At 52.3% G+C, this 54,398-nt stretch overlaps 2 protein-coding genes, 1 non-coding gene and 1 pseudogene across 13 annotated transcripts; 2 read left to right on the forward strand and 2 right to left on the reverse strand.

Moving 5' to 3' along the window:
• Positions 1-3,744: 3,744 nt before the first annotated feature.
• On the forward strand, positions 3,745-12,275 carry LOC135277244 (dynein axonemal assembly factor 5-like; annotated as a pseudogene).
• LOC105731543 (zinc finger protein 707) lies at positions 7,047-52,589 on the reverse strand. 11 transcript variants are annotated; one of them, XM_064383166.1, is made up of 11 exons: positions 52,429-52,589; positions 49,712-49,843; positions 46,610-46,676; positions 45,835-45,961; positions 45,357-45,470; positions 29,839-30,836; positions 27,940-28,077; positions 25,969-26,093; positions 25,762-25,890; positions 12,001-13,306; positions 7,047-7,954 (listed from the first exon to the last, which is right to left on the reverse strand). In XM_064383166.1, the coding sequence occupies exons 3-6, from the start codon at positions 46,643-46,645 to the stop codon at positions 29,977-29,979; spliced, it is 1,137 nt and encodes a 378-aa protein (XP_064239236.1). In that variant the 5' UTR covers positions 46,646-46,676; positions 49,712-49,843; positions 52,429-52,589; the 3' UTR covers positions 7,047-7,954; positions 12,001-13,306; positions 25,762-25,890; positions 25,969-26,093; positions 27,940-28,077; positions 29,839-29,976. The 11 variants fall into 11 exon arrangements, with proteins under 11 accessions (XP_064239236.1, XP_064239246.1, XP_064239233.1 ...); XM_064383176.1 differs by lacking the exon at positions 7,047-7,954 and adding an exon at positions 20,255-20,360 and having other exon boundaries at positions 12,999-13,259; XM_064383163.1 differs by lacking the exon at positions 7,047-7,954 and adding an exon at positions 20,255-20,360 and having other exon boundaries at positions 12,999-13,306.
• On the reverse strand, positions 8,250-12,091 carry LOC105734475 (guanine nucleotide-binding protein G(I)/G(S)/G(O) subunit gamma-5). The gene is made up of 2 exons (XM_064383186.1): positions 12,001-12,091; positions 8,250-10,275 (listed from the first exon to the last, which is right to left on the reverse strand). The coding sequence occupies exon 2, from the start codon at positions 10,235-10,237 to the stop codon at positions 10,031-10,033; it is 207 nt and encodes a 68-aa protein (XP_064239256.1). The 5' UTR covers positions 10,238-10,275; positions 12,001-12,091; the 3' UTR covers positions 8,250-10,030.
• On the forward strand, positions 50,298-50,438 carry LOC135277486 (U4 spliceosomal RNA). Its single transcript, XR_010345084.1, has one exon. It is a non-coding gene; the product is annotated as a U4 spliceosomal RNA (small nuclear RNA).
• Positions 52,590-54,398: the final 1,809 nt, after the last annotated feature.

The raw sequence follows: 54,398 nt of genomic DNA on the forward strand, positions 1-54,398 counted from the left end.
AAGATCAGCCTCAGCAACACAGCACGACCCTGTCTCTACAAAAAAAATAGTTAATTAGATGTGTATGTCGGTACCCGCCTGTGGTCCCAGCTCATCGGGAGGCTGAGGTGGGAGATCACTTGAGCCCAAGAGGTGGATGCTACAGTGAGTTATGATTGCACCACTGCACTCCAGCCTGGGTGACAGAGCAAAATCTTGTCTCTAAAAAAAAAATGCAGTCCTTATACATGTGATTAAACACAAAATTTACTTAGCTTTGAGATATAGTATTTTCAATAAAGCATCAGGTATAAGATCACTGCATTTTAAACTCTGGTTCTTAGTCTTTCTCACCAAAAACAAAACTTTTAAGCCCTAATCTACCACTGAAAATAGATCTACAAGTTGCTGGAAAGAATATGAGCTATCTGAAACATGTAGATATACGTGTACAATGCAAATACAAGTTTGCTGAAGTCATCATGAAGATAGAATGCTGTTTTAACTAACCTTCTTTTCCCCTCTTTCCAGAATAGTTGTAATGTCTTCATCTGTCAACTCACTCTCTGTAGAAGCAAAAATGTGGGTGGCTCCATGCCGTATCATTTGCAACATTTCCTCTTTGGCCAGCTTGTTAGACTGTTGGCCAATGAGTCTTCCTAATGATAAAAATTAAAATTGTATATACTCAATCAATTATATTCCAAAGAAGGCATAATCATTCTAATCAGACATTACCACATTTAGCCATACATAAAGCTTTAAAAGAATAAAAGCTTAGTGAACATTAAGGTTATTTGTTTAATGAACAATCCTACAAGTTTTTCTTCTACCATACTTTCTATTTCAATGTGAATTTCCTTCTGTAAAACTCAGTTAAATCCAGAAGGAAATTGTTTTTCATGTTCAAACTTTGTTTTCAGATCAAACTTCTCTATATGAAAACGCACCCTCTAACATATGTTTTCAAAAAATTTAAAGTAGCCATTTTATCTGCTAAATAACCTTAGGTACTTCAAAAAGTATGCTACTGACATTCAAGAATAAGCTAGTGATGTTCAACTGCTCCATATACTGAATGCCAGGGTTTCAATTCAGAATATTTGTTAGCATTTTTTTTATGAGGCAGAGTCTCGCTCTGTCACTCAGGCTGGAGTGCAGTGGCTCAATCTCAGCTCACTATAACCTCAGCCTCCCAGGTTCAAGCAATTCTCCTGCCTCAGCCTCCCAAGTAGCTGGCACTACCGGCACATGCCAACACGCCCAGCTAATTTTTTGTATTTTTAGTACAGAAGGAGTTTTACCATGTTTGCCAGGCATCTCAAACTCCTGACCTCAGGTGATCCACCCATCTAGGCATCCCAAAGTGCTGGGATTACAGGCATGAGCCACCACTCCTGGCCTCAATTAGCATTTTTAATTTTTTTCCTTTTATTTTTAGGTGATACATAACAATTGTACAGACTCATGGGATACACAGTGATGTTTCCATTTTTCCTCTAAGTTTTCAAATTTTGGTCAACTTTTATTAAAAGTAATCTCCTTTGAATGTGTTGAATGCATGTGTTTTACAAAAACCACCTAATAGATTTCTATGTATAAATACCTTGTTGTATAACAATTGAATCAAGTCTCAGTCTTATCTCAGCTCTTTCTACAATCCTCTCTTCAACAGTGTTGTCAGTGATGAGACGGAATACACGTACTGGCTTCTTCTGACCAATACGATGCACTCGATCCTAGTAGAAAGAGTCCTAATATAAGATATTCGATATTCTGTATAAAATTTATAGAGTATAGCCATCATATTCCATACAATTCTAAAACTAAAATTAGTTCTTTATCTCTAGATCTAACGCTTTGGAAAAGAGCATGATGAATATTGAGAATGTCTAAAGACCACTGGGAACAAAGAAATCTGTAACTATTATATTGTACCATTAATGGGAAAGTTCCAGGACAAAGGGCAAAGCACCTGTATGATGAAGAAAAGAGGGAGCTGAAAGTTTCCGGATTGAGTTACTAAGTAACTAAGTCACTAAATATAAACACCTTCCAAACTAGCAAGGAATTTTATTAAGTAGTTAGTAAGGGTTGCTATGGTGGCAAAAGTCTGCTTTATCTCATCATCAGGCACTTCCTTCTGCTTACGGAGGGATATGTAGTAAAGAGTTATAAAAAATTACTGGGATATTAATATCCTTACTATACAGTAGTCTAGAACTGGTCCTGTGGTTTATAGTTGGTACAGGTGACAGGTAGCAAACTTCTAGTGGTATAAAACCATCTAGGGAGAGTATTTTTAAAACACAGAAGCTGCTAGAGCAAATAGGCAAAGAGAGGAAGGTAGTAGAGAAACAAATGTTTTAAGTTCTAAACAGGCCTGTACTAAATATAAAATCACTAGAGCCTAGTAACAAAGTTTCAACAGAGCACATTAAAACACAATGTAATACTCTACACATATTTACATTAAACCTGAACCCACAAATCCTGAATGGATGTGGGTTAAGATGTGCACTAAGACTTCTAAGGAAGTGAACTGCTATCACTATTAGGTTTTCCAGTTCAGTAACACTGTAACTTACTGGGGCTTACTCCTAGTCAGTCATATCAAACAGGTAGTTCAATACCACGGTGATGTAATGATAATTACACAAAAGCATATTGATTCTGGAATGTCCCAGTGGTCAATCCTTTTCAATTCTCTATTATAAAAGGAAAGCCTTCTAAGTTACATCTCATTGGCATATGACTTTTCATTGCTCCCAAAAAGACAATTATCCCATACCTATGTATTCAAAATCCTAAGAAGTAATTTTGTACCTTTTTACTTCTAAATTAATTTCTTTATCTGAAAATGTAAGTCACATTGAGAGAAGTTGTAACTTTAGTTCAATCAATGACACCAAAATATCAAAGGAGTTACCTGTAGTGTTTTGATGAAAGGTCAGAAAAGAGCTCCCTAAAAAAATGTGTTTAAGTGTAGAATAGCTTTTGGATAGCGTCCTTATTAAGTATCAAGTGTTTTCCTGGAATACGTTCCTTTCTTACCTTTTTGCCTTCTCTCCCAAATTGTTTTATTACGAAAGTTAAAATCTTACCTCTCCCAATTTCAGTACTAAGGATTTTAATATATTTAGTTGTTACGCAGAATAATAACAACAGACTGTTTTTTAATCCCTTTCATTAAAACAAATTTATATGTCCTCTTCAATCTTTGGAATGGGAAAAAAATTTCTATTTCATAATAAAAACCAAAATGAACACATAAATTCTATAGTTGGATCTGGGGTGTTTGTTGTAGGCTTCCATTTCTTTTGTTTTTGCAATTAGCACAGCAACTGTGTGCTCTAGGATAATCGACTGTAACTTCTACAAAATCTCTCAAAAATTGTTAACTGTTTTATCACGAACGACCTCGATGCTGTATAGCAATAGTATTCAGAGCTATGATAAATTTCTGACACCATTAAAGATTACTAACCATAGCTTGTAGATCAACCTGTGGGTTCCAGTCTGAATCGTAGAGTAGAACCACATCAGCACTTGCCAGGTTAATTCCGAGACCTCCAGCCCTGGAACTTAGCATAAAGATGAATTTGCTATTAGGAGCATTAAAAGCCTCTATTGCCTCCTTAATTTTTAATTGATAAAAGGATAGAAGAAAAAGAGAAAAAGTTAGACTATCAGAGTTCTTAAGAAACAAATAAAAACATTTAAAATACATATAGAAAATCTTGAGTGACGGGCGATGCGGGACAAATGGCGGCGCCGGGGGTGGCGGAGGCCATAGCGGCCCCACACCCGGCCGAGGGGGCTGAGACCGCGGAGGCGGCGGAGCTGAGCCAAGCCCTAAGCCGCCTGCTGCCGGGCTGCAGGCAGACAGCAAGCTAGACCGGCGGGGCGCGCTGGAGGAGCCCGGCCCCGCCGCCGACGCCGCCGCCTTCCAGGGCCCCTGGGCGCGCCTGCTGCTGCCGCGCCTGCCGCGCTGCCTGAGCGACCCCGCCTAAGGCTGCCGCGCGCTGGCAGTGCACCTGCTGGGTCTGGGCCTGCGCCGCGCCGCGCGGCCCCACGACTCCCTGCCGCGCCTGCTGCCTGCGCTCGCCGCGCGCCTGGCCGGCCCGGAGCCCACGCGCCGCCCGCCCGAGGCCTGCGAGGAGCTGCGCCTGGCGCTAGTGCAGCTGCTGAGCCTGGCTGTGGACCTGGGCGGCGCCGCGCTCGCGCCCCACCTGGACGACGCCTTCGCGTGCTGCGCTGCTCCCTGCTCGACCCTTCGCCGCTGTGCGCCGCGAGAGCTGCAGCCGCGCTGCCGCCCTGGCGCAGGCCACGCCCGACCACTTCCACACGCAGTCGGAGTCTCTGATCGGGCCCCTGATGCAGACCATCTCCCACCAGCACTGGAAGGTCTGTGTGGCCGCCATCGAAGCCACGGGCACGGTGATCCAGTTTGGCAACGGGAAGTCCGTGGACGACGTGCTTTCCCGTTTTGCTCAACGGCTGTTTGACGACGTCCCGCAGGTCTGGCGGGCGGTGGCTTCTGTGGTGGGCGGCTGGCTCCTGCATCTGCGTGACCGCTACTCCTTCTTCCACAAGCTCATCCCTCTGCTGCTCAGCACCCTTGATGACGAGATGCCCGAGGTTAGGCAGCTGGCTGCTAGCCTCTGGGAGGACGTCAGCCTGCACTGGCAGAGGGAAAATGAGGAGGACCTGAAGGACAAGCTGGACTTTGCCCCTCTCCCCCGACCCCATTACCCTCGGCATGAGCATAGCCCTGTGCTGGGCTGTCGGGAGCTCGTCTTCAGGAACCTCTCCAAGCTCCTCCCCGCGTTGTGTCACGACATCACCGTCTGGATGGTGGGGACGCGAGTGAAGTCGGCGCAGCTGCTGCCCATGCTGCTGCTGCATGCCGAGGACCACACCACACAACATCTGGAGATCGTCCTCTGGACACTGTTTCTGGCCTGCGCTGACGAGGAGACAGCCATGGTCCATAGCTGTTGAAGATCTGCAGAGCTCATCGGGACTTTTGTCAACCCTGAGGTATTTCTGAAGCTGATCTTACTGATGCTGAAGAAGGGGCCCTCTGCCTCCGGCCTCCTGGTGCTGGCCTCCACCATTCGGGGCTGCCCCCGAGAAGCCCTCCAGCCTCACCTGACAGCCATTGCCACGGAGCTGGCACAGGCCCACATCTGCCAGGCATCTGAAAATGACCTCTACCTGGAGCGTCTGCTGCTCTGCATGCAGGCCCTGGTATCCGTGTGTTGCAAGGACTGCAGCACGGCCAGCTTGCAGCTCATGGACGTGCTGCTGACCGTAATGTCCCTCGCAGGTTCCACCAACCTCAGGGACAAGGCGCAGGAGACGATGGACTCGCTGGCCGCTGCGGAGGGCGTCAGCAGCTGCCAGGACCTCTACCGCAAGTACATGGGCCCTCTCCTGGAGCGGGTGACCGCGTCACACCTCGACTGGACCGCGCACTTGCCGGAGCTCCTGCAGTTCAGTGTCATCATCGCGCAGTCAGGCCCTGCCCTAGGAGAAGCCCTGCCGCACGTCATGCCCACGCTCAGAGCCTGTCTGCAGCCCTCCCGAGACCTGCAGATGCGCCTGAAGCTGTTCTCCATCCTGTCCACTATGCTGCTCAGAGCTGCTGACACCATCGACTGCCAGGGGCAGTTACCCAGCTACCTTGAGATGGTGACAAAGGACATCCTGGCCCCCAATCTGCAGTGGCATGCAGGGAGGACAGCCGCGGTCATCTGCACGGCCGCCGTGTCCTGCCTCTGGGTGCTCACCAGCAGCAAGGTCCTGTTGGCCAAGCAGATCCGGGAGGTGCAGGAAACACTGATGCCTCAAGTCCTGACCACACTGGAGGAAGATTCGCAGATGACGCGGCTGATCTCGTGCCGTATCATCAACACGTTCTTAAAAACCTTGGGCGGCGTGATTGATCCAGATAAACTCATCAAGATTTATCCTGAACTCTTAAAGCGTCTAGACGACGTTTCCAACGACGTGAGAATGGCAGCTGCCTCCACCCTGGTGACCTGGCTGCAGTGTGTGAAGAATGCCGACGGAAAGGCCTACTATCAGAGCAGCGTCCGGTACCTGTACAGAGAGCTGCTCGTTCACCTTGACGATCCAGAGAGTGCCATCCAGGATGCCGTTTTAGAGGTCCTCAAGGAGGGCAGTGCCCTGTTCCCAGATCTCCTGGTGAGGGAGACAGAGGCCATCATCCACAAACACCGCTCGGTCACCTACTGCGAGCAGCTACTGCAGCATGTGCAGGCCGTCCCAGTCACGCAGTGACCACACCCTTGTCCCCACCTGAGCCAGCGTTTGTGGCCTTTAAACCTCATAAACAAGGTACCTCTGTGCCAGCGGCGAGACTGTGACAGCAAGCATGTACTCCCCAGGAAACCTGCCCGCTCTTCCCCTGGAATAACAGCCTCTGAGTGGATTCTGCATTTTATGTTATTTGTTCAGTTCATTGAGAGGTCGCCCCAAAGTCTGCAGCTGATTTGAAATTAAAAGTAAATTGCAACTGCTCCCCCTGCAGCCGAATCAGCATCGTCTTGGTTTTTAAGCCTCATTTGCGCAGCTGGGTTCATGGATTATCGGTTCCAGCCTGCTTAGATGCCCACCAAGAAAGTTTTTACCTATCTAATAAAAAAGAAGAAAGCCAAAGTGATTAGAAGACATTAATGAAATCTCTTTTTGGGTTCTGTCTCCTGAAATTTAATGGTGAACAGACTAAAAAGAATTGGAATCTGAACAACTTATCAGTTAGATTTCTCCTGTTTTAAATATACTGGAACTTTAAAGGTTATATATCTAGTCACCATATATTTTAGGTCAGTAATGCTAACAATGTTGAAAACAGAGTATTTAATTTGATCTAATTTTGGTTGCTCCTATAGGTAGCAAGAAAGGAAAATTGTATTTCCCTCTCTCACATTCTACACCCAAGTGCCTAAAAGATCTCACTGTGAGTGAGTTCTGTTACTGTAAGCCATTGTATTCATACAAGGGGGAAATGCTGTGCATATTTTCCAACAATCAAATGCTTGAAAATTTAATTGAAAATATTTATTATAAAAAAAACTTCACACACTTTCTAATATTCTTTATAAATATTTTATAATATTCTTCTATCTTCAAAAATATTTAAGTATCTAGACATACACTGTACTATGTGAATTTATGTAGAAAGTATGTTATGTAAATGAAGTTTCTAATCTTTAAAAGCTTACATCAATAGAGACAAACAGAATAATTACATAGTCAAATTTAACTAAGCAAGTAGTAATTCATTTACATTATTTAAAAACAATAACAGTGAAAACATTTTAATTGAGAGAGAGCTGAAATATATCTGAGGGGTGAATTATCAGAAATCTCAACTTCATTCCCATTAGCTTATGAATGATTAGTTTAGAAGATCAACCAACAGAGAAAATGATTTAGAAATGGGAATGAGAGCAACAGATAAAGGGGAAGGTAAGAAGATTTTTATCAGTATGGTAACAAGGAACAAGTCGGTAAGTCATAAAGAAAATCAGGAAGATAATCCAGGGATATTTCATAAAGAATCTTAAACTTAATATTAATATTCTTACTATATAAAGATTTCAAACAAATTAATTAGAAAACAAAGTCCAGTAGAAACATGAACATGAAAATAAAAACCCAGACAATTCAAAGAACAAATACAAATGGTTAGAAAACAATAATAATGTTCATTCTCACTAGTAATCAAATAAACACAAACTAAAACAACAACAACATTTTTGAAGATTAAAAAATGATAATACTCAATGTTGACGAGGGGGCGGTGAGACGGGCACTCTCGTACATTGCTGCTGGGAGTATAAATTGGTACAACCTTTCTGGAAAGCAATTTGGCAATATGCATCAAGAGCCTTAAAAATGTTCATACTCTTTGACCCCGAAATTCCACTTCTAGGAATTTATCCTATGGAAATAATCAAAGATGTGCACAAAGATTTATGTATAAAAGCTTTCACTATAGCATTATCTATAATAGTGAAAAATTGGAAACAACCTAATCGATCAACAATGGGGGATGAATTATTTCTAGTACATCCATAAAATAAAACATTAGCCTAAAATTATTTTTACAATGATTTTTTATGGACATTAAAAGCACAATGTAATACTGAGCAAAATGTATCAGGATACTAGACTTTATATATAGTATATGAAGTATGATACCAATTACTTGTACATATTACATATACCTAAAAAGATTGGCCAGAAATACTTGTATTTATTTTCAAAACTTCCCTCAGCAGTCACATATTACTTGCATATTCACAAAGTAGGGGCAATCTTTTTTAAACTAAATGGGTGTCATGGTCAAAGTTTTAGGCAGAGAAGGTGACTCACACCATCACAGTCAGCAGAGCAGGTAAAGGGGGCAGTACAGAAAGCAGCATGGTATAGTGAGAGGCACCTTGGTGTAGAGGAAAGAGCAAAACTTGGGCATGAATCACAACTTCACCATTGATTACCTCTGTGATTCTGGGCAAGTATTTAATCTCTCTGAGACACAGTTTCGAACGGAGAAAATTATACCAATACTTTACCGGGCTGCTGGGGGAATTCAATTGGAACTTTAAGTTGCCTAGCTTGTAGTAGTTGCTTGACAAATGTTAGTTTCTTTCCCTACAAAAGTGAGGAGGCCAATTAAGCAGAGGTTACAGGAACTGAGTCAGATGATGACCAGTGGCTTTGTTAGCTGAATTTAGCTGTAGTAAGGGAGAAAGGGAAAATCTGAGAGCTGTTGAGAAAGAATTATTCACAGCTGGCACACAATCAAAGTAAGGAATCAAATGTGGTCTTCTTCTCATTGGGAAAATAGATGAAATGATGGTGTGGACAACATAATGGGAAAGCAGGGCATTTCCAAGAAAAAATGAACAGCTCTGACTTTGCTGTATTTAAAGTCAAGACATGAAATTCAGAGTCCCTGAGGGGATAACGTTGTTTAGAATTTTTAAAAACCAGAACAATTTTGGACATAAATAGATGAACAGTAGAGAACTTGGTCAGAAATGCAAATTGGCTATCTGAGGTCAGAAAGCACGTACTGTTCTGCCGTGACATTCTCTTCATTCTAGGAAGAAGGATAATCCTGAGTGGTACCATAGGGCCTATGTTTAGTGTGGATTCCAGAAAACCAAGCCTCAAAAATAAGTCAGCAAAAGCTCAGTTAGTGCTAAAAGTTGCCATATCAGAGAGTAAAAAAACTATAGGGCAGGGAATAGTGTAAGCTTTGAAATGTCCTCCTATGTATAAATGTTATTGCAACTGTTTCCCTATAGAGGTAGCAGTAAAACCTTTAATATGAAAAGGGTCTGTATGCTTGCTGTGAACACTATGCTATGCTAGAACCAGGCTTCGATAAGGAAGCACACAAGGAATGGAGTGCCCATTGCAGCTGTGGAAGGAATAGGACGTGGGATAAGAGAGTCCCTGTAGCCTGAGATGGGGCCCTAAAGGTGTAAGGGAGAAAGCCCTGTGTGTAATTTCATGACAGGTGGTACATACTGCAATATGCCATTTACAACTGTGCTCATACCTATTATATCCATTTATCCTCACAACAACACTGTCAGAGAAAGAAGTCTAGGTATTATCCTTATAATAGAATTAAAGATACTGAGGCTCAGAGAATTAAATGGCTTGCACACACTGCAAAGTGGTGGAGTTGGTGCCAAAACTCAGGTCTTATGAAACCAAGTTCAGTGCATTTTCCACTATACCATAAAATCATGATCTTTTTTTTTTTCCATACTAAGTTCTATTGTATGCTGCTGCCAGTGTATATAAAACAATTACCCTTGTGAAATAGAAATTCATGAAAATCCAGAGAGGTAGATGTTAAGGACTGAAAGAAATAGAAATTTGTATATTATGGCACAAGTGTTACAGGGATAAGCTTTTGTACAGGCTTCAAATGGAGCTCTCTTGAATATTCACTGGATCATAAGAAGTGGTTTGGGAAACCTTTGAAAGATTCATTTTACTACAAAAAGGAACAGACTTTCTGGGGTCTGAACGGATTTGTACTTGAAGATACTCCAGTCAGCAGAGGATCATATTGAGCATTCTGCAGACAGAATTGTTTCAAGTCTGCAGCTGCCTGGGAAACTTTTACGCGGTTGAGCCCGGCCTCCAGCTGGAGCTGTTGAACCACTTTCTTCATAGCGGCGACGCTAGAGGAGCCAGACATGGTGTACTGGAGGGCCGGGCGGATTCGTGGGTCATGGGCTGTGGGTCGACAGGGCCAGACAACTCAAAATCATGATCTTTACCCAAAGCATGAGTACAGCAGGTCCTCGAGTAACATCATTTCATTATAAAACTGATGAGAAAAAAAAATCAATTCCTGGCCAGGGCCACAGTCCATATGGGTTTTGCATGCGCTCCCCATGTCAGTATGAGTTTTCCCCCATGTCTTCCCACAGCCCAAAGCTGTGCACAAAATGTGAACTGGAATGTCCACACAGTTCCAATATGTGTGTGGTGTGTGTGAGCATGCCCTGTGATGGAATGGCATTCTGTCCAGGGCTAGTTCCTGCCTGGGGTCCTGAGCTGCCAGGAAGGCTCCAACCACTGTAATCCTGAACTGGAATAAGAAGGTAAATAATTTTCTTACTTGCATTTATTAATCTTTCTTAAATGTATGTATGGCTCACCTTTATTTCCATGTTTAATATTATAAGTGTTTTGGTCTTTATTTATAAGTTTGGTGATGTCTTTGTGACCAGAAACATGTCATAGGAACTGGGGTCTTGTCTTGTCACATAGTTTGAAGTGTAGTGACACAATCACAGCTCACTGCAGCCTCAAACTCCTGGGCTCAAGCAATCCTCCTGTCTCGGCCTCCTGAGTAGCAGGGACTATAGATGCATGCCACCATGCCTGGCTAATACTTTTTTAAAAATTTTTTCTTTGTTCTTTCTTTTTTTTTTTTTTTTTGGAGAGACCAGGTCTTGCTGTGTTGCCCAGACTAGTCTTGAATTACTGGGCTCAAGCAATTCTCCTGCCTCAGCCTCCCAATCCCAAATGTTGGGATTATAGGCATAAACCAACACACCTGGCCAGAACTTAAATCTTGTTTATGTCAATTAGCCTAAGAGCATGCATTGTTTTGCTTGAAGTTGCAGTTTCTAAGAACCTATCGATGACATTAAGTGAGGACTTACTGTACAGACTTAAAACAGAAGCCAAAGACAGAGCTCTGAAGGATCACAGAAAACACAAGATAAATTAGCAAAGCCTTCCAAGAAAAAGTGCTTTAAAAAGGGTACTAAATGCATTCAACCCGTGACGTTTGTGAAGGATAATCTAAAGACCTATAAGAATTTTCATGCTTGAGAAAGATACTGCGTACTAAATAAGCTTACTCCCTAGGTGACCCATTCCTACACGCCAAGCTTTTAGTGTCCCAAGGTCTAAATTCATGATGAATACCTATACCTATGTTGTCACATTTAGTTTTTACAAGAGCTCTATAAGAACCAAGATTATTCCCTTTACAAATTACTATGCTTCATGAGTCTTTAGGGTTGCTTATAAATGGGCAAAATTTCAACCATTAAACTCCACAAATGGCAAAGGTCTGCTATAGCTGGCAAATCAGGAAAAGAAAATGACATAAAATTGGAGATCAGAGAGTAAGGTGAGAAACTGTCAGTCATTTAAAAAGTCAGAGATAGGTATGGTTAGAGAAGAGAAGATAAGAATGGAGGATGGAATGGTGTAGTGTCCTTTAGTAGGAGATGATGTCTTTGAAGACCTTGAAAAATATGATTTGTAGAGAGTCAGTGGAATGGAAGCCAAATTGAAGACTGAAGTGAGAAAGAGATGTTAATGAGAAAGTCAATGTGCCCACCTAAAGAAAAGGCAAAAGTTCAAAACTACCTAATGTTGATAAACATTGCTTAATTGAACTCTGATTTCTGAAGTCTTATTTTCTTTTCTTTTCCTCACCTCTCTTTCTTCATGGGGGGGTTTGTCCATCCAGTCAACAATACTCATAACCACACCACATGCAATAATCTTCCAAAATGTCCAGCAAGCGAGTCATCTGGCTGAAAATGAGAACCCTTGAACCCAAAACATTTAGCCAAGAAAAAGTGAGTTATACAACTTGTGTGAAACTAACTTAAAAGCTGCAAAAATGAACATTATATGCAACACAAACGTAGAGCACATGAATACTTCACTAAACTCTCTCTCTCTTTCACACACACACACACACACATCCCTTCAAGAGATGCTATGTATAGAATTATGCATTTGTTGAGTTAGCCATTTTTTAAGGTCTTCAAACTCCCCCACACATATTGCAATGACATGAAAGAAATTGCCTTTACATTTTCTTAAGGATGAATGATGGGTCCACAGACTCTCTCACTGGACTACAGCAATAGGCTCCCAACTAGTCTCCTGTTTCTAGTCTCTTATCCTTAATAGACCCCATACTGCTTCCAAGGTTCTCTTCTGAACATGTAGGAGTGACATACTCTGATTGTCACTCCTCACAGCCAATTATTCTCTGACTCTCCCTCTGCCTTCAAAATAAAAGTCTTAACTCCTTAAAGCATGGTTTAAAATACCTTTCATAATTGGCTCCATCCATCTTTCCAGATTCATCAACTGCCATTCTACCCCAAGTACCATATGCTCTATTCTTTGTTTCACACGTGTTTCATTACCCTGGAAAACCCTTCCCCTTCTTCCCCATGGTTCACTCCTATGCATTCTCTAGTGCTCACCTCAAAGGTCATCTCCATGAAGACTTTCTCAACACCCAGATTCTCAACATATCATAGCACTTACCACAATGAATTACAACTATTCCTCCTCACTACACTGTGAGCTTATCCAAGGCAAAGACTGTTGTCTTGTTCATCTTCGTACACCCAGCCCATAGGACAATTCCTGGCAAATAGTAAGTACTCAACAATGTCTGCTGAATAAATGAATGAATGAATATGGAAAATTTTATTTATATACAAGGCATTAATATAAATTTATTCCATGCTAATTTAAAAATGTATTACTCACCCTGTTCTTTGAGTATGGCCAATAGTTTATCCAAAACTATCATTTTACCACTGTTGCTGACAATGTGCTCATCAGTGGTGTAAGGTGGACCAGGTTTGGCACCATCAAACAGATATGGATGATTACAACACTTTCGAAGCTGCATCAGAATGTTTAAGAGTCGCATCTTGTCCATCTTGCTAGAAGAGTTTAAAACATCAATATCTTTCATCAGATTTTTGTATACCTAAAAGTTTAAACTATAATTAATCATCAATTACTAGAAAGTTAATGTCATAAAAAAAAAGTTCCTTTCACCAACAGATTAGATTCCTGTTTAAAGATCAACAAGATTTGATTTGAGACTAAATCTGATGGGCAAAACCAAGAAAGAAATTAAAATTTGAACATTTCAACTTGCATGTTGCTAATTAACCTGTTTCCTCCTGCTTTATCCATGAGTAGAAATTACCATCAGTTGATAATTATTTAGAGAATTATACCTGCTAATTACTCAATAACTGTAACACCTCACTGAAAGTTGACATCCAACGTTTACTTGTTTGAATGAATAACAATTTTAATTTTTTATACCTGTCTTCACAGGTCATTTTTTTCTGATCCTATGAACATTTTTCATTCTCTTTTCTAGAACTCCACCCCCACAGAGACTTATGTATATACAGATGCGAGATCAATAATATGTAATTATAACAGTGATCAACTTTTACTGAGTGCAAGTGCCAAGTATCATGTCAAGGGCTTTATATGAATTATGCCACTAAATCTTCATAACAAGTCTGAGTATTTACTATAGTGTCATCCTCATTTTACAGGTGAAAATTAAGGCAGCTAAGAGAGGTTAAACAACTTACTCAGGGTCACAAAAGGGAAAAAATCAAGCTGTGATCTTATGTCTGAGTCCAAAGAATATACTCTTAATCTCTACCCTATACTGGCTTGTGTAGTAAAGAAATCATATATTTTATGCATGATATAATTTTATTTATATACGTAACATTTTGCTCCTATTAGCCACACTATCACATTATTAATACTTCTGCTTTATGATTCCTTGTAACTTCCCTTGTCAATTTCCTGCTTTAATTGCATTTATCTAACCATTCCAGATGCTATTTTTGTGATATCTACATTGACATACATTTTCATCATCACTATTATTTTGGTTATAACTATTTTCACTAAAGGAAAAAGCAATAATGCTTTTTTTCTTTGAAACAAGGTCTCAGTCTGTCACCTACCCTGGAGTGCAGTGGCACAAACACGGCTCACTGTAGCCTTGACCTCCTGGGCTACAGTAAACCTCCTGCCTCAGCCTCCCATGTAGCTAGAAACACAGGTGTGTGCCACAATGCTCAGCTAATTTTTTTGTAGAGATGGGGTCTCACTTTGTCACCCAGGCTACTCTTGAACTCCTGGGCTCAAGTGATCCTCCTGTCTCAGCCTCCCAAAGTACTGGGATTACAGATGTGAGCTACTGCGCCTGGCCAAAGAATGCTTTTAAAGAATTCTTTTCAACGAAGAAGTATCCCACTGACATTATCCCCTTTAATACTAACAGCATCCTCATAAGTTAAATATTATTATCCCCATTTTACAGAATGGAAATTTAGTTTTGTAACTTGCCCAAGATAACTAGCTCTTAAGTGACAATGCGTGAAATTCAGACACAGATCTGTAGACTCCAAAACCTATACTCTTTTTGAAAGGCTAAATAAAATGCCTATACATTTTCTCCTACCTTCAGAATTTTGGGGGGGACTAAATAAGATGATGTAGATGAATCAATTTTAGAAACCATATTAGTTGTCATTATGAACGGGTCATCGATAGAAATAATTATACAAAAAAAATTCTGCCTTGGCAGTATTAATCCCAAGCAGATTACCTTTATTTCAACAAAATAAAAGCTCCATGAACAAGGACTTCCCTTCCTGTGATGTTAATGTTAACATTCAGGAATAAACATGGGTTAGGTTAAAAGCCAAACTGTTAAAACAAAGAGACCCAAATACATGGTGGCTTCATTTTTTCTCATTTGCTCAACAATCTGAAGACATGCATAAGTTGTGGGGTAGCTTCCAGACTGATGCTGTAGTCTTGCTCCATTAAATCGTTAAGGAATTTAGGTTCGTCTTCAATCCATGATTCTTGATCTCCTATGCTATGATTCTCTTTACCATAAAAGTTGCCATAACCTTAACATTTTAGCTTGTAAAAAGGAACAATATAGAAAGCTCAAAAAAGCCATTTATTTTAAGAAAGCAAGGCAGATATTATGCACATAACTTCTGCTCATATTTTATGCTCAATAATTTGGTTACATTGCTTCACCTCGCTGCCAGGGAAGTGGGAAATGTGGTCAAGCTGGAAAGATATATGTATAGGAAAAAGGGAGAATGGATTTTTGGAAAAGAAAACTAATAATTGCCACAAATATGCAAGAGAACTAGAGAAAAGGGACTTAGGTAAAAAGACTGGAAGTAAGAATGAATTGTATATGTTACTCCCAAGAACTGAGGTTCAAGGAAGAAAAAAGGGTTGATTGTATACTTAAACAAGAAAGAGAGTGGAAGTGAAAAGAAGAGAGAGAGAGGTAAACAGGCAAATGACCAGTATTGAAAGTTAAAAGAGAAAATCAAGGACATGAATTTAAGAGTTCTAATATCCTTATGAGATCAGAAAGAATCACAAAGTGTCAGAACCCTGAAAAGTCATACAGAACCCCAAAAGTTGATGGAGAAGAATGCTTTGCAGAGTTTTGGAATGATGACTGAAAGAGAGTAGGATCTGTGCTGTGAGATGGCTTGCTGGGTAAGGAAATGCTTGGAAGCTCGGAAAAACTTAGGGATCTAGAGAATGTTAGGAGGAGTCCTGCCTGAGCAATACCACTGTCCAATTTTCCTAGGTCTATGCCCTAACCTTAGCTAGGACCACCTATTAAAGAAATCCTTTTAATACTTTTTAGTTATTTCTTTCACCCAGCCATAGCCTTGGGTACATTTCATATTTCTCAAGACATTCTCCTTCAACCTTCCCATCATATTATCTTTGGCTTGCCTCCTATGTGCTTAAGAAGAGAAACATCCTATCAGAGCTCCTCAACTTCATTCCTTCCCACCTCAATCTTTCTACGTCTTTAACTTCAGTCTTGGTTGAGCCCCACCCTCTGTTCAGGTTCTTAAGAAACAAGCTAAAGAGCTAAGAAAGGCTTAGAGCAAACTGGCAAACACTGTTATTTTCTTTTAGGTATTCATATTGCCACAGGGTCTTGATATAGTTCCCATACTAGGCATAATTTGCCTACCAAATATTCAAAGAAGTAGGAGAATATAGCCATACTGAGAAAATGAAATCAAAATCAACTCAGAAATGACAAAAGTAAGAGAATAGTAGAGACATTAAAATAGTTGTCATACAAAGAGAGGAACAAGAAACACTGGGGCCTACCTGAAGGTGGAGGGTAGAAGGAGGGAAAGGAACAGAAAAACAACTATTGGGTACTAGTCTTAGTACCTGCGTGACAAAATAATATGTAACAAACTCCTGTGACGTGAGTTTACTACATAACAAACCTGCACACGTACCTCTGAACCTAACGTAAAAGTTGAAATAAAACAAAATTTTGTCATAACTATGTTTCATATGCTCAAGAAGCTAAAGAAAAGACTTAGCATATTAAATAGAGACAAAGAAGATACGAAAAAACCGACTGAATTTCTAGAGAAGCAAACTACAATGTCTGAAATTAATAATACACTGGATGAGATTAACAGTGGATTACACATTGCAAAAAAAAATTAGTGAATTAGAAGAAATTATAATAAACCTGTCAAATGAAAAACGAAAAAAAAAAAAACGTAAGAACAGGGCATTAGTGGGCTGTAAGACAATTTCAAATAGCCTAATATACATGTAATTAGAACCCATAAGGGCATGAGACATGGGAAGAGAACAGAAAAAAAATTTGAATGAATAATGGCTAAAATTTTTCCAAACGTAATGAAAAATACAAACCTACAGACTTAGGCCGGGCGCGGTGGCTCATGCCTATAATCCCAGCACTTTGGGAGGCCGAGGCAGGTGGATCACGAGGTCAAGAGATCGAGACCATTCTGGTCAACATGGTGAAACTCCGTCTCTACTAAAAATACAAAAATTAGCTGGGCATGGTGGTGCACACCTGTAATCCCAGCTACTCGAGAGGCTGAAGCAGGAGAATTGCTTGAACCCAGGAGGCGGAGGTTGCGGTGAGCCGAGATCGCGCCACTGCACTCTAGTCTGGGTAACAACAGTGAAACTGCGCCTCAAAAAAAAAAAAAAAAAAAAAAACCTACAGACAATAAGCTCAATTAACCCCAAGCACAATAAATACAAAGAATCTCATACCAAGCCACATGATTAAAATCAGTAACAAAAATAAAATCTTAAGAACAGTCAGAGTAAAAAAGGCATATTAAATACAAAGAGACAAAGATAAGAATTACAGAAGACTTTCTACAGAATCAGTGTAAGCAAGAAAAAAAAAACTGCCAATGTAGAATTTTACACTCAATAAAAATACCTTTTAAAAATAAGAAAAAGATTCTACAACAATAAAAGTTAAAGGAATTCATCACCAGAAGATATGAACAAAAAAAATGTTAAAGAAAACCCAGGGACCCACAATGAGACACACTATAATCAAGCTGTCAAGTCAAAGACAAAGAGACAATCTTGAAAGCAGCAAGAGAAAGTAACTTGTCATATACAAGGAAGCCTTTCTAAAATTATCAGTGGATTTCTCAGCAGAAATCTTGCAGGCCAGAAGGCAGGGGGATAATATATTCAAAGAGCTGAAAGAAAAAAAAATTCAACCAAAATATTATATCCAGCAAAACCATCCTTCAAACATAAAGGAAAAATCAGACTTTCCAGGATGAACAAAATCTGGAAAAGTTCACTACCACTGGACCTGCTGTAGTGCCTTTCAAGTTGAAACAAAAGGATGCTAAACAGTAACATAAAGTCTTATGAAAATATAAAGCTCTCCAGTAAAGATAAATATATGGACATATATAGAGAATGTACTATGCAATATTGGTACATAAATGCACTTTTAATTCTTGTACAGAATTTACAAGACAAAAGCTTAAAAGTAACCATAAATCTATGTTAATAAATACATTATATATGAAGATATAACTTGTGACATAAGTAACCTAAGGTGAAGGTAGGAGCTTTGAAGAAATAGTCTTTGTATGCAATTGAAGCTATGCTGTTAACAGTTTAAAATACTTTATTAAACTTCAAGATTTTTTTATAATCCCTATGGTAACCATAAAAAAATCTATAGAATATATGCAAAAGGAAACAAGAAGGGAATCAAAACATGTCACCACAAAAAAAATCAACAAAACCCAAAAGAGGTCAGTAAGAGAAGGAATAAATAACAAAATTTACACAAAGGACATACAGGAAACAACAAAATGGCAAGAGTAGGTCCTTCCCTATCAGTAATTACTTTAAATGGATTAAACTCCTGCATCAAAAGATACAGACTGGAAAGTGGATTTGTAGAAAGGATCCAGCTTTGTAAAAAGGATCCTATCTACAAGCAACAGGATAAAGGCTCGAACTTTATTCTGTCATTTAGATCTAAGAAACACATATGCTGAAAATGAAAAAAAAAAGAAAAAAATTAAAGTAACTGTCATGCAAATAGTAAATAAAAGCAAGCAGAGGTGACTATACTGATATCAGACAAAATAGACTTAAAGTCAAAAATAGTCACAAGACAAAAAAAGGATATTATATAATAAAAAGTCAATTCAGAAAGATAACAATTACAACTACATACACAGCTAATACCAGAGCTCCTAAATATCTGAAGCAAACATTGACAGATCAGAAAGGAAACACAGGCGACATATTAATGGTAGGGGCTTCCAATCCTCACTTAACAATAATGGCTAGAACAACAAGACACAAGATCAATAAGGAAACAGAGTACTTGAATATTATAAATAGTGCTAACAAACATGTACACAACATTCCACCCAACAAAATGAGAATATATATTTTTCTCAAGTGCACATGGAACATTCCCAAAGATAAATAACATGTTATACCACAAAAAATAGTTTCAACAAATTTTAAAAGATTGAAATTATACAAAGTATCTATTTTGATGAAAATGACATAAAACTAGACATCAATAGCAGAAGGAAAATCGAAAATTCACAAATATGTGAAAATTAAACAACATAGTTTTCAACAAACAATGGGTCAAAAAAGAAATCACAAGCTATGTTAGAAAATATCTTGAGATAAAGGAAAATAAAACTACAATGTACCAAAAAGTGTAAGATGCAGCAAAAGCAGCACTAACAAAGGACTTTATAGCTATAAATATGTAATTATAAAAGAAAGAAAGCGGCTAGGCACGGTGGCTCATGCCTGCAATCCCAGCACTTTGGCAGGCTGAGACAGGAGAACTACTTGAGGCTAGGATTTGAGACCAGCCTGGGCAACAAAACAAGACCCCATCTCTACAACTTAAAAAAAAAAAAGACGAAAATCTGCAAAACAACAACATAACTTTATACTTCAGGAAACTAGGAAAGAAAAAAATCTATACCCAAAGCTACCAAAAGGAAGAAAATTTTAAAGATTAGATTAAATAAGAGATAAATGAAATATAGAATATAAAAAAAAATAGAAAAAATCAACAAAACTAAGAGGTGGTTTTTGAAAACACAAACAAAATTAACAAATGCTTAGCTAGATTAACTAAGGAGAACAGATTCAACCAATAAATCAGAAATTAAAAACAGAACATTAGAACCCATGCCATAGAAATCGAAAGGATTATAAGAAAGGCGTGTGCCTGTGATCCCAGCTACTCAGGAGGCTGAGGCAGAATTGCCTGAACCCAGGAGGCGGAGGTTGCGGTGAGCCGAGATCGCGCCATTGCACTCCAGCCTGGGTAACAAGAGTGAAACTCCGTCTCAAAAAAAAAAGAAAAGAAAATACTATTAGGCCGGGCGCGGTGGCTCAAGCCTGTAATCCCAGCACTTTGGGAGGCCGCGGTGGGAGGATCACGAGGTCAAGAGATCGAGACCATCCTGTTCAACATGGTGAAACCCCGTCTCTACTAAAAACATAAAAATTAGCTAGGCACGGTGGCGCCTACCTGTAATCCCAGCTAATGAGGAGGCGGAGGCTGAGGCAGGAGAATTGCGTGAACCCAGGAGGCGGAGGTTGCGGTGAGCCGAGATCGTGCCATTGCACTCCAGAGCCTGGGTAACAAGAGAGAAACTCCGTCTCAAAAAAAAAAAAAGAAAAAAAGTGAATTGGTCTGTTTTTTTTTTTTTTTTGAGACGGCGTTTCTCTCTTGTTACCCAGGCTCTGGAGTGCAATGGCGCGATCTCCGCTCACCGCAACCTCCGCCTCCTGGGTTCAGGCAGTTCTCCTGCCTCAGCCTCCTGAGTAGCTGGGATTATAGGCACGCGCCACCGTGCCTAGCTAATGTTTTGTATTTTTAGTAGAGACGGGGTTTCACCATGTTGACCAGGATGGTCTCGACAGGAGATCGAGATCATCCTGGCTAATAATACAGTGAAACCCCACCTCTACTAAATATACCAAAAAAAAAAAAAATTCTTAGTTTTATTTGTTCTTCTCCGAAAAATGTGTAATAAGTACCTGAGGTCGATATTTTTTGTGGATGATTTCAAGCAGAATCTCAGGGCTTAGTTTCAGGAATATTACTGGGTGAGATTTTTCTTTGTAGCTACAGAGAAATAAATTCATTTCCACAAGAAATTGTGGTAGACAAATTAGTGATTTATGAAAAGAAAATTAGTTCCTCTTTTCTTTATGGTGGAGTATTTGTGATAGTGGAAAAATCTATTCTGTATCCTGTTATCTGCATGTCTTAATGTTAAATTCTATGAGATAAAACTCAACATTCCTGGAAGTGTTAATAATATGATTCCTTAATAAATTATTTGTCATTATGGAAATAATTGCTAAGTGACATGTTTATTGTCTGATGGATATTTTGGCTTCTCTGGAAGTATAAAATTTAAGTACCTTACATTTTCCTTTACTCCTGTAAACGTAAGCATTGAGTTTGATCAAATTTGCTGGAACTCCACCACAGCAGCCCCGAGCTCGGCCGTCCACCGCCTGCTAGCGGCCTGGCCTGGCCTCAGATATGTCCGACAAGGACAAGTGTTCGGCCATCTTCCGCTCGGACAGCCTGGGGACCCAAGGCCGGCTGAGCCGCACACTGCCGGCCAGCGCGGAGGAGCGCGATCGGCTGGTGCGCCGCATGGAGAGCATGCGCAAGGAGAAGCGCGTGTACAGCCGCTTCGAGGTCTTCTGCAAGAAAGAGGAGGCCAGCAGCTCCGGGGCTGGGGAGGGCCCGGTGGAGGACGGCACCAGGGACAGCAAGGTGGGCACGTTCAAAGGCAAGAAATGAGTCTCCTGGCCCAGCAGCCTGGACCAGGGTGACCGAATTGCTGCCACGGCCACCCGGAGCCCCCACGGAGCAAGGAGAGCACTCCTCCTGTGCTTGAGTGGTGCTGCCAGGCCACGGCTGCTTGGGGCGTGGCTGAGTGCGCCACAGCTCGGCTCCTATTGGGGCTCACCCGGCAGCCGCCGTCTGTGCCCCTGGCCTCCCCAGTACTGGGGCTCCAGCCCCTCGCCACCACCTATTGGGGCTCACCCGGCAGGCGCCGTCTGTGCCCCTGGCCTCCCCAGTACTGGGGCTCCAGCCCCTCGCCACCAGTGCCTTTCTTCCCTCAGCCCCTTCTCTGCTCAGCGTCTTCATCTCTGCACCGTCAGCCTTGCATGGCGGAGCGTCTGGCTCCGCCATCTCTGTGCTTCAGTACCCCACGCCATTTTTTTTTTGAAACCCAAGCTGGAGTGCAGTGGCGCCATCTTGGCTCACTGCAACTTCTGCCTCCCAGGTTCAAGTGACTCTCGTGCCTCAGCTTCCCAAGTAGTTGGGATTACAGGTGCCTGCTACCATGCCCTGCTAATTTTTCTATTTTTAGTAGAGACAGAGTTTCACCATGTTTGCCAGGCTGGTCTCCAACTCCTGACCTCAAGTGATCCGCCCGCCTCAGCCTCCCAACATGGGGGGATTACAGGTGTGAGCCTCCGTGCCCCGCTGAGTCCCCTGTCCTCTTTCAAGGGCCCCACCTCTGTGCCTCAACTCCCCACTCTCTGGGGCCCCTTTCCTCCTCAGGGCCTCCTGCTCTCAGGGCTCCCCTCCGTCCCTCCCTCCCTCCCTCTCAGGGTCTCCTCCATCCTCAGGGCTGCATTTCCTGTCCTACCTGGATTCTCCCGCTCACTGCCTCCTAGCATCTTTCTCAGAGGTCTGTGCTCTTGCTGTGGGGAAGACTGGGCTGGCTGCAGGCAGTTTGCAAGGGAGGGGTGGAGCTGGACGGGAAGGATGCCCCTTGGAGTGGCAAGGAAGCTGGACACGGCAGACCGCTGGGAAGGGGCACAGGGAAGCCCCAGGGGCTGCCTTGGCAGGTCTGCCATCTCCTCCAGCAAGGCTCTGGCCAGCACCGGGTGAGAGTGGGGAGGGGGCACTGGGCTTTGCAGCGCAATAAAACAGTCCGGACGGACAACCTGTGTCCCCAGCCTCATGAGCGTCCCCTGCACAGGCCCAGCCCGGACGCCAGAAGGGCTGGATGGTGGGGTGCTGGTCCTTGACAGATGTGGGGCCAGGTGAGGGCAGGGGACAAGGTGCAGCCGAGGCTGATCCCAGCTGTAGAGACAGGTCCTGGGCACCCCTGCAGGTGGGAGTGGTCTCTGCCCTCCCGGTGTCCAGCAGACACCCCCACCCCGCCTGTTCTCAGGGCCTTTCCTCTTTGTCACCAGCACCAAGAATCTGTCCAGGCTTCCCGGCTTATCTTGTATCTTTTTTCACCCCCGGTGAGAAATTGTAACTGACTCAGAATGATGCATTTTGGCACCACATGCGTGGAAAGTCCCACGCTGTTAGATGCTAGCTTTGTGAAATTAGTGTTTCTGCATTCTATTTTTTTTTTTTTTTTTTTGAGACGGAGTTTCGCTCTTGTTGCCCAGGCTGGAGTGCAATGGCGCAATCTCGGCTCATCGCAACCTCCGCCTCCTGGGTTCAGGCAATTCTCCTGCCTCAGCCTCCTGAGTAGCTGGGATTACAGGCATGCGCCACCATGCCCAGCTAATTTTTTGTATTTTTAGTAGAGACGGGGTTTCACCATGTTGACCAGGATGGTCTCGATCTCTTGACCTCGTGATCCACCCGCCTCGGCCTCCCTAAGTGCTGGGATTACAGGCGTGAGCCACCGCGCCCGGCCTGTATTCTATTTTTTTAATTGCATCTATACCACCTGGATCTGCTATTTCTTTTCAAAAAAAATTTTTTTAGTGTAATAACTCCTAACAGGGGACTGACTTAAGAAACAAGGCCGCCAGAGGCAGCAGTTCTGACTCCAGCAGCTGGGAGAGGAAGGGAAGTGGCCCCGCTGTCACTGCTGGACAGCTCCAGCCAGCTGGTGACCAAAGCCACTGCCCAAGTAGGGACGACAGCAGGGGCTTCTGGCCAGGTGGGAAAGGTGCCTGGAGCGGGTGCACCTGAGCGTCTCTTGTGGGCACGTTTGGCTTGGTGCTGCCTGGGGTGCGGCTGAACAGACAGGCTCTCAAAGTGGAGCCCATGGAGAGGCCAGAGGCTGGCCGCCCTGCTGGGGCCTTCGGAGCCTCCTGCCTGCACCCTCCACATCTTCTAAACCAGGATGGGGCACATTTTGCTGTTAATAAAACACAACCCACCAAATATTCTACCATGTTCCACGTGTGTATAATCGCCCAGTTCTATCCTGCAGCCTCTAACCATGTGGCCTCTTGGGTTTCCCCTGTGGACTCACCACCCATCCCTGTCGGGGACACTAAAGGCCCCCCAGCTTCACTCCAAGGTCCACCGCGACCCCTCCGACTTCACGCTGTACGTGCTCTCCTGTCCGTGTCCCGATGCCGCCTGTGCAGGCACACTCCTGGGTACCCACCTGTGCTTCCCCACTCAGCAACCCCACCGCACTCTGCCTAGCCTGAGGCCAAGCCTCCAGCCCCCAGCCCCCTGGCCTCTGTGTCCTGCTTGTTCAGCACCTTGGGGCTGTGCCTTGGGCTGCTGGAGTTCAACAAGCAGACCAGTGGGCAGACCCCTCAGGAAACAAGCCCATGGCAGGGTCTCTGACGGGCTCACCACCTCCTCGGGCCCTCCCGCTCCCTCATCTACCCCTCCAACCTTCTCCCAAGCCCAGCCTCCCTTTTTGAGTCCCCTGTAGGTGCCTGGCCCAGCACCAGGGCAGCGCCAGCTCCCACCCTCTGCTCAGCTCCCCTGCTCACACCTTGTCCTTCCTCGCCCTTCCCCATGGTGACAGTTGCTTCCACGAGCCAGCAGAGCCCCTGCTCCCGGCAGCCCAGCCACAGCCACAGCACAGGCTGTGCCCTTCAGAATGAGCTCCTCCCTGTGAGCCTCCCAGCTGCCTGTGTTCCAGCCCAGCTCAGGGGCAGGTGCAGCTGGGGACACCTGGCACCCTAGGACACAGCTCTCTGCCCACAGGGCCCTTTGATCTCTGCAGCCCTGCACAGCCCTGGCCTGAACTCACACCAGGGTTTTTGCCTGTGGGTGAGCAGAGGAGGTAACCCTGACCCCCCACCCACCCTCACCTACAGAGACCTGGAGACAGATCAGGTGCCGTGGCTGTACAGGGGTGGGGTGGGGGCGCAGGCTGCAGTCCCTGACAGTGGAGGAGGTGTAGGGCTGACCCCTTCTCTCCTCTGGCTCAGAGTCACAAAGATGGCCATGGGGTGACCCTAGGTCCCCACCCCACAGGTCGACCCTGGGGGGCAGCCTGGACCCCAAAGCCACAGCAGGTAGGGAGGTAATGGACAAAGGACAGGAAGCTGCCCCAGGCAAACCCAGAGGAAAAGACCAGCGCAGGATGCGGAGTGGGCAGGACCTCTGGGGTGGAGGTCTGAGGACAGGGGTGGTGGGGCCTCAGAGGAGGGGAGGCTCCAGGAAAGGGGTTGGGGCCCCCAACTAGTAGGTGCTATGGCCTCAGCGGGGAGCGGAGGAACGATGGCTGCTTAGGTTGGGGGCGGACATGAGTTTATCGGAGGAAGTCACTGGGGCTGGGGCAGGGCCCTCATCTCCCTCAAGGAGACCCAGGCAAGCTCCCTGGAACTTCAACGTGTCCAGGCAAAGCAGGGAGGGCTAAGGGGTGCAGGCGACCGGGGAGGGTCCGGGAAAGGTGCTGGGGCAGGAACAGGGCCAGATGAAGGGAGTAGGGTGGCTCACACGCAGTACCCCTCTAGCAGGGGCAGGTGGCCCAGTGCCGAGTGGCAGACAGTCCCGTAGGCTTGAGAGTAGCCTCCAAGCAAAGCCCTGGCAGCCCTGGCAGCCCCCTCAGCCCCCTGCGAGGCAGAGGTGCGGAACATCCTCCGGCCGGGCCGGGGACGGACCTGCATACAGTTGAGTCACATAAGGGGAGGTGTCAGAGGGGGCGCAGTGGGGGGAGGCCTTGAGGACCTCGAGGGATGCCAACTGGACAACGGAGGGGCAGTGGGAAGGATGGGGAAGGGAGTGAAAAGGAGGGGAAGAGGAGGATGGGGGAGGAGGCAGACTGGGGCTGGGCTCACCTGTTGTGCACCGGCCACGCTCACCCCACCACCCCGGTTCCGATCACCCCGGATCAGGGCCTGGTTGGCCACCTGAGCCGCAGACTGTGAGGTCAGGGAGGACGCTGCTCCCCTCTCGCTTGGCTTCACCTGGGAAGGGGCACATTACAGGGTCACTGAGAGGCAAAGAGAGAGGGTCCCTCCTGTGCCCACCCCACCATAACTTACCAGGGAGAGTGTCAAGGGGGGCTCTGCCTTTGCCCCAGGGGGCCTCTCCTCCCTCCCTAGGGGTGCAGCTTGGAGCAGGGGAGCGGAGTTCTGCCTGGGAATGTTCTCAGCTACACGGGGGGACTCTGTAGGATCAGAAGGTCAACCCCAGGGTCAGAAGCCGGGTGCTGCGCAGAGTCGGCAGCCACAGGAGGAAGCCTGGGCCATGCTCCTCGCGGGCGGCAGCAAAGGTCACACACAGTGCTCTGGGGGGTCGTGGCCCCGCACAGGTGTCCCTGAAGACAGCTGAGGGTTGGCTCTGGGCTTGCACAGGTGTGCCTGGGATGGGGAGGCCCTGGGCTCTGCCCCTGGGGTGACGCCCTCCAGGCCCTTCTCTTGAGGTGCAGCTCCCCCTCTGTAACCCCGCCCACCTCCCACACAGGCCGCACCCCTCAGTAACCCCGCCCACCTCCCCCTCTGACCCCGCCCCCCGCCCCTCAGCAACCCCGCCCACCTCCACCTCAGGCCCCGCCCCCCGCCCCTAAGTAACCCCGCCCACCTCCCACACAGGCCCCGGCTCCGCCCCACAGTGCACCCGGCCCACCTCCTCGCAGAACCACGCCCAGCCCAGTTGACTAAAGGAGAAATAATGACAATCTACTGTGGACTCTCTAACTTGTAGAAGTAAAATACATGACACCAATAGCAAAAAGAGAAAAGGGATAATGGAAATAGACATTTATACTATTACAAAGTAACGTGAGAATATATTTTGTAAGGTTCTTACGTTATATATACAATATTAATAGTATAATATTATTTGGGCCGGGCACAGTGGCTCACGCCTGTGATCCCAGCACTTTGGGAAGCTGAGGCGGACTGATCACCTTGGGTCAGGAGTTCAAGACCAGCCTAGTCAACATGGTGAAACCCTGTCTCTATTAAAAATATAAAAAATTAGCTGGGCATGGTGGCAGGCACCTGTAATCCCAGCTACTGGGAAGGCTGAGGCAGAAGAATCACTTGAAACCAGGAGGTGGCGGTTGCAGTGAGCCGAGATTGCACCACTGCACTCCAGCCTGGGTGACAGAGCAAGACTCTGTCTCAAAAAAAAAAAAAAAAGAAAAAGAAAAAAGAAAGATGGCCAACTTAAAAATTTACCATTTAAATTATTACATTATATATAAATGATCTAAATACTTCAATTAAAAGGCAGAGAGTATTATGACCTTATTTAAAAAAATTAAAATACACAAATTTGCCTTAATTATACAAAATCATGTTAAAAAAAAATCATGTTTATAAAGTTATAGGCCAAGCACAGTGGTTCATACCTGTAATCCCAGCAGTTTGGGAGGCTCAGGCAGGTGAATCACTTGAGGTCAAGAGTTTGAGACCAGCCAGCCCAACATGGCAAAACCCTGCCTCTACTAAAAATATAAAAATTAGCCGGGCATGGTGGCATATGCCTGTAATCTCAGCTACTTGGGAGGCTGAGGCAGGACAATCGCTTGAATCCAGGAGGTGGAGGTTGTAGTGAGCTGAGATGGCACCATTGCACTCCAGCCTGGGCAACAGGAGAAAAACTCCATCTCAAACAAAAAAATTATAAACATAATACATATATTAGTCACATGTTATACAACGATACAGGAAATGCACCGTATTATTGTCACTATTAATTCTTTGAGACAGGGTCTCGCTCTGTCACCCAGGCTGGAATGCAGCAGTGTGATCTCGGCTCACTGCAACCTCTGCCTCCTGGGCTCAAATGATCTTCCCACTTCAGCCTCTTGAGTAGCTGGCACTACAGGTGCAGGCCGCCATCTTCAGCTAATTTTTAATTTTTTGTAGAGTCCAGGCATGGTGGCTCATGCCTGTAATCCCAGCACTTTGAGAGGCTGAGGTGGGTGAATCACTTCAGATCATGAGTTTGAGACCAGCCTGGACAACATGGCGAAAACCTGTCTCTACGAAAAATACAAAAATTACCTGGGCGCGGTGATGAGCACCTGTAATTCCAGCTACTTAAGGTGCTGAGGCATGAAAACCGCTTGAACCCGGGAGGTGGAGGTTACAGTGAATTCAGACTGTGCCACTGCACTCTAGCCGGGGAGATGCAGTGAGACTCTATGTAAAAAAAAAAAAAAAATGTTTTTGTAGGACATGGTTTTCTATATTGCCCAGGCAGTAATGCACTTTAACTATAAAGACATAGTTAAAAGGATGGAAAAATATATGCTATGCAAACACTAATCATAAGCAAGCTTTAGTAGTTATAACAATATCTGACAAAATAGGTGCCAGGGAGTGGGATATTATCAGAGATAAAGAATAGCTTGTTAGGATAAAAGTCTCATTTATCAAGAAGGTACTACAATTCTAAGAGTGTATGCACCTGACGACAAAGCCTTAAGATATGTAAAGCAAGCCTGACAGAACTGAAAGGAGAAATAAACCCACAACTACAGGTGGAGACTTTAACACTCCTCTGCCAGTACAGATGCAGTGAACCTGAGCAATGTTATCACCCAGGGTGACCATGGCACTCGGAAGATGAGGAACCCACTGATGGTGGACACCTTCTTTGCAAGTGTGTATGAAACATTCACCAAGATAAACCACATTCACAGTACCATAAAACAAAGCTTAACAAATGTAAACTAATTAAAATCTGGGCCAGACGCAGTGGCTCACACCTATAATCCCAGCACTTTGGATGGCTGAAGTGGGCAGATCACAAGGTCAAGAGTCTGAGACCAGCCTGGCCAACATGGTGAAACTCCATCTCTACTAAAAATACAAAAAAATTAGATGGGCGTGGTGGTGTGCGCTTGTAATCCCAGCTGCTTGGGAGGCTGAGTCAGGAGAATCGCTTGAACCTGGGAGGTGGAGGTTGCAGTGAGCTGAGATCACCCAATGCACTCCAGCCCGGCAACAGAGCAAGACTCCGTCTCAAAAAAAAAAAAAAAAAAAAAGTGACTTTGCAATTGGTTTGCTCAAAGCAGGGTCACACACAGCGCCCTCGGCCTTTCTGCATGCCTGGCTTCCCACGGGAAGGCCGCCGTCTGGTGGCGTCTCCAGCCAGAACTGACTCAGGGCTTCCTCTCGGCATGTTCCACCTTCTCCTCTTCCCTAGAAACTCGTTTCTGATTCCGACATTACATGTGCATGTGCTGGCTGGATTTCTTAAAGAAAAACAGGCAAAAACCAAAATCCTTCAACAGTTCGGCTAACCTGAAACATAGGGGTGTCCCCGATCCATTCCCATGGGGGTTCACCACTGGCAGATGTTTATTTGTGGCTGGTGAAGCAGACATCTTAAGTTTAAAACAAAGAGGTCACCTCTTCCCCGAGAAATGCCCTGTGGCAAATACGGCCACCGCGCTGCCCTGAGACCCAACTTGATCTGCCAATTCCAGGTGCGTGATCGAGACTCAGTGGTGGGGCTGGGTGGAGGCCACTTCTGCAGCACGGGGGTGGCCTGCCTAACCAGCTGAGCACCGCCACTAATGCTTGAACGAGCCTTCAGTGATGCAAAGGCTCTCGTTTCTATGGCCCAGCCGCAGAGGCTGAGGAGGGGTTTTGCCTCTGTGCAATGCTCACAGCTGCCTCACCTCGCCCAAGACAGAGACAGGAAGTGAAGCCAGACCGGACAGCGAGGATGGGGTGCAGAGGCAGGAAGAAAGGCCCAGCACGCAGCAACCAGGGCGGGCTGGAGTCCCCGAGCCAACAGCTGTGGGCACCGAGCGGGCTGCTCCGCCTCCGAGCCCGGGCCGGGAGTGCGGCTTGCTCCACGGTCGCACACGCTCTCAGCACGTCCCCAGGGTGCCCGGCGCTGAGGCGCAGCCCCCACCATCTCCGGCTTACTCACGGATCCGCTGTTCCCACCTGGCAGTTTTCCAGTAAAACTTCTCGGGGGTGTGTGGAGCCGTGAGGACTGCGAAGGCTTCTTCTCGGGCTGATTGTCCGGCTGAGAGCATCTTCCACGGCAGTTCTCCCTCAGCCCAGCACCGCCTCGGGGGCGCCTCACACTGCCCCGCGCCTGTGAGTCCCCTGATGCCGCGTGAAGAAGCCCAGGTGGCGGAAGCCCTTCCCGCAGTGGTGGCACCGGTAGGCCCTCTTAGTCAGGTGCAGCCTCCGGTGGATGCTGAAGCCCTTGGGCCACCGGAAGGCCCTGCCGCAGTCGCCGCAGGTGTAGGGCTTCTCCCCGCTGTGCACCCTCTGGTGGTGGCCGAGGTTCTCCTTGGTCCGGAAGGCCTTGCCGCAGGCGGCGCAGTAGAAGGGCCGCTCCCCGCTGTGCCCCAGCTGGTGTCGGAGCAGGTTGGACTTCTGCTTGAAGGCTTTCCCGCAGTCGCCGCACGGGCAGGACCTGTGCTTCATGTGCACCCTGCGGTGCTGAGCCAGGCGGTCCTTCAGGCTGAACGCCTGCCCACACGCCTCGCAGCAGAACGGCTTCTCGCTCGTGTGGTTCTTCTGGTGACGCTGCAGGTTGGAAGCCCACCGGAAGGTCTGGCCGCACTCGGGGCACCGGAAGGCCTTCGTCCCCGTGTGCACCGTCTGGTGCGCGAGCACCCGGCTGTGGCAGCCGAGCGCCTTCCCACAGGTTCCGCAGATGAACGACAGCTCGACCGCGCCCCGCCTCCGGCGCTCTCCGCGGCCCGGCCGCTGCCCACAACACCGCGTGAGAAGCTGGCGCGGGAAAGCCGCGGGCGTGGCGTCTGTCATTTCCGGAGCAGCTCTGGGAAGCTGCCCGTCATCTGTGTCCAGCATGAAGCTCTTCCTAAAGCTGGTTCCTTCCCTGGCTCTTTCCGGCCGCACGGGGGTTTCCTTGTGAGCCCGACCTGGATGATCCCAGCGTCTCCTGGGGTCTGCAGACTTCCTTGCCCCTATGGAAGCAACAGAGACCCTTACACAGAGCCAGTGGCCCACGGCCAGGCCAGGCAGTGCCCCCGGCACAGCACAGAGGACCCTCCTGCCGTGTGCGTCGATTCCCTTCCATCTGCTCAGCTCACTCTGCATGGCTACGAGTGACCAGGAAAACTCATTCAAAGAAACACAGATGAGCCACACGTATCAACAGCAGACATCAAGGTGAGCTCCGAGACCTCCCCCCAGCCCTGGTGGCAGGCAGGCCACTCACTCCTGGCACTGCTGACGTGAGGGGGCACCCACACACGCCTGCCGACCAACAGAAACAACTGGGCCACGAGAATGTCCTTCCACCTTGTCCACTCCGCAGGCGCCGCTTATGAGGGTGGAGGGGCAGCCAGATTGCTGCCTGGAAGACGGGTAGCTCCACGTGATTCTCCACCACTCAGGCTCGGAGTCACAGCTCCCTCCGGCCGGGGCTCCACACGCCCAGGGACCCCACACCTCCCCACTGGGGGCTCTACAAACCCAGAGACCTCACACCTCCCCACTGGGAGCTCCACATATCCAGGGACACGACACCTCCCAATTGGGGACTCCACATACCCAGGGACCCCACACCTCCCCACTGGGGGCTCCACACACCCGAGGACCCCACACCTCCCGACTGGGGGCTTCACACGCCCAGGGACCCCACATCTCCCCACTGAGGGCTCGACACACCCAAGGACCCCACACCTCCGCACTGGGGGCTCCACAGACCCAGGGAAACCACAGCTCCCCATTCGGGGTTCCACACATCCAGGAACCCCACACCTCCCCACTGGGGGGCTCCACACACCCAGGGACTCCAAACCTCGCCACTGGGGACTCCACATACCCAGGGACGTCACACACCCCCACTGAGGGCTCCACATGCCCAGGGATCCCACACCTCCCCACTCGGGGTTCCACACACCCACGGACCCCACACACCCAGTGACCCCACACCTCCCCACTGAGGGCTCCACACACCCAGGGACCCCACACCTCCCCACTGGGGGCTTCACACACCCAGGGACCCCACACACCCAGGGACCTGACACCTCACCACTGAGGGCTCCACACGCCCAGGGATGCCACAAGTCCCCATTCGGGGTTCCACACGTACAGGTACCCCACACCTCCCCACTGGGGGCTTCACACACCCAGGGACCCCACACACCCAGGGACCTGACACCTCACCACTGAGGGCTCCACACGCCCCCATTCGGGGTTCCACACGTACAGGTACCCCACACCTCCCCACTGGGGGCTCCACACGTCCAGGGACCCAACACCTCCCCACTGAGGGCTCCACACGCCCAGAGACCCCAAACTGCCCCACTCGGGGCTCCACACGCGTAGAGACCCCACACCTTACCACAGGGAGCTCCAAACACCCAGGGACCCCACACTTCCCCACTGGGGTGATCCACACACCCAGGGAACCCACACATCCCCACTGGGGACTCCACACACCCAGGGACCCCACACCTCCCCACTGTGGCCTCCACACACCCAGGGAAACCACACCTCCCCACTGGGGGCCCCACGCACCCATGGACCCCAAACCTCCCCATTCGGGGTTCCACAAGTCCAGGAACCCCACACCTCCCCAATGGGGGCTCCACATATCCAGGGACCCAACACCTCCCCACTGGGGTATTCACACGCCCAGAGACACCACACCTCCCGAATGAGGACTCCACACAACGAAAGACCCCACACCTCCCCACTGGGAGCTCCACACAGCCAAGGACCCCACACATCCCCACTGGGGACTCCACACACCCAGGGAACCCACACCACCCCACTGGGGGCTCCACACACCCAGGGATCCCACACGTCCCAACTCGGGGTTCCACACATCCAGGGACGGCACACTTCCCCACTGGGGGACTCCACACATCCAGGGACCCCAAACCACCCCACTGGGGGGCTCCACACATCCAGGGATTCCACACCTCCCCACTGGGGACACCATATACCCAAGGACCCCACATCTCCGAACTGGGGACTCCACACACCCAGGGACCCCACACGTCCCGACTGGGGGCTCCACACATCCAGGGACCCCACACCTCACCACTGGGGGGCTCCACACACCCAGGGACCCCACACCTCCCCACCGGGGACTCCACACAACCAGGCACCCCACACCTCCCCACTGGAGGCTCCACACGCCAAGGGATGCCACACCTCCCCACCGAGGGCTCCAAATGCGCAGGGACCCCACACCTCCCGACCGGGGGCTCCACACACCCAGGGACCCCACACCTCCCTACTTAGGGTTCCACACGTCCAGGAACCCCACACCTCCCCACTGGGGACTCCACACACCCAGGGACCCAACACCTCCCCACTTGAGGCTCCACACGTCCAGGGAACCCACACCTCCCCACTGAGGGCTCCACACACCCAGGGACCCCACACCTCCCCACTGAGGGCTCCACACACCCAGGGACCCCACACCTCCCAACTGAGGGCTCCACACGCCCAGGGACCCCACACCTCCCAACTGAGGGCTCCACACGCCCAGGGACCCCACACCTCCCCAACACCTCCTCACTGAGCGCTCCACATGCCCAGAGACCCCACACAACCCCATTGGGGACTCCACATGCCCAGAGACCCCACACCTCCCCACTGGGAGCTCCACACATCCAGGGACCCCACATCTCTGCATTGGGGACTCCACAAACCCATGGACCCAGCACCTCCCCACTGGGGGCTCCACACGCCCAGAGACCCCACACCTCCCCACTAGGAGCTCCACACATCCAGGTACCCCACATCTCTGCATTGGGGGACTCCACAAACCCATGGACCCAACACCTCGCCATTGGGGACTCCACACACCGATTGACCCCACACCTCCCGACTGGGAGCTCCACATATCCAGGGACCCCACACCTCCCCACTGAAGGCTCCACACGCCCAGGGACCCCACACCTCCCCACTGGGGGCTCCACACACCCAGAGACCCCACACCTCCCCACTGGGGACTCCACATACCCAGGGAACCCACATCTCCCGACTGGGGGCTCCACACACCCAGGGACCCCACATCTCCGCACTGGGGACTCCACACGCCCAGGGACCCCACACCTCCTCATTGGGGATTCACGCATCCAGGAACCCCACACCTCCCCACTGGGAGGCTCCACACGCCAAGACCCCACACCTCCCCATTGGGGAATCCACACACCTATTGACCCCACACCTCCCCACTGGGAGCTCCACACATACAGGGACCCCACACCTCCCAACTGGGGGGCTCTACACATCCAGGGACCCCACACCTCACCACTGGGGGGCTCCACACACCCAGGGACACCACACTTCCCCACCAGGGACTCCATACACCCAGGGATCCCCCATCTCCCTCCTCGGGGTTCCACACATCCAGGGACACCACACCTCCCCACAGGGAGCTCGACACGTCCAGGATCCCCACACCTCCCCACTGGGGACTCCACACACCCAGGGACCCGACACCTCCCCACTGAGGGCTCCACATGCCCAGGGACCCCACACCTCCCCACAGGGGACTCCACATACACAGGGACCCCACACCTCCCCACTGAGGGATCCAAACGCCCAGGGACCCCACACCTCCCCACAGGGGGCTCTACACGTCCAGGACACCCAAACCTCCCCACTGGGGACTTGACACACCCAGGGAACCCACACCTCCCCACTGGGGGCTCCACACGCCGATACCCCACACCTCCCCATTGGGAAATCCACACACCTATTGACCCCACACCTCGCCACTGGGAGCTCCACACACCCAGGGACCCCACAACTACCTGCTCGGGGTTCCACACGTCCAGGAACCCCCACACCTCCCCACTGGGGACTCCACACACCCAGGGACATGACACCTCCCCACTAGAGGCTCCACATGCCCAGAGACCCCACACCGCCCCACTGAGGGCTCCACACACCCAGAGAACCCACACCTCCCTACTGGGAGCACCACACACCAGGGGACCCAACACCTCGCTACTGGGGGACTCCACACGCCCGGGGACCCCACACCTCCCCAATGGAGGCTCCACACACCCAGGGAACCCACACCTGCCCATGGGGGTTCCACACACCCCCACTGGGGGGCCCCACACGCCCAGGGACCCCACACCTCCCCACTGGGGGCCCCACACGCCCAGGGACCCCACACCTCCCCACTGGAGGCCCCACACGCCCAGGGACCCCACACCTCCCCACTGGGGGCCCCACACACCCAGGGACCCCACACCTCCACACTCGGGGTTCCACATGTCCAGGGAACCCACACCTCCGCACTGGGGACTCCAAACGCCCAGGGACCCCACACCTCCCCACTGGGGCTCCACACACCCAGGGACCCCACATCTCCCCACTCGGGGTTCCACACATCCAGGGACCCCACACCTCCCCACTGGGGGCTCCACACATCCAGGGACCTAACACCTCCTGACTGGGGGCTCCACACGCCAAGAGACCCCTTACCACCCCATTGGGGATTCCACACATCCAGAGACCCTATACCTCCCCACTGGGAGATCCACACATCCAGGGACCCCACACCTCCCCACTGGGGGGCTCCACACACCCAGGGATCCCACACCTCCCCACTGGGGTCACCACATACCCAAGGATCAAACATCTCCGAACCAGGGACTCCACACACCCAGGCACCCCACACCTCCCCACTGGGGGCTCCACAGGCCCAAGGACCCCACACCTCCCCATTGGGGGCTCCACACATCCAGGGACCCCACACCTCACCACTGGGGGGCTCCACACACCCAGGGACCCCACACCTCCCCACCGGGGACTCCACACAACCAGGCACCCCACACCTCCCCACTGGAGGCTCCACAAGCCCAGGGACCCCACATCTCCCCAACGAGGGCTCCAAATGCCCAGGGACCCCACACCTCCACACCGGGGGCTCCACACGCCCAGGGACCCAACACCTCCCCACTGAGGGCTCCACACACCCAGGGACCCTACACCTCCCCACTGGAGGCTCCACACGCCCAGGGACCCCACACCTCCCCACTGAGGGCTCCACACGCCCAGGGACCCCACACCTCCCCACTGGGGGCTTCACACACCCAGGGACCCCACACCTCCCAATTCAAGGTTCCACAAGTCCAGGAACCCCGCACCTCTCCACTGGGGGGCTCCACACGCCCAGGGACCCCACATGACCCCACCGGGGACTGCACATACCCAGGGACCCCACACCTCCCCACTGAGAGCTCCACACGCCCAGGGACCCCACACCTCCCCACAGGGGACTCCACACGTCCAGAAACCCGACATCTCCCCACTGGAGACTCCACAGACCCAGGGACCCGACACCTCCACACTGAGGGCTCCACACGCCGAGGAACCCCACACCGCCCCATTCGGGGTTCCACACGTCCAGTGACCCCACACATCCCCACTGGGGGGCTCCACACACCCTGGGACCCCACCCCTCCCCACTGGGGACTCCACATACCCAGGGACCCCACACCTCCCAACTGAGGGCTCCACACGCCGAGGGACACCACACCTCCCCAACACCTCCTCACTGGGCGCTCCACATGCCCAGAGACCCCACACCTCCCCATTGGGGACTCCACACGCCCAGAGACCCCACACCTCCCCACTGGGAGCTCCACACATCCAAGGCCCCACATCTCTGCATTGGGGGACTCCACAAACCCATGGACCCAGCACCTCCCCACTGGGGGCTCCACACGCCCAGAGACCCCACACCTCCCCACTGGGAGCTCCACACATCCAGGGACCCCACATCTCTGCATTGGGGGACTCCACAAACCCATGGACCCAACACCTGGCCAGTGGGGACTCCACACACCGACTGACCCCACACCTCCCGACCGGGAGCTCCACACATCCAGGGACCCCACACCTCCCCACTGAGGGCTCCACACGCCCAGGGACCCCACACTTCCCCACCGGGGGCTCCACACATGCAGAGACCCCACACCTCCCCACTGGGGGCTCCACATACCCAGGGACCCCACACCTCCCGACTGGGGACACCACATACCCAGGGACCCCACATCTCCCGACTGGGGGCTCCACACACCCAGGGACCCCACATCTCCGCACTGGGGACTCCACACGCCCAGGGACCCCACACCTCCCCATTGAGGTTTCACACATCCAGGAACCCCACACCTCCCCACTGGGAGGCTCCACACGCCAAGACCCCACACCTCCCCATTGGGGAATCCACACACCTATTGACCCCACATCTCCCCACTGGGAGCTCCACACATATAGGGACCCCACACCTCCCAACTGGGGGGCTCCACACATCCAGGGACCCCACAGCTCACCACTGGAGGGCTCCACACACCCAGGGACCCCACACTTCCCCACCAGGGACTCCACACACCCAGGGACCCGCCAACTCCCTCCTCAGGGTTCCACACCTCCCTACAGGGGGCTCCACACGTCCAGGATCCCCACACGTCCCCACTGGGGACTCCACACACCCAGGGACCCGACACCACCCCAATGGGGCTCCACACAAACAGGGACCCCCACACCTCCCCACTCGGGGTTCCACACATGCAGAGACGGCACACCTCCCCACTGGGGACTCCACACATCCAGGGACCCCAAACCACCACACTGGGGGGCTCCACACATCCAGGACCCCACACCACCCAACTGGGGGGCTCCACACAGCCAGGGACCCCACATCTACCCACTGAGGACTCCACACACCCAGAGACCCCACACCTCCCTACTGGGAGCACCACACACCCAGGGACCCCACATCTCCCTAATGGGGGCTCCACACACCAGGGACCCCACACCTGCCCATGGGGGTTCCACACACCCAGGGACTCCACACACCCCCAGTGGGGGGCTCCACACACCCAGGGACCCCACAACTCTCCACTGGGGGCTCCAGACGCCCAGGGAACCCACACCTCCCTACTGGGGCCCCACACGCCCCGGGATCCCACACCTCCACACTCGGGGTTCCACATGTCCAGGAACCCACACCTCTGCACTGGGGACTCCAAAAGCCCAGGGACCCCACACCTCCCCACTGGGGCTCCACACACCCAGGGACCCCAAATCTCCCCACCAGGGACTCCACACACCCAGGGACCCACACCTCCCCACTGGGGGCTCCACACGTCCAGGGACCCAACACCTCCCGACTGGGGGCTCCACACGCCAAGAGACCCCTTACCTCCCCATTGGGGATTCCACACACCCAGAGACCCTATACCTCCCCACTGGGAGATCCACACATCCAGGGACCCCACACCTCCCCACTGGGGGGCTCCACACACCCAGGGATCCGACACCTCCCACTGGGGTCACCACATACCCAGGATCCCACATCTCTGAACCGGGGACTCCACACACCCAGGGACCCCACAACTCCCCACTGGGGGCTCCACACGCCCAGGGACCCCACACCTCCCCATTGGGGGCTCCACACATCCAGGGACCCCACACCTCACCACTGGGGGGCTCCACACACCCAGGGACCCCACACCTCCCCACCGGGGACTCCACACAACCAGGCACCCCACACCTCCCCACTGGAGGCTCCACAAGCCCAGGGACCCCACACCTCCCCAACGAGGGCTCCAAATGCCCAGGGACCCCACACCTCCACACCGGGGGCTCCACACGCCCAGGGACCCCACACCTCCCCACTGGAGGCTCCACACGCCCAGGGACCCCACACCTCCCCACAGAGGGCTCCACACACCCAGGGACCCCACACCTCCCCACTGGGGGCTTCACACACCCAGGGACCCCACACCTCCCAAATTCAAGGTTCCACACGTCCAGGAACCCCGCACCTCTCCACTGGGGGGCTACACACGCCCACGGACCCCACATGTCCCCACCGGGGACTGCACATACCCAGGGACCCCACACCTCCCCACTGAGAGCTCCACACGCCCAGGGACCCCACACCTCCCACAGGGGACTCCACACGTCCAGAAACCCGACACCTCCCACTGGGGACTCCACACACCCAGGGACCCCACACCTCCCCACTGGGGCTCCACACACCCAGGGACCCCACATCTCCCCACTCGAGGTTCCACACATCCAGGGACCCCCACACCTCCCCACTGGGGGCTCCACACAAACAGGGACCCCACACCTCCCCACTCGGGGTTCCACACATCCAGAGACGGCACAGCTCCCCACTGGGGGACTCCACACATCCAGGGACCCCAAACCACCCCACTGGGGGGGCTCCACACATCCAGGGACCCCACACCACCCCACTGGGGGGGCTCCACACACCCAGGGACCCCACACCCTACCCACTGAGGACTCCACACACCCAGGGACCCCACACCTGCCCATGGGGGTTCCACACACCCAGGGACTCCACACACCCCCACTAGGGGGCTCCACACACCCAGGGACCCCACACCTCTCCACTGGGGGCTCCAGACGCCCAGGGACCCCACACCTCCCCACTGGGCCCCACACGCCCAGGGACCCCACACCTCCACACTCGGGATCCACATGTCCAGGGAACCCACACCTCCGCACTGGGGACTCCAAACGCCCAGGGACCCCACAACTCCCCACTGGGGCTCCACACACCCAGGGACCCCAAATCTCCCCACCAGGGACTCCACACACCCAGGGACCCCACACCTCCCCACTGGGGGCTCCACACGTCCAGGGAGCCAACACCTCCCGACTGGGGGCTCCACACGCCAAGAGACCCCTTACCTCCCCATTGGGGATTCCACACACCCAGAGACCCTATACCTCCCCACTGGGAACTCCACACATCAGGGACCCCAAACCTCCCCACTGGGGGGCTCCACACACCCAGGGATCCCACACCTCCCACTGGGGACACCACATACCCAAGGATCAAACATCTCCGAACCGGGGACTCCACACACCCAGGGACCCTATACCTCCCCACTGGGGGCTCCACACGCCCAGGGGACCCCACACCTCCCCACCGGGGGCTCCACACATCCAGGGACCCACACCTCCCCACCATGGGCTCCACACGCCCAGGGACCCCACACTCCCCACCGAGGGCTCCAAATGCCCAGGGACCCCACACTCCCCACCGGGGGCTCCACACACCCAGGGACCCCACACCTCCCTACTTAGGGTTCCACAAGTCCAGGAACCCCACACCTCCCCACTGGGGACTCCACACACCCAGGGACCCAACACCTCCCCACTGAGGGCTCCACATGCCCAGGGACCCTACACATCCTCACTGGAGGCTCCACACGCCCAGGGACCCTACACATCCCCACTGGAGGCTCCACACGCCCAAGGACCCCACACCTCCCCACTGAGGGCTCCACACACCCAGGGAGGGACACCACACCTCCCCACTAGGGGCTCCACACACCCAGGGACCCCACACCTCCCCACCGGGGCTCCACACACCAGGAACCCCACACCTCCCCACTGGGAGGCTCCACACGCCAAGACCCCACACCTCCCCATTGGGGAATCCACACACCTATTGACCCCACACCTCCCCACTGGGAGCTCCACACATCCAGGGACCCCACACCTCCCAACTGGGGCGCTCCACACATCCAGGGACCCCAGACCTCACCACTGGGGGGCTCCACACACCCAGGGACCCCACACTTCCCCACCAGGGACTCCACACACCCAGGACTCCCCACCTCCCTCCTCGGGGTTCCCACACCTCCAGGGACCCCACACCTCCCCACAGGGGGCTCCACACGTCCAGGATCCCCACACCTCCCCACTGGGGACTCCACACACCCAGGGACACAACACCTCCCCAATAGAGGCTCCACCTGCCCAGAGACCCCACACCGCCCCACTGAGGGCTCCACACACCCAGAGACCCCACACCTCCCTACTCGGAGCACCACACACCCGGGGACCCCACACCTCGCTACTGGGGAGTCCACACACCCAGGGACCGCACACCTTCCCCAATGGGGGCTCTGCACAGCCAGGGACCCCACACCTGCCCATGGGGTTCCAACACCCAGGGACTCCACACACCCCCACTGGGGGGCTCTACACACCCAGGGACCCCACACCTCTCCACTGGGGGCTCCAGACGCCCAGGGACCCCACACCTCCCCACTGGAGGCCCCGGACGCCGAGGGACCCCACACCTCCCCTCTGGGGGCCCCAAACGCCCAGGGACTCCACACCTCCACACTCGGGGTTCCACATGTCCAGGGAACCTACACCTCCGCACTGGGGACTCCAAACGCCCAGGGACCCCACACCTCCCCACTGGGGCTCCACACACCCAGGGACCCCACATCTCCCCACTCGAGGTTCCACACATCCAGGGACCCCACACCTCCCCACTGGGGGCTCCACACGTCCAGGGACCCAACACCTCCCGACTGGGGGCTCCACACGCCAAGAGACCCCTTACCTCCCCATTGGGGATTCCACACACCCAGAGACCCGTATACCTCCCCACTGGGAGCTCCACACATCCAGGAACTCCACACCTCCCCACTGGGGGGCTCCACACACCCAGGGATCCCACACCTCCCCACTGGGGACACCACATACCCAAGGACCCCACACCTCCCCACTGGGGGCTCCACACGCCCAGGGACCCCACACCTCCCCACTGGGGACTCCACACATCCAGGGAACCTACATCTCACCACTGGGGGGGCTCCACACAACCAGGGACCCCACACCTCCCCACCGGGCACTCCACACAACCAGGCACCCCACACCTCCCCACTGGAGGCTCCACACACCCAGGGACCCCACACCTCCCCACCGAGGGCTCCAAATGCCCAGGGACCCCACACCTCCCCACCGGGGGCTCCACACACCCAGGGACCCCACACCTCCCTACTTAGGGTTCCACACGTCCAGGAACCCCACACCTCCCCACTGGGGACTCCACACACCCAGGGACCCAACACCTCCCCACTGAGGGCTCCATATGCCCAGGGACCCTACACCTCCCCAATGAGGGCTCCACACGCCCAGGGACCTCACACCTACCCACTGGGGGCTTCACACACCCAGGGACCCCACACCTGCCAATTCAGGGTTCCACACGTCCAGGAACCCCACACCTCTCCACTGGGGGGCTCCACACGCCCAGGGACCCCACATGTCCCCACCGGGGACTGCACATACCCAGGGACCCCACACCTCCCCACTGAGAGCTCCACACGCCCAGGGACCCCACACCTCCCCACAGGGGACTCCACACGTCCAGAAACCCGACACCTCCCCACTGGGGACTCCACACACCCAGGGACACGACACCTCCACACTGAGGGCTTCACACGCCGAGGAACCCGACACCGCCCCATTCGGGGTTCCACACCTCCAGGGACCCAACACCTCCCGACTGGGGGCTCCACACGCCAAGAGACCCCTTACCTCCCCATTGGGGATTCCACACACCCAGAGACCCTATACCTCCCCACTGGGAGCTCCACACATCCAGGGACCCCACACCTCCCCACTGGGCGGCTCCACACACCCAGGGATCCCACACCTCCCCACTGGGGACACCACATACCCAAGGATCCCACATCTCCAAACCGGGGACTCCACACACCCAGGGACCCCACACCTCCCCACTGGAGGCTCCACACGCCCAGGGACCCCACACCTCCCCACCGAGGGCTCCAAATGCCCAGGGACCCCACACCTCCCCACCGGGGGCTCCACACACCCAGGGACCCCACACCTCCCTACTTAGGGTTCCACACGTCCAGGAACCCCACACCTCCCCTCTGGGGACTCCACACACCCAGGGACCCAACACCTCCCCACTGAGGGCTCCATACGCCCAGGGACCCTACACCTCCCCACTGGAGGCTCCACACGCCCAGGGACCCCACACCTCCCCACTGGAGGCTCCACACGCCCAAGGACCCCACACCTCCCCACTGAGGGCTCCACACACCCAGGGAGGGACACCACACCTCCCCACTGGGGGCTCCACACACCCAGGGACCCCACACCTCCCCACTGAGGGCTCCACACGCCCAGGTACCCCACACCTCCTCACCGTTGACTGCACATACCCAGGGAACCCACACCTCCCCACTGGGGGGCTCCACACACCCAGGGACCCCACACCTCCCCATTGGGGGCTCCACACACCCAAGGACCCCACACCTCCCCACTGAGGGCTCCACACGCCCAGGTACCCCACACCTCCCTACCGTGGACTGCACATACCCAGGGACCCCACACCTCCCCACTGAGGGCTCCACACACCCAGGGACCCCACACCTCCCCACCGGGGGCTCCACACACTCAGGGACTCGACACCTCCCCACTCAGGGCTCCACATGCCCAGGGACCCCACACCTCCCCATTCAGGGTTCCACACTTCCAGGGACCCCACACCTCCCCACTGGGGGGCTCCACACAACCAGGGACCCCACCCCTCCCCACTGGGGACTCCAGATACCCAGGGGCCCCATACCTCCCCACTCAGGGCTAAACTCACCCAGAGACCCCACACCTCCCGACTCTGGGTTCCACACACCCAGGGACCCCACACACCCAAGTATCCCACACCTCCCCACTGAGGGCTCTACACGCCACGGGACCCCACACCTCCCCACTGGGGGCTCCGCACACCCAGGGACCCCACATCTCCCCACTCGGGGTTCCAGATGTCCAGGAACTCCACACCGCCCCACTGGGGTCTCCACACATCCAGGGACCCAACACCTCCCGACTGGGGCCTCCACACGCCAAGAGACCCCTTACCTCTCCATTGGGTTCTTCACACCCCTAGAGACTCCGTACCTCCCCACTGTGAGCCCCACATATCCAGGGACCCCACACCTCCCCACTGTGAGCTCCACACACCCAGGGACCCCACACCTCCCCACTGGGGACACCACATACCCAAGGACCCCACATCTGCCAACTAGGGGCTCCACAAACCCAGGGACCTCACACCTCCCCATGGGGGACTCCACACACCCAGGGACCCTACACCTCCCTACTGGGGACTCCACACACCCAGGGACCCCACACCTCCCCATTGGGGGACTCCACACACCCAGAGACACCACGCCTCCCACTGGAGGGCTCCACACAACCAGCGACTCCACGCCTCCCCACTGGGGGCTCCACATGCCCAGGGACCCCACACCTCCCCACTGGGGACTCCACACACCCAGGGACCCCACACATCCCCACTGGGGACTCCACACACCCAGGGACCCCACCCCTCCCCACTGAGGGCTCCACACGCCCAGGGACCCCACACCACCCCACTGGGGACTCCACACACCCAGGGACCGCACACATCCCCACTGAGGGCTCCACACGCCCAGGGATCCCACACCTCCCCACTGGGGGCTCCACACGCCCAGGGACCACACACCTCCCCACTGGGGGCTGAACACGCCCAGGGAACCCACACCTCCCCACTTCGGGTTCCACACGCCCAGGGAACCCACACCTCCCTACTGGGGGCTCCACACATCCAGGGAACCAACACCTACCCACTGGGGGCTCCACACGCCCAGGGACCCCACACCACCCCATTGTGGACTCCACACGCCCAGAGACCCCATACCTCCCCACTGACAGCTCCAAACATCCAGGGACCCCACACCTCCCCACTGGGGGATCCACACACCCAGGGACCCCACACCTCCCCACTCGGGGCTCCACACACCCAGGGACCCCACACCTCCCCACTCGGGGCTCCACACACCCAGGGACCCCACACCTCCCCACTGGGGGCTCCACACACCCAGGGACCCCACACCTCTCCACTGGGGACTCCACACACCCAGGGACCCCACACCTCCCCACTGGGGGCTTCACACACCCAGGGACCCCACACCTCCCCACTGGGGGCTCCACACACCCAGGGACCCCACACCTCCCTACTGGGGGCTCCACACACCCAGGGACCCCACACCTCCCTACTGGGGGCTCTACACACCCAGGGACCCCACACATCCCCACTGAGGGCTCCACACACCCAGAGACCCCACACCTCCCCGGCCAGGGGTTCCACATGCCCAGGGACCTCCCAGGGTCTCGTATTCACACAGCTGCTCCACCTCACTCTGAAAATCTAAGTAAAAAGCAAAACCCCTCTCACCACTGCCCCAGTTTTGCAAACTGGAATGTGGAGCAAACTCCTACCCAGGGCCATCCACCTGGATACCCTCACCAGCAGCCAGTGCCAGGCCTGTGACCCCACGTGATCATCACCGGGCAGTCACTCACACCAATGGCCTCCGCAGGACAGCACCTGGTTGGTGAGGTGCAGCCTTCAGGCCCCTCCCGAGCTGCAGCTGTACGTACCCTGTGAACCCTGGCCCCGGCCAGTGTCCACGGGGGCAGGAGCGTGGCGGCCCCTATGTTTCTCCTGTCTAGTTTAGAAAGCAGCTGTGTGTGCCCTCTCCCATGCGAGGGACACACCCTCGGTCACTGCATGGTGCTGAGCACTCCCCCAGGGGATGTGGGCCGCAGAGACGGGACCAGCTGAGCCCAGACAGCCCAGCACTCACCTGGGCGGGGGCCCCTCTGCACTGCCTGCAGCTCAGGTCTGTCCCGGTCTTCAACCCATGGCTCCTCCCACTGTTCCAGGCGGGAGACGAGGTCTGGTCTGGGGCTGCAAAATCCTTCTCAAAGGAGAGAAAAGGTTCCGTTTTACTTGTACTGAGGACAAAGTGAGGGTTGAGGCTCAGAGCAGTTCTGCTGGGAGGCCCTGGAGAAGCCACCCCTAAGCAGAGATGACAGGAAGGGAGGGGCCTGGACACCAAGGCCACAGAAGGCCTGGCAAGGTCTGAGGAAGGAAGATGAGGCTGCCTCCAGGGTGAGTGGGCCCTCTGTCCACACAGCCAAGAACTTGCAGCTCCTGAGCCCCCTCGGCTGGAAGGCCGCACTATCATCCCAGACCACCCAGGCCCAGAGGCAGCAGCAGAACTCACCCAGCACTCACCCAGCGCTCACCCAGTGCCCACCCAGCGCCCACCCCGTGCCCACCCAGCGCGGCCACGTTGCTGAAGTTGTCCAACATCACATCCCGGTAGAGGGCCCTCTGGCTGGGTTCCAGACACTCCCACTCCTCCCATGAGAAGTAGATGGCCACGTCCTGGAAGGTCACTTGCTCCTGCAACACACACAACTCCTGAACTGGCCTTTCCCAAGAAAAAGAGGGCTCAGCCCATGGGTCTGGGCGGGAAAGGGGAATGGGGGTGACCTTGATGTGAAGAGATTGTGTCCCCTAAATCCATGCACTGAAGCCTGGAGACCCGAGTGGCTGTGTCTGGGGCTGGGCCTCTGTGTAAGAGATTAAGGTTAAGTGAGGTCAGAAGCTGGGACCCTGACCCACAGGTCTGCTCCTCATAGGAGGCTCCAGAGAGCTCCGGCTCCATCCCTGCTGTGAACACAGCATAACAGCGGTTGTCTGCAAGCTGGTCACTGGTCCCTGCCAGAACCGCATCTGCAGCACGCTGAGCTTGGACATCAGCCTGCAGAACAGACGACACGCACGTGTGTAAACCGCCCACCGTGTGGTATTTTGTTAGGGCCGCTCTGGTGGACTAAGAGCACCTGAGAGAACCTGGTTCATTTTCCTGTAACAGCCACTGGCTCTCCTCAGGTCAATAATGAATCCGATTTTCTTTTCTCTTCCCCCGCCCCTTAAGAGAGAAGCCAAAAAGGGGGACACGGGCCACAGACCCTCCCCACGTGTGCTGGTGCCTCAGGCGGCCGGCAGGGCAGAGGGGAGGCTGCGCTCAGCAGCGGCAGGGCTCACCTGGGCCACATCCATGGGAACAGCGAGGCCACCCATCTGCGGAAGCACAGCACCGAGGAGGGCAGATCTGAGGAGACAAGAAACGTGAGTGGGTGCAGCGGCCTGGGAATGCCCACCCGCCTGACCCCAGGACTCCCACCCAGCAAATCAGGAAGAATTCAGGAAAAATCAGTGATGCATACGTAGGGTCTGCTCTGTAACTACCGACAGCCACCAGGTGTGGGGAAACTCCGGGGTGGTGAGGGACCAGCCTGTCTTTAGGTTAAGAGACAGCCGGCCACCTCCCACACACAAGAACTCTGAAATACCAGAGCAAGCCAAGCCTGTCATCAGAGGAGGACGGAGGCCAGCCACTGCTGGCAGAAAGCTTAGCTGCAAACACGTGACCGGAGAATCTAACCCCAACCGAGGCAGCTGGGGCTCCTCCTCAGGAGACAAGCAGGGCAGCCCATTCCCATTCCGGCAGCGCTGTGCATGGAAGATGTTCTCAGGCACGTGACGAGGAGGCCACCTCGCAGCCTTCCCCCACTGAAAACCTGGTGCAGCCCCGAGAAATCCCATTAATCTTCACTGAGTCTCCAGATCCAGCCACGAGCTCCCTAAACCTTACAGCCCAGGCCCATGGAGAACCCCACTGCTCTCCTGCCGCGGTGGGTCCTGACTCCTTCCTGAGTGAAGCTCAGAGCCCCAAGATGCAGAAGAGACCAGCCCCACAGCACCCCTGAGGAGACACAGAAGCAGCTGGAGGAAGATGGCCCATGCCTGGTCACCCTGTCAGAGGGAGGAGGGGAGATGTCATTTTGGCCCCTACAGATGGAAGAATCATAAAGGGCCATCAGGAGCAAAGTATGCAAACAGCAACTGAGATGAAATGGACCAATGGGATGGAAAACACAATATTAGGAAACTGACAAAAGAAAGGGGAAGCCACATGGCCTTCCATCTGTTGAGGCAACTGAAAATGTAACTTGAACCATTCCCACAAGGAAAATACCACACCCAGCGGGATTCCCTGGTAAACTCCACCAGAGCCGACGGAAGCACAGTACTGATCTTAGAAGCTATTTGCAGTGAACAGAGGAAGAGCAGACACCATGCAGTCTGTCTGAATGAGGCCAGCAAAACCAAAACCAAAACCTGATAGAGATATCACACGGGGCCGGGCAGCGTGGCTCACGCCTGTAATCCCACACAGCCTGATAGAGATATTACAAGGGGCCGGGCAGCGTGGCTCACGCCTGTAATCCCACACAGCCTGATAAAGATATCACAAGGGGCCGGGCAGCGTGGCTCACGCCTGTAATCCCACACAGCCTGATAGAGATATTACAAGGGGCCGGGCAGCGTGGCTCACGCCTGTAATCCCACACAGCCTGATAAAGATATCACAAGGGGCCGGGCAGCGTGGCTCACGCCTGTAATCCCACACAGCCTGATAGAGATATCACAAGGGGCCGGGCAGCGTGGCTCACGCCTGTAATCCCACACAGCCTGACAGAGATATCACAAGGGGCCGGGCAGCGTGGCTCACGCCTGTAATCCCACACAGCCTGATAGAGATATCACAAGGGGCCGGGCAGCGTGGCTCACGCCTGTAATCCCACACAGCCTGACAGAGATATTACAAGGGGCCTGGCAGCGTGGCTCACACCTGTAATCCCACACAGCCTGACAGAGATATTACAAGGGGCCGGGCAGCGTGGCTCACGCCTGTAATCCCACACTCTGGCAGGCTGGGGCAGGAGGATTGGTTGAGCCCAGGAGTTGCCCAGCCGGGGCAACATGGTGAAACCCTGTCTCTACAAAAAACACAATAATTAGCAAGGCATGGTGGTGCACATATGTAGTGCAGCTACTCAGGAGGCTGAGGTGGGGAAATTGCTTGAATTCGGGAGGTGGAGACTGCAGTGAGCCGAGATCATGCCACTGCACTCCAGCCTGGGTGTCAGAGTGCAACCCAGTCTCCCGGAGTGTGGGATTACAGGCGTGAGCCACGCTGCCTGGCCCCTTGTAATATCTCTGTCAGGTTTTGGTTTTGGTTTTGGTTTTGCTGGCCTCATTCAGACAGACTGGATAGTGTCTGCTCTTCCTCTGTTCACTGTAAACAGCTTCTAAGATCTCAAAAAAAAAAAAAGATAATTACAAGAAAATTATCTACCTCTCTCGTAAACACAAATTCTTTAAAAAAAATTAGGAAGTCATATCTAGCAGTTTATAGAAAGAATTCTCTGTCATGACCAAGCGACGTGGACCCAAAGAGTGCACAGCTGGTTTGATCCCCATTAGCTGCAGCTGGTGCCGAGGAGGCTCCTCCACCACCTGCGCTCAGCACTGGGTTGGGGGGGCTTGGTCGCACTCACCCCACCCCCTCGGCCCTCCCACCTCCAGCACGGCAGGTTCTCTCTCCTTCTGACACTCACGCGTAGTTACATTAACTGCAACGTGTTTTCACGAATATGCTTTTCAACTGGAGATTTTTTTTCACCCTTTCAAGAGCACAGCATCAACTGTGGTCACAGTGACTTCCCCAGCATTTGCTGACATTTGAAAATGACATAATTATAACCACAGTAACAGAATAAAAGAGAAAACCATAGAATACCTATCATCTCAATAGATGCAGAAAAGGCATTTGCTAAAATTCAACACCTAATCCCAACAAAAACTCTCAGCAAACAAGGACAGAAGAGAACTCCCTCAACCTGGCAAACCTGCAGCCAGCAGCCTGCTCCACGGGCTGGCCGACACGGAACCCTCCCCTCCCTCAGCCTGGCAAACCTGCAGCCAGCAGCCTGCTCCACGGGCTGGCCGACACTGAACCCTCCCCTCTGAGACCAGGGCCACACAGGGTGTCTGCCTACAGCTTCTCGTTAACATCTTATTGGAGGCCTGAGCCACCACAAGGGGGTAGAAAAAATACATAAAGCCGTAAGATCAGAAAGGAAGGTCAGGCGTGGTGGCAGGCACCTGTAATCCCAGCACCTGGGGAGGCTGAGGCAGGTGGATCACCTGAGGTCAGGAGTTCAAGACCTGCCTGGCCAACATGGCAAAACCCTGTCTCTCCTAAAAATACAAAAATTAGCCAGGCGTGCTGGCAGGCACCTGTAATCCCAGCTACTTGGGAGGCTGAGGCAGGAGAATCGCTTGAACTCAGGAGGCAGAGGTTGCAGTGAGCAGAGGTTGCAGCAAGCCAGGATTCCACTACTGTACTCCAGCCTGGGCAACAGACACCGTCTGAAAAAAAGAAAAAAAAAAGAGAAAAGAAAAGGCTTATAGAAGAAAAAAAAAATCAGTCATTATCTTCATAACACTGGGGTAGGCAAAGATTTCTTTCATAGACCCCCAAAAGCACTTAAAAAAATTACAAATCGGATTTATCAGAATTAAAAATTTTTGCTTATCAAAGCAGTTAAGGAAAAAAAAGGAGACTGGGTGCGGTGGCTCTCGCCTGTAATCCCAGCACTTTGGGAGGCGAAGGCAGGAGGACTGCTTAAGGCCAGGAGTTTGAGACCAGCCTCAGCAACACAGGGAGACCTCTGTCTCTATCTTTTTATTTAAAAAAATTTTCTTAAAAAGAAACACAAAGGCAAGCCACAGACTAAGAAGAAATATTCCCAATACATGTATCTGACAAAGGACTTATACCTAGAATTGTAACTCCTACAAATCAATAAAAATAAATAAAACTAGCTTTGCGTAGTGGCAGTATCGTAGCCAATGAGGTTTATCCGAGGCGCAATTATTGCTAATTGAAAACTTTTCCCAATACCCCGCCATGGCGACTTGAAATATAGTCGGCATTGGCAAATTTTGGCAGTCTCTACGGAGACTGAATCATAAAAAAAAATAAATAAAAAAAAAACTTAAACTGGGCAAAATATTAGAACAGACACTTCAAAGTTATACAGTGGTCTACAAACACATGAAAACGCACACTGCGCACGTGGGTCATGGGTGGCGTTTTCGAATCAAACTCTGACTTCCTTGATAAAAATAACAGCTCCCGGCTGGGCGCGGTGGCTCACGCCTGTAATCCCAGCACTTTGGGAGGCTGAGGTGGGCAGATCACAAGGTCAAGAGATTGAGACCATCCTGGCCAACATAGTGAAACCCTGTCGCTACTAAAAATACAAAAATTAGCCAGACATGGTGGTGTGTGCCTGTAGTCCCAGCTACCCAGGAGGGTGAGGCAGGAAAATCACTTGAACCTGGGAGGTGGAGGGTGCAGTGAGCCAAGATCACACCATTGCACTCCAGCCTGTGTGACAGAGCAAGACTGTCTCAGAAAACAAAAACAGGTCAGGCGTGGGGGCTCATGCCTGTAATCCCAGCACGTTGGGAGGCTGAGGCGGGTGGATCACAAGGTCAAAAGATCGAAACCATCCTGGTCAACATGGTGAAACCCCGTCTCTACTACAAAATACAAAAATTAGCTGGGCGTGGTGGCGTGTGCCTGTAATCCCAGTTACTCAGGAGGCTGAGGCAGAAGAATTGCTTGAACCGGGAAGGCGGAGGTTGCAGTGAGCCGAGATCGTGCCACTGCACTCCAGCCAGGCACCCTGGTGACAGAGCGAGAATCTGTCTCAAAACAAACAAAAAACCCCAGCTCCCCTCAGCTGAAAGCTGTGTTTGCACCACAACCTGGGCTGGGCTTTGCAGCCTGGAAAGCCGAGTAAGGGAAGAGAACCATGAGATAGGTCAGGAAAGGGGCTGAGGCCAGACGAAACCTGAGCCATGGTTTCACATGTAACGCAAAAGAAGTTTTATACAACACAAGTTTAATAGAGAACAGAAGGATATTGTCATAAGCTACTTTTTTATCCCCCTGGACAAATTAACACAGGATTTCTTTTTTTTCTCTGAGACAGCATCTTGCTCTGTCACCCAGGTTGGAGTGCAGCAGTGCAATCACAGCTCACTGCAACCTCCACCTCCTGGGCTCAAGTGATCCTCCCATCTCAGTCTCCCTAGTAGCTGGGACCAAAGGTGCATGCACCACCATGCCCTGCAATTGTTTAAATTTTTTGCAGAGACAGGGTCTCACTATGTTGCCCAGACTGATCTCGAACTCCTGGCCTCAACGGATCCTCTGGCCTCAGCCTCCCAAAGTGCTGGGGTTACAGGTGTCAGCCACAGCACTCGGGCTAAGCTACATTTTTTTTTTTTTTAATGAGATGGAGTCTCGCTCTGTAGCCCAGCTGGAGAGCAGTGGCCTCATCTCTGCTCCTTGCAACCTCTGCTTCCGGGGTTCAAATGATTCTCTTGCCTCAGCCTCCTGAGTAGCTGGGATTTCAGGCACGTGCCACCATGCCAGGCTAATTTTTGTATTTTTAGTAAGGACAGGATTCCACCATGTTGGCCAAGCTGCTCTCGAACTCCAAGCAGGTGGATCCTCAAGTGATCCACCTGCCTTGGCCTCCCAAAGTGCTAGGATTACAGGCGGGAGCCACCGCGCCCGGCCAGCTACGTTTTTAAAAAGAGCCTCTGTGATGAACAAATGAGAAAGCAGCAAAACAGGATGGGGGTGGGGAGAAGACAGAGAGGCGTCCAGGTGAGAGAGGAAAGCGGCCAGGATCGGGACTTGGAGGACGGGAACGGCGAGGAGGCAAACGGTTCAGTTATGGAGCCAACGCACCAGTGACCGAATGCGTGGGGCCGGGCAGGAAGGAGGAGGAAGTGAACCTCGGGTTTCCGCCTCCTCCCCTTCGCGGGGGAGTGCCTGGGAGCACCCGTGGGTGGGGCGTGGAGGCTGCAGGAGCTCAGCCTGGGGCAGGGCAGCGCTGGCTGTACTGACCTAAGTCTAAGTGCTCGCGACTCACCGGGGCGTGCGGGCTGCAGGCACAGGCGTGGAAGTGTCTGAGGGCAGCGGAGGTCACGCTCGTGGACGGGGTCAGCCGGGGAGTCCAGCTTCCGGAGGATACGCAACCGGGTCCCGAAACACCTGAGTGCAGGCGGCTGAGCCGGGAGACCAGCCGGGGCACCGGCAGCCGCGACGCTGGGGCTCACAGCCCTGGGGCGGCCGCAGAATGAGGTCAGCCAGCGCACGACCCGGGGACCCACGAGCGCACTCAGCAGCGGGGCGTCCGCAGCAGGGCCGCAGCACCCGCTACGCCGCGCCGGTAGCCCAGACTTTTACGAACTTCCCGAGCGGAAGTTGCTATCCGAGGCTTCCGGCCCCTCTAGGAGCCCGCGTCTCGGTGGTGCGCGCTGGCCGCCCAAGCCGGCGGCCGGGCCCCGCCTGTGGTTCCGCCCGCGGTTCCGCCCCGGCCCGAAGGACCTGCCCAGGTCACAGCCAAGCGCCACAACGCCAGGCTAGTTTTTGTATTTTTAGTAGAGACGGGGTTTTACCATGTTGGTCAGGCTGGTCTTGAACTCCTGACCTCAGGTGATCCGCCTGACTTGGCCTCCCACAGTGCTGGGGTTACAGGAGTGAGCCACCGAACCCGGCCCTCTTAACCTAAAGTCTAAAGGCCTGAAGGTTTCTCCTACAAAGTGAACTGTAAGCTGACTGGAGGTATGAACAGACTGTCACCTGCTCTTGTACCAGTCACCCAGTTCCAGCCAGCCAGTCCAGGGCGGCCAGCTGTTCAAACCCAGACACAACTTTCTGTGGATTCCAGGTCTTTCGGTAATCACTTAACTTACTCAACCAGTCGCCAACCCGAAAATCTTTGAATCCACCTATTACCTGAAAGCACCCAAAGTATGGCAAAGAAATATATTTAAGAGTAAAATATTTTGATTTCCGTGATCTGTCATGCGATGCGGCAGTCAGGTTGGAACGTAGGCCACATTATATAGGGTTAAATGAAACCCATCTGATGAGGTACTGTGGTTTGTAGGGCAGACTCCCTAGGCCCTTTAGATAGGATCTTGGAGCAAGAGAGAAAAAGATCAGAGTTTAGTCCTCATTGGTAAAATAACGAGAGTGACACGAGGCAGGCAGACAGATGCCCAGGCAGATGCGGGCGGGTGCCCTGTGAAACCCCACCTCCCAGCGGAAGATAGTTTAAAGCCTACAAGCCAAGCTACAAGCGAAATCCTCCGACCGGATTGAGAAGCTGTCTTCCTGTTTGGCGCGCTTTCCTCTGACGGATCCCCAGCCTCACCTGTTTGACATGTACCCCTCCCTTTCCTAATTGGTTTTCTACACCGGCGTGCCCACCTTTGAGTGTTGTCTTCACTTTAACCTGTTTTGCGTTACTCACAAAGCAGTCAGCACGCCCTCCCCATTCTGAGTCCGTTAAAGGTCCTGGACGCAGCCACACGGGAACTTTCCTGCCTTCCTGTCGGGGGACCGCCCTGTGTCCCCTCTCCACTGGAAGCTGTCTCATCACTCAGTGAAACTCCCTGCCTTGCTCACTCTTCGATTCTCAGAGCCTCCTCATTCTTCTTGGCCAAGGACGAGCACTTGGGGACCCAGGTGGAGTTGGCAAGCCGTCTCCTGCAGCAGGTAGCGTGCTCAAGTGAGGCCCAGGTGGGGTGTCGCCGGCCAGAGGACCCTGGCTTGCAAAGTGACTGAGAAGAACATCCTGCATCAATAGGAATGGCTTCAAAATTGTTAGATGTAATTTAATACTTGTTGGTTTGCTGTTACTAACGTTTATGGTTTTGAGCCTCTGGAATCAGGGAACAGGACGGGTGGCCATGGTGAGGCCTGGGGACAAGTTCTCAGTGTCCAGAACAACAGCTCCTAGGCAGAAGCAAGCCCCGTGTGCTCCCCTTTTCCCAGCTTTGCCTCCTGGCTCTTCTGGGAGGGGCTGGGTCCTCGGCATCGCCTCCACAGCTC

This window comes from Aotus nancymaae, unplaced genomic scaffold (assembly GCF_030222135.1).
Source record: "Aotus nancymaae isolate 86718 unplaced genomic scaffold, 86718_ANA_hifiasm-v0.15.2.pri h1tg000003l, whole genome shotgun sequence".
Taxonomy (NCBI): Eukaryota; Metazoa; Chordata; class Mammalia; order Primates; family Aotidae; genus Aotus; species Aotus nancymaae.

Bases quoted from the DNA above. Each gene is read 5' to 3' on its own strand.
- LOC105731543 (XM_064383166.1), bottom strand. From the start codon at position 46,645: ATGGGTGGCCTCGCTGTTCCCATGGATGTGGCCCAG. The intron at 45,962-46,609 runs GTGAGCCCTGCC...TGTGTGTTGCAG, and splicing joins TTCCCATGGATGTGGCCCAG to GAGCAAGTGACCTTCCAGGA. The intron at 45,471-45,834 runs GTGGGCACGGGG...TCCTTTGAGAAG, and splicing joins CAGCAACGTGGCCGCGCTGG to GATTTTGCAGCCCCAGACCA.
- LOC105734475 (XM_064383186.1), bottom strand. From the start codon at position 10,237: ATGTCTGGCTCCTCTAGCGTCGCCGCTATGAAGAAAGTGGTTCAACAG.